The sequence below is a fragment of the Scardinius erythrophthalmus genome, assembly GCF_964197995.2.
Source record: "Scardinius erythrophthalmus genome assembly, chromosome: 7".
Taxonomy (NCBI): domain Eukaryota; kingdom Metazoa; phylum Chordata; class Actinopteri; order Cypriniformes; family Leuciscidae; genus Scardinius; species Scardinius erythrophthalmus.
Window position 1 is genome coordinate 32,628,501 of NC_138227.1, and position 53,856 is coordinate 32,682,356.

At 41.5% G+C, this 53,856-nt stretch overlaps 2 protein-coding genes across 2 annotated transcripts; both read right to left on the reverse strand.

Moving 5' to 3' along the window:
• Positions 1-5,875: 5,875 nt before the first annotated feature.
• Positions 5,876-8,409, reverse strand: LOC308694068 (P2Y purinoceptor 14-like). Its single transcript, XM_081371327.1, has 2 exons — positions 8,210-8,409; positions 5,876-7,178 (listed from the first exon to the last, which is right to left on the reverse strand). Exon 2 carries the CDS (start codon positions 7,174-7,176, stop codon positions 6,169-6,171), a length of 1,008 nt encoding a protein of 335 aa, XP_081227453.1. The 5' UTR covers positions 7,177-7,178; positions 8,210-8,409; the 3' UTR covers positions 5,876-6,168.
• Positions 8,410-10,279: 1,870 nt separating this feature from the next.
• LOC308693221 (P2Y purinoceptor 14-like) lies at positions 10,280-20,889 on the reverse strand (the record flags this gene model as incomplete). The annotated part of the gene is made up of 4 exons (XM_081370013.1): positions 10,280-10,304; positions 14,617-14,961; positions 17,744-18,343; positions 20,537-20,889. The coding sequence occupies 4 exons, from the start codon at positions 20,887-20,889 to the stop codon at positions 10,280-10,282; spliced, it is 1,323 nt and encodes a 440-aa protein (XP_081226139.1).
• Positions 20,890-53,856: the final 32,967 nt, after the last annotated feature.

Here is a 53,856-nt window from a genome sequence, read left to right on the forward strand (position 1 = left end):
GTTGAATCAATGCCACGTAGAATTAAGGCAGTTCTGAAGGCGAAAGGGGGTCAAACACAGTATTAGTATGGTGTTCCTAATAATCCTTTAGGTGAGTGTATATACTAAATATTGTAATGACCTGGCAGTCAGCGCTAGCAGCTGAGTGCATTATGGGTAATTGTTTGTTGGGAGTTGATTTATGCGTTATTAAAGCAAGATGGTTGGGTTTTTGTGTTAGGAAAGTTATGTGTGTTTATGTTTAAGTTAGTTCGGGTGTTCTTGGTTCATTTACTGCTTTGCTATGTAAAAATGTGGTTCTCACCATCATGGAAAGAGATGTGTCAGATGGTCTTTTGCCTGTGCAGTTCTAAATTTTTGTTCTGAACAATAAAGTTAAATGGCAGTACTGCCTCCTGCTGGTTTGAATTACTTATGCTTCATTCACAGAGACACTCATGCTCGTCCGGAGTATGGGATAGAGTCCTGCACGGGTTCGGGTGCCCGCGGGTACCCGACGGGTGACCCGCAAATTTTGCTCAAACGGGTGAGAAATATCCAACTGTGTCGGATACGGGTGCGGGTCGGGTCGGACACGGGGGAAACACGGGTCTAAACACGGGTTTAAAACAATCACATGCAAAGTAAAAATATATGCATTATTTTAGGAACACATCTACAAAAATATGCCAGTATTTTGATAAAATCATTTAAAATCCACATCAGCTTATTTGTGCCCACGCGCCCCGCCCTCCCAGGAATAACGTATGGGTTACTTTCACTTTAAAAAAATCCTCATTACGGCGCGCGCGCGATCTGCTTGCAGGCGTCGAGATGGATGCTGAGGAGTTGAGGAAAAGAATAGCTAGTGGAGATTGTAAAGTTGTCGACAATACGTCATCAAAAATAAAGTCCAGTGTGTGGGAGAAATTTGGAGTTATCTGAAGAAAATATTGTGAAAGGCTTTGCTGCATGCATTTTCGTGTTGGATAGCCGCAAATGTGGAACTTCATCACTGAGGAAGCACGCAGATAACTGTGGTAACAAAGCAGTTCTATCGAACAGTAATTTTAAAATTTAACACTGTTAATAATGTGTGGTGTGCAGGGCGTGTTTGAACCCAAAATTGTCGGCTAGACGAATTGCGTGGCAGATAGTGTTGTAGCCGCATCTGTTCGATTGGTAAAATGTTATAAGGCTACTCAGTTTTGTGGTAACGTTAGCCATGTTCTTCATGTAGCCTACCGGCCTTTTGACAGCTTCGGCTGAAGTTGTCCTTGTGTTAATGTCCTGTAATAACTTCTGTATGACCTGGCAATAAACATTTTTGTAATTGTGTCTATAATGTGATAGTCTAAACTGATTTTATTTCGGGTGCGGGTCGGGTAGCGGTTCTATTTTAAGCGGGTCGGGTCGGTGCGGATTTTAATTAGTGCTGTTGACGGATAACGGGTCGGATGCGGTTTTAAGCACTGCGGGTACGGGCGGGTGCGGGTTTACAAAATCGGACCCGTGCAGGACTCTGGTATGGGACACGAGTGCTCTCAGCTTGCGCTAGCAATTAGCCTAGTATCTTAGCTCCAGTCAGCTCCCACGTTTAATAACTGGCAGTTATAACAATATAGTTCCACCTTTTAATTTGAATTACTGAAATACTTTTGCACGATATTCTAATTTTTCAAGTTTCACCTGTGTTTTCCAAACCGCTGGTCCAATGTGGCGACAGCATAATATCATACAGGTATAAATTCCTTTGTAAATGATTATTAAATTGTTTAATTAAGGTTTATACATAGCTTCCATGACAAGAGTTCAAGATAAATACTACAGTTTGCTAAGTTTCCAATGATAACAGCAAAAACAAACTATGCAAAAGCGGCAGCCCTTCCGGCGAACTCAGTGTCTAAATTCACTCACTCATTTCACAATTTGTGGTGTATATAGCAAAAATGCCCAAGGGCCGAGCTTGAAGGTCCAGCCACACACCAACTCTACACATAACCCTATCTCTAAACCTAATAAAGTCAAACTCCATCCAGAGGGGGAGCTGGACATCATTTGGCTCTGCAGTGAGAACCACTTCACTGTTTTGGGAGATCCACATTGGATGTAAAGATGGACATGAACTATGTGGCCCTCTTGTGGCCACTAAAGCAGCTTTAAATATGCTGAAGTCATAACTCTGACGTGTCCAGTCCAACATTGTTGTCTCAGATGTCTGTGAATGGTTTTTTTTTTTTCAGTTTTATGACAACACACAGTTTCACAGTATGAATTATGAACAGAATCTACCACGTTATAAATCAAAAGCATGTTCTGTGAAATGTGTTTTTCTTCAAAAGTGTGATGCTTGCATTTTTTATTAAAATACATTTAATAAATGATGAATTCTTTTACACACAGAATCACTCATACAATTAGATCAATTAGATTTTAATCTTGTAGAAATCAAACAATAAATAGAACATCTATTAACACTCAGCATTTCAGTATTAACTAGGCCTATATAAACCCAGTCTTTTATCACATACATATGCATTAAATTACTCACATTCCAACAGTGTATACAGATTAAAGTGCGTTCTGAGAATATATCACATTATATTAGTCACATATATGTATTTTAAATAGCTTATGTATATTTGTCCAGCATTATGCTGAATCAGCTGAGCAACAGGCACATGGATGGTGTAAAAGATGCAGGGATGTGAAAACGGACTTTCCTAATCCACTTCTCATTTCTATTTTTCCTCTGTTTAAAATAAGTTAAGTAGTCATAGCTCACAGTTTAACCCCGAAACAAAATGTCATCCTCACATGCAGATGAAAATAATATAACCTCTGGCTATTTCAAGCAGGAACAACCTAAAAAGAGAGACAAAAAAATGGTTCATGTTTTTTTTAAATGTTGCAATGCAAATTTGCTATAAAGTTTAGAAAGTTCAAATATACTTTAAAATAATTTCTATTGAAACTTCTATTGAAAAACATTTGTAATTACACATTTGTAATGATGACGTATAGTATATTAAAAATAAATTAACTTTAAAAGTAATATCAAATACAGTTTAAATTCTAATTAAAGTCCAAATGAAATCAAAATTGACCATATTTACTTTGTTTGCCTAAATTGATCGTTTTGTGGTGAACAATTCATCCATGCAAGTCAGTCCACACAAAAACATTTTTTGGCTTCGTAATCTTTAATCAAAATCTGAAAATGCCCCTCCCCTCTGCATTGGAGGACCTTCTCTGATGACGTATGTTTGAGGAATTGGTTTGGGAAACGCTTAACCACTCCCCTCAAACCGTTAGTCTGTTATGAGCAGAGATGGAGAGGAGGAGCGCTAGAGTAAAACCCTGCCCTCTGTTCAATATTCCGTTTCACTGGGAAATGCGTCACAACACTGGAGAAAAGTCGTTTGCAACTTCCGGTTAACGCGGACTTTAAGTACTGATAGTCAACACATTATAATTCGTGTTCTTTAAAGCGCTAAAGATTATTAAAACAATGATTAAAATTGTAAAACTTTTAATTCTACTTTGTTACAAAGTGCAATTAAACGTGCCCTTTAGTGTGTCATGAATGTTCTTTTATTTCATTAATATTATATTACAGTTTTGTTTTGTTTTTTTACCTTCCATGGTATTTTTACGGTAACATACTGTAAAAATGGAAAACTGTGAATTAACAGTAGGCTACATTGCTGGCAACCACAGCTGCCAGTAGATTACCGTTATTTTACAGCGACATTTTTTACAGTGAAGGCAAGGCTCTTTGTAAACATTTGTACCTTATTCTTGCAAAAGCCCGGTCCAAACATGAACTCCAGTGCGGCGGTGAGGAGATGCAGAACGCAGAAGATGAGCTCAAGGCCACTCGCTGCCATGAGAACAGAGAAAAGAACACTATTCCAGATCACGACAGCTCGAGGTTCCACACAGGCCGATGCCCACCGCTCCGTATCATACAGGTAAAGCTTCTTTCTGCATTAACAGACACAGAGAATCACGGTAATAATTTATTTACATGAAATATCATTATGCTAAAGTGCACTGAATTTTCACAACGTAACAATGTTAACTGTTGCGACCCAGGCAGATTGAAAAACATGCATGGCGACATTTCAGCCCATTTTCATCCTAGGGCGTCATATATTGACGCTTTTGACATTTCGTCTTCATCCAACGCACATGGCACCCTTTAGCGTCAATATGAGACGCAGATAGAAATGGGCCAGAAGGCGCCTCCTAGCTGTCTAGCACTAACGCCAATAGATAGAAATCCAAAATGGCGGCCACGTGCAGCATGAGTCAAAATACAATCTTCTGTTCGTGAACAGCTGTATTTCATTCATTAATCTGACTACGCATCCGTGCATTTAATTGCCATTGGCTCGTGTGATAGTAATATGGATCTTAGTAGTATTTTAAGTGATAATTGATTCTATAACCACTATAAAGATACATTTCGTCTTTCTCGAGCTCCCTGCACCGGGCGTAATGCAAAACCGGAAGTGTCTTAGCATACCCTCATTGATTCGAAATCCAAAATGGCGGCCACGTGCAACTAGCGAATAGGCTAGTGTTACCCCATTTCTTTAATGACGCATCACCATTAATCAAAGTTGCTAAAGGCTACATTCACAATATCCGTTTTTGGGATGATAACCACATTTACGTACAGGTGTGAGTCTCGAATACTGTCTGTATGAACGTGCAACAGGAGTCAAGCCCGTATTCTCTTACCAGTAATCATAGTGACAGGGACCAAAGTAACATCAAAGATGACATCCGTAAAACTGAAAAGTCCTATCACTTTTGACACAACAGGAAGAGTCCTAGTGAGTCGGGGGTTTATCAAATCTTCATTAACCAGCAGCAGTTTCATTGTAAACACGGGCTAGATGGACGTCTTTAACCGATGTGCTCGCGTCTTTATCTCACACGTGGCATTTGAGTTGCGGGTAGAAAACAACACTGACAGGAGCTGTTTCGGTGGAGAACAGTGACTGGATCTAAAGCCTTCAGATGACACACACAGCTCATATAAGTTACCAAAACCACACATGAAAACTACACAGTAGACACACATTTGTGCAGTGCAGAGCTGCTCTCTCGCACTGTATTACAGTACGCGTCAGATAGTTTTCCGGTTACATTCACACAGTGTAGGTTTTCCGAGATTGCTGTTGTGTGAATACTGAAAATTTACGAGTGTGAGTTTGGTTAAGGGTTGTCACTCCCGTAAATAACTAACTGTGTGTGCAGGGCCGAGGGAGACTCCTCACACCTTTATTAAAAGAAGTGTAAACTATTCAAATAATATCTCATTACAATTTGGGAAATTAGTCATTAGAACAAAGTTTAAATGAAAATATCTGAATGTATTATGTGGGGCAAACACTGGTTCATCTTTAGCTTGGATTAGCATCTTCCTGTAGTTTAAGTACCAATACCTCAATTGTGTTAGACTCTTTACTGCCATCTTGATGTGGATCATCAGTATCAGTATAGTATTTGAGTTGAATATACAGTACATTGATACTAGTTTTAGAGAGTGTCTACACAATAATTCCCTTACCTGTCCATCAACCCTTCGGACACCCTAAGCTTTAGACCATGCACTTAGATCATTAAAATAGGGCCCTAGTCTCATTCACTTTGATTGTATGGGAAAGATTGTCTGGGATATTCTTCAAAATTTCACCATTTATATTTCACAGAAGTACACACTTAAATAAAATTTTTTTTTGGCATATATGCTTCCATGAAGAACCTTTGACACCTATGGAAACTTCCCATTACACAAAAGGTTGAAAAGGGTTCTTCAGATTATTAAAAGTTCTTCACACTAAGTAGAAAAAAAAAAAGAACTGTTCACTGAAAGGTTCTTCACAAAGCCTAAAATGGCTCTTCTGTAACATCAATATGAAGCATTTATTTTAAGATCAGATTTCAAATGACATGAGGGTGAGTAAATTTTATTTATACCTTGCCATTAAGGATTAGCTTATTTCAGTATGATTTTGAGAGCTGTGGTTGGATACTGGTTTTCTGGAAACCACCACTTTGGTGTGACACTTCTTTCATTTTGCCTTCTCATTCTGCATTTTCTCATGCAAGGAAACCATAGCAAGATATGTGTACGTCTTGAAAATGGCATTTTCCATTCCGTTGCTCTTCCTCTTACAGATTACTGACACTCAGCCCAGTACCTACTGAAGGCCTCCTGGTGTCTCGCTTTACAGAAGTGTTACACAAAGTCTGCAAAAGTGACTCTCTGAATGTCCTGCACATTAGGAAGTAAATGACGGGATCCAGACAGACGTTAAGGGCGGACAGAAAGAGCGTAGCTTCTTTCATCTGGAAGAGAATGAAGCGGTTGTAATCGTTAAAACCAGCCACGGTTCTTTGGCTAAGTGTGTAGGGAACGCGACAAACGTGGTAGGGCACAAAACAGAAGATAAACACGGCCAGCAAGCTGAATATGCTTCGATTTGACCGTCGTCTTGCCTCACTGCTGTTCCTTTGCACCCGTTTGTAAGAGCGGTACACGTGACAGGCGATGGAGGTGTAGCAAAACACCATCAGCATGAACGCCACCCAGAAGACTCCAACGGTGAAGTGGGCTGAAATTTCGTGCCAGCGCTGACCCAGCTCACTTTTCAGGGCCATGCAGTTAAATTCTTTAAGCATTGGTTGGTTGGTTAATATGGTGTTCGGCAGCATGAAGAACATCATGACGGCCCAAGATAGCAGCGCGAGAGCTCTCGCTACCGAAACGCGCTGCAGGAAGGAAGACACATTGGAGGTGCTGCGGACGATCTTGAAGTAGCGCTCCAAGCTGATGAGGCTCATAAAGGTTATTCCTGTGTACATGCTGAGGTAGAAAAGCACAGCTGTGTAGCGGCAGACTATCAGCCTCAACTGCAAGTCACTGCTACTGAGGTCACTGGCCACACGCCACGGGTAGGTAAACAGCATCAGAATGTCTGCCAACACCATGTTTTTTAGATGAACAACTAATGCTGAGGAGCTGGGAAGCCTGAAGAAGATCCAAGCGGCAAGTCCATTGAGAATGAAGGCACAAGCGAAGATGATGGAGTATAACACAGGCAGAACCTGCTTTGTGAAAACACTGCTGACATCCGTGATGTTTCTCTGTTCCGTCTGTGTGTTGTTGATGTTGTCCATTACTAAAATGGAAAATGAAAGAACTTTTTTTTAGTTGAATGACAATGGCAATGTTTTAAACAACTTCTATAGGCCTTTTTGCTGATGTCCAGAAATAACTTTATAAAAGTAAAATGATTACAAAATGCAATTGTTAAAAGTGTGCTTAGAAACACAGTCACTTTCTTGCTTTTTATTTAATTTAATAGTCATACATATACTTCTCCTAAGTTCTCCTTAGACATGTATAACTTTGATGAAAGGTTTTGATACACTTCAAATGTTGACCACTATATACTTTTAAGATTGAAAGTACACAATTTTTTCACAAGTACAAACACCAAAAAATTTATTTCCCTCATCATTTTGTCATAGTTGATTAATAAATAAGATCATTATAAAAAAAAGGCTGTTCCAAACCTCTATGACTCTTCTCTTATTCTAAAATATTACTGTTTTGACTGCACTGACACGATTGGATAAGAAATGAACTGAACTGGACGATGATGTCACTGTTTTTCTGCAGAACTGCTTTAATAATTGATGATCTTTAATGAAACTAACCAAAGCACTTAGAGCTGCTGTACAGCTGAAATGAACTGTTTGCATCATTTAATCATTTTAATGTTATTAATGTTAGCTGCTTTGAATTGATCTGTATTATATAAAGCATTATAGAAATAAAGGTGACTTGACTTGACACCAAAGGAGAAGCTATACAGAACCACAAGAGACCATTCGCTTTCATTGAACGAGAAAAAGATGCATTAGAAGTGAATGGTCAATGATGCTGTCAGTCACTAAACATTGTTGTCTAACATCTCCTTTTGTCCTCCACGGAAAGAAAGAACAAACTAAAGTCATATGGGTTACAACATTAAGCATGACCGAATTTTCATTTTAGATTTTAATCAGAAGGACTTTGAATTTTGAATGTCGTCAGCCTGAATATGGTGCAATTTGCATTCAGACATCTCTGAATTGTAAAACACTCAAAATAACTTTAATATATTAATAATTAATGGTAACTTTTACCATAATAAAAGAAACTTACTTGAAGAGTTGAGTCAGCTTGAATCATGACAGAGAATGATCATGTTGGAGAGAAGAGCCTCACATGATATTTGAGAGGAAGGAGGCGTTGACTCTGAGACAGGAACTAACAGAATCACTCAGTCTGTCTCGTGGGTGGACACTTGATCAGCATTGCAGGAACTTCCTCCACTGATATATATCTGTACACAAACAGATTCCTCCTCCCAGTGCATCAACATAACCTAATGTGATGCTGATTAGAGTCTATGAAGTTACCAGCTGTGTGTCAATAAATGTTAACACTTTAGAATAATGGTCCTTCATTAATAAGTAACTAGGAAGTAATGCAACACTAATGAGTAATACTGCATTAACACTTCAGCTACTACTATTGACTACTGCAGTATAGAAACAAGCTCAACTATTCAGTAAGTAATCTAAAATTTAGGAGATAGGTCCTTATTAGGTAATCAATAATTACTTAATGAGATTAGCCTCATTAATAACTATTAATTAACTGACAAATCATAAAGAACATTATTGTGTGTCTGAGACATAATCCACCATAATTTTTACTCTGAATATCATAAAATGCATCACTAATTACTCAAGTGTTACCTAGTCACTATACAGGAACTACTAGTGATCTGGACATCTTTAAACACTTTGTTTTCACTTTAAAATAAAGGTCCAGATTACTATTAGTTCTTGAATAGTGGCTAGGTAACATTTGAGTAATTAGTGATGCATTTTATGACCATGTTCTGAGTAAAAAAAGACAATCTTCAAGAACTATACTAAAGTGTATTATAAATACATTTATTTTATGCTAATTATACTACAAATACATTTACATATTTGTATATTTAATATAAATACCCTGCAATTGCACTTTTAGTATACTAAATTGGTATACTTAAACTAAATTGCTAAATTGGACCAATTATTTTGTTCTTAAAGTGCTTTAGTTATTCAGAAATAGTGCTGAGTTCCAACTAAAGATAGTGATCTGGACCTGTCGCGTGTCAGTGTTTATGTTCATAGTCACATGTCTTCCTTCGTTCTGTTTTCCCGCCACTCTTGTGTTTCCTTGACAACCTTTATCAGTACATCTGTGTCACCTGTGTTAGTTCATCATCATCATCATCTACAGTATGTCACCTGGTTTCTGTTAGTGTTTGTATTTAGTTCCTTTCTGTTCAGTCTGTCATTGTCCGTTCTCAGTCCTATTTAGTGTGTGTGATCATTCTGCCTGTCTGTATCTGTTGGAATTCAATTGTAAGTAAAAGTTTGCATTGGAGCTTTTGACTCTTCGTCTTCTTCTTCTTCCTGCACCACACCGTGACAGATCACCAGATCACTACTAGCTCCTAGTGACTAAGTATAGGGGGAGACCGGGGACAGTTGCAAGATGTCATTTTTCTCCAATCAGAAACAAGCTAGAGTGATGACACTCATACTGCACATGCACAGTTAGACCCTCCCCCCACCAAGAAGACAGAAGACATATTCAACATCTGCTGCTGCATTTATTGAACAAAACTGGTTTTGGAGGTATGAAAGTAATTTTTTTCATTAAATGTATTTTTGTCATAGCCTACTGTCCTGACATTTTGTATGAATTAGTCAAAACTTGAATTATTGTTTTGTTGACTTCTAAGTGACATGGTTAGCATGTATCAGCGTCAGTGTGTCTAGCAGGCATATGCTGTTCTGTCATGGCTGATAGGGTTGGGGACGGTTGCTGTCAGGACCCGGTTACGAACTCGGGTCTCCGGTGTGAGAAACAGTCTCTTAGCAAACTGAGCCACTAACAGTCAGCAGAACCCAGGAGATGAGGCAGACACAGCAGTACTAGAGATGGTGTTTTAATGTAAAAAGTAAAGTTCTTCAGACAAAAATATAAATCCACAACGTCAAAAGTAATTCCAAGAGAAAAACAGATAATCCACCAAGTCAAAAAGTAAATCCACAAGGCAAGTAGGTACAGCAGAAAAAGTCTCAAAAAATAAATCCAAAAATGAATCCAAAAAGTAAACGTGTACCAAAACAGAGTTCCACAAGAGAGTCCAACTGGAGCAACAAAAGTTCACAGCTTCACATAAGGCTGGGTGCTAACATACAAACACAGAGCAAAGAACTGAGGAAAACTAAGGGTTTAAATACATACAAGGGAAACGAGGCACAGGTGCAAATGATTACTGGAAACAAGGGAAAACAAAAGAATCAGACAAAAAGCACAATGGGGGCCTCTAGTGGCCAAAAACGGAAAACCCCGGCCAGATGCTGACAGGTTGCAACAAGTTATAAATTGAATGTTTCATAAAAGTATGTTGCATTGCAAATTGTTCAGTTCTTCCTGTCTGACACTGAAATATGGAGATATTGAATATCATCTGTAACACCTGGGATCTGTTTCAGAAAGGAGGTTCCACCAACTCTGTGTTAAAACTTGAAGTTGACTTACCCTGAGATGGGAAACTCTGAGTTGACATACCCTGAGATGGGAAACTCTGAGTTGACTTACCCTGAGATGGGAAACTCTGAGTTGACATACCCTGAGATGGGAAACTCTTGAGTTTTCGGTTACAGAACAGCTGAAATGAGTTAGTTCAATCAACTCTGAGTTGACTAACTCTGAAGCCGTTTCTCAATATGCGTTCTTGTCTGTACTTGTGTTCTTGTGGACTTGTGAAACGTCATCAGTTGCTGCCCTAGTACTGTTCCAATTCAAAGTTCACATCTAGCCAAGTCCAGTTCAAATCCCCGGATGTGTTCTTGACCCGCCTCTTTTACCGAGGATGCATCGAGAGGTGACTTGTGCGAACTTGAGACAGCCAGGTATCCCAGAATGCATCTCACACCAACCAGCAAGCGTCAATAGCAGAGGAGAAACCCCGCGTAATTTAAAAATACTGTAATAATTGTGTCATGAAATGTAGTTTTAAGAGTATTTCAGGCGAGAATGTAGTTGTTTAAAGATCAAATCTTTGGTTTATTTATAAAGATAGCGCCTATTTGAAAATTTGATCTGACGTTTTCGGAGTTGTGAGAACCAGGCAATCGGACGCTCGGCGCTCGTACCCCGCCGAGAACAGCCTTTCCTCGGCTAGTGCTGCTGACTTACCGCTGGCTCGGATGTCTCTAGTCTAGTGGTTTAACATGAGATATAAATCGTCTTGTGTATATCTAACGGGCGATTTATTTATTTTATTTGTATCATTAATCTATAATTTGTTCCCTGGCAAAACGTTTTAGCTGAGGGCAAAGTGAAGTTTCATAGCTTTATTTAATGTTAACTTAACGTTGTAGCCTAGAGAGCTGACTTATGTTTGACTGAATCGTTGGCTTTATTATTGTATATTATAAATTCTATAATAATAAATTATATTGATGTTTATTTTGTTCTATTCCTTAACCCAGTCCCAGTGGTTCTCAAACTTTTAACAGTTGTACCCCAAGAGGCTTTAATATCTTAAAATTAAATATAAAAACATAATTCACTCAGAAAAGGCTTGAGCATATCATGGGTGTAGGCTACCTGACTTTACAAATATTTTACATATTGAATAACTAAATAGCATCCAGTATCTAGCAGTGTAGCAGCATTTTTGGCTGAGGGAATTCCTGGAGGGACTTCAGAGCCAGTCACTCCCGAAGAGCCAAGGGCCTTCATAAAATGTAAGAGGTTTACATATGTGTAATTTCTTATATAGGCTATTTTTGATATTTCCATTTATTTTACTTTGGGTTGGGTTTTTTGTTGGTCTTTTGGAGCCTCCTGTCCCAACAGAACCCCAGACAGTTGTAAGTAGCCACTCAATACACCAGAAATGATGACAAATAGTGTTATAAAGTGTACTCAACCAAAGATTATCTCCACAGGACGATGGGGATAAAGAGTTTCTGCTGCCACAGAGAGGCCTACAGAGGTAATGTTAATATTATGTGTCTACACATCAAACAATCTACACATTCAGATTTTTTCACATTTTTATGTGGAGTAGCCTATAAAATCTAAGTTTAAATCTAAGTATAAACGGGTATTCTTATCTCTTACCTGCTCCCGACCAGGTTAGGTTCACAGAGTAAGTTACCATGGTAACTGACTCTGAGTATAAGTTACCTCTCTTTCAGAAACGGGCTTGACTTACTCTGCTTTCTCAGGTTTGACATACCTCCCATTCTGAAACGGAAAACCCAGAGTTTCCCTCATTTCAGGGTTAACATACTCAGAGTTTTCACTTAACCTCCTTTCTGAAACAGGCCCCTGCACACTGAATCTATGTAGGCCTATGTTCTACATATAAACAAACAAAACTCAATAACTGTTATTTGATAAATATGACTAGGCTACAATAATATTATTGTATAAATAAATAACACTATATTATAGTAGGCCTAAAACAGATCATATTTTCAGAATTCTGTGCTCATTGAGACAAAAAGCTAAAGTTAATTAGTGAAATTGAAGGTATTTTTAACATGTTGCAACCGTCCCATGGTTGTGTTGCAACTGTTTGGGGTCAGTTGCAACATCTGGCTACAAATTTGGTTTGTCTAGTCAGAGTAACTGAGAGAAATGCTAAAAGTGTTGCAACTGTCCCCAGTCTCCCCTAACACTCGAGTAATTAGTGATGTATTTTATAACATTGAGAGTCAAAAAAGACAGTTGCTAATGTCTCAGACACATTAATATTGTGATTAGTAATTACTTAGTAATAAATACTTAGTGTCAAAATTACCTATTAGTTTTTAATGATGCCAATCTCATGAAGTAATTATTGATTACCTAATAAGGAACTATCTTAGTTCTAAATTTGATATTACTTACTTATAAGTTAAGCTTGATTCTATATTAGTTAATAGTAGTAGCTGAAGTGTTAATGTAGTACTATTCATTAGTCCTGCATTACTTTCTGCATACTTATTAATGACGGAGCATTATTCTGAAGTGTTACCAATAAAACATCAACTTTGTCAGATGTTTCAAAATTCAAAAGAGCTTTATTTTCAGCACATCCATATACAAATACAGTGAATAAAATAACGTTTCTCTGAGACTCAATGAACAGTGCAAGACAACATAAGGTACAACAAAATATGAGACTATAAAAAACTATATATATATATATATATATATATTACCAGGTAGGCCGATTGAGAACAAATTCTCATTTACAACGGTGACCTGGCCAAGATAAGGCGAAAACTGTGCAAGACAACATAGAGTTACATAATAAGTACACAAAACACAGGAGTGCAAATTTACAAATTACAGTGAAACACAATAAGGCATGACAGGGTCAAGAAAACAGGATAAGGTATATGTGGTTCTGTTGAGCAACATAGTTAAGGCACTAGCGATTGATTTTAAGATAAAAAAAAATTTAAAAAAATTATATAATTTTACTGGATATATAAGGTGTACTTATTAAAGTGTATCTAACCGATAGATCATTTAAGTGCATTGATTATATGACCGCGATTATGGGGAAGAGCATTAAAAAATATCTGAGCAGTAATAATAATACAAAAAAGTCAGCAGGTATGACAGTAGTGCAGGTGAATGAAAATCCACTGTGCAATGCGGGCATAGCATAAGGGAGAGAAGACTGAAGACAATTATTATGTACATAGATCAGTCAGATGTTCAGAAAGGAGTAGTTTAAAGGCAACTGGTGATATGAGTGTTTCAGGTTTTAAGGTTTTTTGTAATTCGTTCCAGTCATTGGCGGCTGCAAACTGGAAGGATTGGCGGCCTAATGTTGAGCAGACTTTCGGGGTGACTAAGGCGATATACCTACTAGATCGTAGACTGCGAGTAGGTAGAGCAATAGTAACTAGACAGCTTACGGGACTTTGCCAAGCAGAGACTAAGTTGGTACCAATGAGTTAAACGGCGAGTAGTTAATGACGGCCAGCTGACTAATGCATAGAGCTTGCAATGGTGGGTGTTGTAAGGGGCATTTGTAACAAAACGTATGACACTATGGTAGGTCACGTCCAGTTTTTTTCAGCAGAAAATTTGAGGCAGTTCTATAGATGGCATCGCCAAAATCGAACATTGGAATGATAGTCATTTTCGCCAAATAGTCATTTTGGCAGCATAAGTAAAGGAGGCCCTGTTGCGGAAGAGAAAGCCAATTCTAGATTTAATTTTAGATCTTAGTTTGTTAATGTGCGGCTGGAAGGAGAGAGAACTGTCTAACAAGACACCTAGATATTTATATGTATCAACATATTCTAGCTCAGACCCATCCAGCGTGATGATGTTAGGTAGACAAGAAGGTGTTGGCAGTGAACGGTTGAAAAGTTTTTCCAGAATTTAATAATAACTGAAGGTTTTGGAAAGAATGTTGAATGGTATTGAAACTCTCCTGGATATTTCTGAGCACAGTATCTAATGAAGGGCCTGATGTGTACAGGATGGTATCATCTGCATAAAGATGGATCTGAGAGTCACCAGCAGCGAGAGCCACATCGTTGATGTAGAGGGAGAATAGAGTCGGCCCGAGAATCGAGCCCTGTGGCACCCCCATAGAGACAGGCATGGGTCCCGTCAACAGGCCCTCCGATTTAACACGCTGGACCCTGTCGGAGAGATAGTTGGAGAACCAGGCGAGGCAATCATGGGAGAAGCCCAGGCTATTGAGTCGGCTGATGAGAACACGGTGATTAACCGAATCAAATGCCTTGGACAGGTCGATGTAGACGGCTGCACAGTATTGCTTTTTATCAATGGCAGCCATGACCAGCACAAAAACCAGACTGCATAGCAGAAAGAGTGCGGTGGGATTCCAGATGACTGACAATTTGTTTGTTGACCAGTTTCTCAAAAACTTTGGAAAAACAGGGTAGAATGGATATTGGTCTGTAGCAGTTAGGGTCGAGGGTGTCTCCCCCTTTAAACAGGGGAATGACTGCAGTGGATTTCCAATCTCTCGGGATTTCAGAAGATAAGAGAGAGAGGTTAAATAAACTGGTGATGGGGGCAGCAAAAATATTTGCAGATAATTTTAGAAAAGATGGGTCCAAATTATCCAGCCCAGCTGATTTGTTAGGGTCCAGCTTTTGCAATTCTTTCAGTACATCGGCTGTCTGGATAGGGGTAAAGGAAAAGTGTGTGGAAAAGTGTGTGAAGGGGGCTGGGCACGGGGGTGTTGTGGCTATAGGGCAGCTAGCTTGAGGGCGAGTATTAAAATGAAAGGCGTGCATGGCCGGCTTCAGCGAAATGCTTATTAAAGTTCTCTAATATCTTAACCTTATCTGTAGTAACAGTATTATCTAATTTTAGGGCTGTAGGAAGTTGGGAGGAGATAACTTTGTTCTCCAGAGTTTTAACAGTGTCCCAAAACTTTTTGGAGTTTCCCTAACTACTCGAGTATATCGGTTTCTGGCTTCTTTAAAAAGTTGCATATCATGGGGCTTGTTTGAGGCTAGCGCGGCATGCCACAGAGTGTTCATATATATATGCAAACCAGATATGAGTTCTTTGTGAGCATAATGACAAAAAAATTATTTTTATGTGAATAAACTAACAAGAAAATTGAATATTTACAGAACATTCCTGAATTTAACTTAAAAGTGCAATGTAAGAATTTCAATTTAAACAGAATAACTTAACTTAAAGTAACTGAAATATTTTGCGAATCAGTTTTACAAATCCAACCAAATACATTAGAGCATAAAAATAATACAACACAAGAACATTTACCACAGCTGTCTGAAGAGCTTTCCTGATTTATTATCATTAGCTCTGCATATGAGGATTCAGTGGGAGTTCAAAGGGGACTTAAATACGGATGTTGTGTTTGTCAGGCACAAGCTGGTTTCCTCTCTCACCCCACGCTGAGTGCTGTGGCATTTATTATTATATAATGTATTTACAGTGGTGGCCAAAAGTGATGTCTGTAGGGGATTTTTGTTTTTAATGATCCTACAAGTTTTATTAATTAAACCATCAAAGAGGAAAATATGAGGAATGTACAAAATACTAACGTGGTTAAAGTATTTATCTGACAAAATTATTTGGCAAAAAAAGCAAACTACAGCTACAGGTTATTTCTTATGCAATAAAACAAATGCAGATATAAACACAAAAATCTTCCTGCAAAAAGCATACATTGACTACAACATAATCAGTTATTGATATTTAGTTGGCTGTCTCTCTCTCTTGTTTTTGCATGTGTTCATAATTTTATTATATGACAGCCTGGCCAACAATGATGTCTGTACAATTTGGCAGGTTTCATTGCTTTAGCACAAATAAAACAATTAAATCCAAGCAAATTTTTAAGAATATTTAAATACAGGGCGAAGATGTCCATTTTCCTTGGCTGGACATCATGTTATAATAGCATATTTAATATAGATTTTAAGATTTTATATTAATATTTGTGTCAAGCTAAATAAAACAAAGAAAAGTCTTAAAATGAAAAGAAATATTTCTGTACTGCTACATCAATAATTAAACAAATAAATTGTTCAAGTGAACTTTTGGAAGCTTCCATTGTCACCTTGTTACACTTGTTGTGTTCCTGGTCAAAAATGACTGGCCAACAAAAAATAGCTTATCAATATCTCATACTATATTATCACCCAAAATTGGATTCAATCTTTTTGTCAACTTGTTTTCTTTCAATTAGGACTGGTTTTATATTTCTATTTGCATCTGATTAATCGTAGGCCTCATTTATCTGAGAGTAGGCATCTCATTTTTTGAGTAAAAAAAGCATTATTTATGAATAATTTTCACAATATTAAATCAAATATGAAGAAAAATTGCTATGTTTGTCACACTAGTGTGCTTTAATGTTTCATTAGGGTGTTTGTTTTGAAATGCTTTTATTTTGTACAAATATTCACCCAATATTGGATTCAATCTTTTTGTCAACTTGTTCTCTTTCAATTAGGACTGGTTTTATATTTCTATTTGCATCTGATTAATCGTAGGCCTCATTTATCTGAGAGTAGGTATCATTTTTGACCAGGAACACCACAAGTATAACTTTGTGCCATTTTTTACAAAATAAAGGTTTTTCAAAACAAACTTCCTAGTGAAAAATTAAAGTAGACTAGTGTGATCAACAGTGGCAATTTTTTATATTTTATTTAATATTTCCAAAATTATTCAAAAATATTCAAAAATAATGCTTTTTTTACTCAAAAAATGAGATGCCTACTCTCAGATAAATGACGCCTATGATTAATCAGATGCAAACAGAAATATAAAACCAGTCCTAATTGAAAGAGAACAAGTTGACAAAAAGATTGAATCCAATATTGGGTGATAATATAGCATAACAAGTGATTTATAAGCTATTTTTTATAGGCCGGTCATTTTTGAACGGGAACAAAAAAAGTGTTATACGGTTTTGAACACAACCTGAGGGTTAATTCAGATAGGGGCGACATGGGACCCATGGACAAACCTATGAAGGGCTGATATCTCATGACCATATCTTGCCTACATCATGAAATGGGCTGGATTTTAATTTTTGCAGTTCTGTTTCGTGCGCTAATCACACATTTCGCCTTTAACTCAACTTACTGGTTTCTTTGTTGAAATCTTTGAAGGTTAAGCTGGGCCCTGAAGGTCTTGCAAAAGACAAAGTAAATAAGTGGATCCAAGGAGGCATTTAGCACTGCAAGCAGGACGGTCAGCTCCTTTATGATGTCGAAGGCCTGAGCTGCTGTACAGTCATGCATCTGGGGACTGATGAACACGTGCGGCAGTCTCACCATATGATAGGGCACAAAGCACATGCAGAAAACCGCCACCAGTACTCGCATGTTGCGTTTTGACTTGCTGAGCTTTGTGTTCCCAGGCTTTTCCGGCATTGTGCGCTGAGCTTGTCGAAGCCTCTGTACGTTCCCCCAATAAAACAGAATCAGGGAGACCAGCACAGACAAAAATACTAAAGAGGAAGTGATATGCATGGCTAGGTAGATCTGTTTGACCAAGCTGTTATGAAAACTTTCACAGCTAAAACCACTGTTGGGAGTGGTTTCTTCACCAGCACTGGCAAAAACAGCAATGTAGACACAAACAAAGCACAACAGGACAGCCCAGGTCACTATGCAGATGTAGCGGGTCGAGCGGACGGTTTGCAGCACGTGAGTCTCCAGTGGCCGGACAATCCTCATGTACCTGAAACAAAGGAGCAAAGAATTCAAAGAATACAGAAACAGGGTTTGTGGCTCCATGACTTGCTACTGAAGTAAAATATATTCATATTTGGACTGTTATTAGACTTTACTTAATGTGTAATATTTGTTTTTAATTACAGAAGTGGCCAAAAGTGATGTCTGGCCTAGGAAGATTGACATATTCAACCTTTATTTACATTTTATTAAAATGTGTTTGTAAGACTTTGTAAGTGTCAAATGCAAAACATCTGTCTGTCTAGAGTATTGAACCCCCTGTGCGTCATTTATTTCACCCACCTAATTTATTATTTGGTTTGTGCCTTATGTGCATTTTTGATCACTGATTGCTGTGTCACTGGGTGCTTAATTGTGGGCCTAAATACTCACGAACAGTTATGATTGACAGACCCAACCCTCTCTCTCTGACATTGGTGGCATTGGCAGCGCTGCTCGGACTAATGGATTGTTGATTAAGGACAGGTGCGGCAGTTTGCATGATAGGAAGAGACAAGCGAGAAATGGAGGGCAGAGTGGGGCAGAGTGAAGGTGTGCAAGGGAACGAACGCACACTGCGAGCCGAACCTGTGGGCAGGAACACTAACCATGTCTCTAACATCTAACCTTACTTCCTTTTTCACACCTAACATGGTAACACTTTGAAACACAATGTACTAAAACGTTCTGTCCTGTGTTTTTGACTGCTGTATGTTGTGTTGCCATACCCCTTTTTACTTTGGTAGTGTGAGTGTATAAATAACAAATTTGGGAATTGAAACTAGACAGATGACTAAATTTGAACCTTTTGATTAACAATGAAGTAATCATTAAAACAAAGTTTGCTTGGTAACAGAAGGGTTTGTCTATGAAAACCAATCAAATTGTGGGGAAATTATGTAATGCAGCATGACATTTTTGCCAAAACTCCTTATTCTATAAAAACTGTTGTATTCTTTTAGCTGGTGGGATTCTCAATGGAATTTGTCTGAGATCCTCCGGCCTTGCTTCTTCTTGGGGGAGATTCTCTGAGAACTGCTCGAGAGATCCTCCGGCCATGATTAAAGCATTTAAGGGACATTTGCTAAAGTCTGTTTGTCTATTTCCTGTGCAGGAAGAAAGATAGTTAGGGAAGCAAGTTAGTTAGATAGACTATATATTAAACGTCAATTGGAGACGTTAGGGATCATCGATTGGAGACGGCCCAGGGAGAACGTCCATTGGAGACGTCCCCGTTAGACTATTTATTAAACGTTGATTGGAGACGTTAGGGAGAACGTCGATTGGAGACATCCCCAGTAGACTTAGAGTAGGAGCTAGATAGGAAAAAAAATCTACAACACGAGCAATGGGCACGGATCTGATGGAGATAAGTGAAGGAAAGTGCTCAGCTTACTGGTGTTTTGGGTGCGTGTGATCCATGCCTGGGTGTGCTGCGATCTCAGGGTTTTGTGTATTTGTGTATACAGCGGAGCAGAAGAGGGATGCAGATGTTCATGCGGTGGATTCAACGTCTGATTTGAGCTAGGTAAAAAAAAGTTGTCCTATCAACTTATGTGTGTGTGTGAGAGCTGGGCCAGTATTTTGCTAAAGAGACTAAGGGCTGCTTTTACTCCTCCTCAGTGCTGCCGCTGTTTATATTGGATCACGGAGCTGCGTGAAGGGACGAACTAACTAGACTGCCTTATCTGAATCAACACCCCCTTCTGCGGCCCGCTCGTCTATCAGACTTCCATAAGGCCAATGGACCTTGAATGTGGTTTGGGATTTGACTAAAGACTGCCGAACTTTTCTTTCAATGCATTTTATATTCGGGATTTTTATGCTTGGTTGATGATTTTATATACTGATATATGACAGGATTTGGATTATGAATCTAAGCTGATGAATTCATGAATTGTGATGAATTATGCTGTGTTAACTGACCAGTGAGTTGCCTTTCTTTACTTTTTTATCCTGTTGCCTATTTTATCATTGTGAGTAAATTGTTATTAAATATATTGAATAAATTCTAGAAGTGGTTGCTATCCTTTTCCTGTCAGTGGAGAAACTAAATTCTGGTATAATTAAGAACCTCACATTCCGGTGTGACATAAGCATTGCTTAGTTGTGCTTGGAAACTTGCCAAATAGTGCCGACATCATTTTTGGTCAGGCCGTCATAAAAAGAAATTATGAAAACTAGAGAGAAACATCCATACCTGTTTGCAGCAATGTAGCCCATGAAGAGAATACTGGAGTACATGTTCAGGTAGGAAGCTGGAGCACCATAGATACAGTAGATACGCTGTATTTCCACTGAAGTGCTTGCGTATTTGGCAATGCGTAATATCAAACACAGGCAGACAAACAAGTCTGCTATAACCAGATTCTTGAGATAGACTGTGATGCTGGACTGGCTTATAGATTTACAAAAATACACATATAGTGCAATGCTGTTGAGTGCCAGGCTTGCCAGAAAAACCAGAGAGTATACAGATATAAAGAATGTACGAGCTGGCATTTCAGACAAGCCACAAGGTCCTTGAGTTGAATTGGTTGTGTTCTGGTCCATGATCGAGCTGGATGGTGACACAGACATGAGACGTTATCTGCTGGAAGAGAGGTTTATTTTATTATACAAAATGAGGACATTTTCCAAAATACCACTAACACTTTACAATAAGGTTTCATTTGTTAACATTATTTTACAGTAATCTATGTGACAGTATTCTATTTTAGTTAACATGAACTAGCAATAAATAATAATGTTAATTTCAACATTTACTAATATATTTTTAAATATCCAAAGATGCATTTGTTTACATCTGTTAATGCACTGTGAACTTAAATATAAACAATGAACAATACAAATTTTACTAACATTAACAAAGACTAATAAATGCTTTAAAAAATAGGTAACACTTTTTTTCAATTGTGCACTTTAGACTCTTTAGGTAACTTTGCAAGTACATGTCAACTAACTCTCATTAGAGTATTAGTAGAGTGTCTGCTTAATATCTGCCAACACTTTACTGTGATGGTTCCCAAACAGCCATTCTACTGACTATAAGTAACTTGCCAACTATATGTAACCCTAACCCTACCAGTCTATGAATGCTCTAATGAGACTGAGGTGACATGTACTTGCAAAATTACTTATAGTTAGTAGAATGTCTAAAGTGGACTATCTAAATAAAGTGTTACTGCTAATACAACCCCATTTTCAGAAAAATTGGGACATTTTGCAAAATGCAATAAAATCAAGAATCTGTGATTTGTTAATTCCCTTGAATCTTATTTAAATGACATATGTACAAAGAAAATATTTCCAATTTTTTCATTGACCAACTTAATTTTATTTTGTAAATATAAAGAAGTTTTGATTTTGATGGCTGCTACACACTCCAATAAAGTTGGGGCATAGGCATGTTTACTACTCTGTCACATCACCTTTCCTTTTAATTACACTTTTAATCATTTGGGAATTGAGGATACTAATTGTTGTAGTTTTGCAAGTGGAATCTTTGCCCAATCTCGCCTAACATAAGACATCAACTCAACAGTCTATGGTCATCGTTGCCTGATTCTCCTTTTTATGATGGGTCATACATTTTCCATAAAAGACAGATCTGGACTGCAGGCAGTCAGTCAGGCACATATCTTCTTTGGTGCAGAGTGTCTAGAAACCACTTAGAATGAGGCCCTAGCATTGTCTTGCTTCCCATGAAAGATGTCATCTTGATAGCAGTTTATGTCTCTGTATAATCCAAATATACGCCTCCACATCAATAGTACCTTCACACAAATGCAAGTCACCCATGCCGTTTGCACTGATGCACCTCCATACTATGACAGATTTTTGCTTTTGCAGCACTTCAGCACTCTGCTGAGCTTTTTCCTCTCTCTAAAAGAGCTGCACGCGGCACATCTTTTTCAAGGCGGCTCGTCCGTGTATTTACTGGATGTGGGCGCGTGATTCATCTGCCTAACGGTCACGAGCGCTGTTTCGCGTGTTGGGCTTAATCACGCTCGGCAGCGCTCGTGGATGAGTCATGTTTTCATTGCGAGAACATGACCATCGCAATGTTTATAGATCGAGACTCAATGATCTCTGTGTGAGAGTCCCCTCTGCCACACCCCAATCTATCTCTTCCTCGAGAGGGGATACTTTGGCTGGTGGCCAGGGTGATCTGAGGGTTATGGTGTGGCATAATTCCAACGAGCTTTCCTCGGGCCACACCCCCTCCACATCACAAACCGTGGGGCTTCCGTGTGTGCCTGGTTCCTCTCGGGGACCCAGTGTTTTCATTCGGGACTCCAGCAGATGGTGTCATGTCACTCACAGCATCACAAGGTGGGTTTGATTCCTCTAGAAATGAGGATTCGACTGCGTTGCCTCCCTCGGGAGTGTCAGCATTAGTCGAGTCAGATCCAGAGCTGATGGCCATGCTTTCCCGGGCAGCTGAAAGCATCGGTTGGAGTGGCGCCCTCCCCCCGAGCGCTGTAGGCTTACGATTGGTTCCTGGGCGCATGTTGCTCTACAGCACTCGCTCCCAGTGCCTTTCTCCCGGACGTGCATCAGGACGCCTCCGGCTCGCGAGGGTCCCCATGACTTATCGTGGCCCGCGGGCGTCCTCCGCCTTCACTGCACTCGATCGCGTGGCAATCATGGGCTGTATGTTCTCTGTCACTATCGTGGCACAGGCATGCAGTGCTGTGCGTCGCCTTCGCCTTCGAGGCAGTGCTGACTCGGGAGTTCTGTCAGACCCGGCCCCCGTGGAACGCTGGTCCTTCCCTGGCCAACACTGACAGAACGCGGAAACTCGACCACGCCCCCACGCAGGGACGCTATGCCTCCCATGTCCGGGCTGGTCAATCCGCCACGCACACTACTGACCTCACTCTACGGACGACATCGGTACCTGCGTGATCCCGGGCCAGGTGATGTCCACAGGTGTGGTCCAGGAATGGGCTCAGCCAGGTTGATGTGAGGGGGTCTGAGAATTCATTTTCTCAGCTCCCCCATGTCCCAGGCTGGGCTCCTCGGCGGTGGGGTTAAGGACTGTACCCTACAGCATATGCGCAATGGTGGCACCCTACAAGCAGACTGAGGCCTTCTGCACCAACGGTCATCCATCTGTGCGGTCTCCTTAGTCTGCTTCCCGCCGAGGCCGCCTCCCTGCGGCCCCTCCCCTCGAGCCTTCACTGGCCCTGAGCAGGAGAGGGTTGTAGGAGGGCGGCACCACCCGTCTCCGCCCCTTAGCCGGCTAAATGCCTAGCTAGGCAGCACTCTTGAGACGGGCGGTTTGCTCGGCGGTGTGGTTGAGGACTGCGCCCAACAGTCTTCAACCCTCCCCTGAAGCGGACTGAGGCCTTCTGCACCAACGGTCACCCGTCCGTGCAGTCTCCTTAGTCTGCTTCCCGCCGAGGCTGCCTCCCTGCGGCTCCTCCCCTCGAGCCTTCACCGGCCCCGAGCAGGAGGAGGATGCAGGAGGGTGGCACTGCCCGTCTCTGCCCCTTAGCTGGCCAAACGCCAGGCTAAGCAGCACTCTTGAGATGGGCAGCTTGGAGTTAGGGCTCAGTTCTTCTCAGGAGCTGGTAGCAGGGCCACTCCTTCCCCCGGTGGAGGGCCGGGGGAGAATTTCTTATTTCAAGAACAGATGCCCCTTTCTCCAAGCCCCAAGAGGCTGTGGATGACAGCATGCACTGCCCACGGGCCACGCTCCTCTCATCCCCCTCTGTTGCCAGACCCCTGCCAGAGCACACCCTCGTGGGATGCTGGTCCTCCCCTGGCCTCCTCTGGCAGGACGCGGTTATTTATGCTATGCCACCCTCGCCTGGGCCGGTCATTCCGCCTCGCTGCACCACCGACGGTACGTCTGTGGTTCGAATGACCGCGCTGGCGCAGTTCTGGGAGCCTGGCTAGAGCTTTCCAGACTGTCCCGCTGGGTCACGAGAAACCAGAAGAAATCCGGTGGGTTATGGCCAATCCTCGACCTGCGCGTCTTGAACCGCTCCCTTCACAGGCTGCCGTTCAAGATGCTCACGGCCAAACGCATCCTCCAGTGCGTGCGGCCGCAGGATTGGTTTGCAGCGATCGACCTGAAGGACGCCTACTTCCATGTCTCCATTTTACCTCGACACAGACCGTTTCTTTGGTTTGCTTTCGAGGGGCGGGCATACCAGTACGCGGTTCTCCCATTCGGGCTAGCCCTGTCTCCTTGCGTCTTCACGAAAATCGTCGAGGCAGCCCTTGTTCCCCTCCGGGAACACAGGGTTCACATCCTGAATTATCTCGACGACTGGCTAATCCTAGCTCACTCTCGAGACCAGGTTTGCGAACACATGGACCTAGTGCTCTGGCACCTAGCTCGTCTGGGCCTTCGGATCAACTGGGAGAAGAGCAAACTCTGCCCCGTGCAGAGGATCTCTTTTCTCGGTATGGAGATCGACTTGGTCGCCATGTGCGTGCAGCTTACGAGCGAGCGCGCACAGTCACTGCTGACTTGTCTTCGTCAGTTCGAGGGCAAAAGTGCGGTTCCACTGAAACTATTTCAGAGGCTCCTGGGGCATATGGCATCCGCAGCCGCAGTAACGCCGCTCGGATTGCTTCATATGAGACCGCTTCAGCTTTGGCTTCGTGATCGAGTCCCGAGGTGGGCATGGCAACACGGCACGCTCCGAGTCCCAGTGACTCCGGCCTGTCGTCAGACCTTCACCCTGTGGACGAACCTCAGTTTTCTATGGGCCGGAGTGCCCTAAGAACGAGTTTCCCGGCATGATGTTGTATCAACAGATGCCTCCACCACGGGCTGGGGTGGCATGTGCAATGGACATGCTGCCGCGTGCTCCTGGACAGGACCCCAGCGCCTTTGGCATGCCAATTGCCTGGAGTTGCTGGCTGTATGTCTCGCCCTGCACCGCTTCCGTGTGTTGCTCAGGGGTCAGCACGAACTAGTCCGATCAGACAATACCGCGACAGTAGCGTACATCAACCATCAAGGTGGTCTACGCTCCCGCCGTATGTCACAACTCGCTTGCCACCTCCTAATATGGAGTCAGAAGCATCTGAGGTCGCTTCGAGCCATTTATATCCCGGGAGACGGGGATGAGCTCGGCCGATGAGCTGTCTCGGCTTCGGCCTCTCGCTGGAGAATGGAGACTCCATTCCCAGACGGTCCAGCTGATTTGGGATCAGTTCGGGGACGCACAGGTAGATCTGTTTGCCTCCCACGACTCGTCCCACTGCGCCCTGTATTATTCTCTGACCGAGGGCACGCTCGGCACGGATGCACTGGCGCATAGGTGGCCGCTGGGCCTACGCAAGTATGCGTTTCCCCCAGTGAGCCTGGGGGAAAAGACCTTGCGCAAGATCAGGGAGGACGAGGAGCAGATCATTTTGGTTGCCCTGTATTGGCACAACCGGACCTAGTTCTCAGAACTAGTACTCCTCGTGACAGCACCTCCCTGGCCAATTCCCCTGAAGAAGGACTTGCTTTCTCAGTGACGGGGCACCCTATGGCACCCTTGTCCCGATCCTTGGAACCTCCACATGTGGCTCCTGGATGGGATGAGGCAGGTTTGAGTACCCTACCACCAGCGGTGGTGGCTACCATCACTTCCGCTAGAGCATCATCCACGAGACATGCCTACGCGTTGAAGTGGAACCTCTTCGTCAACTGGTGTTCTTCTAAACATCAAGAACCCAACTCCGTGCCTACGTAGACAGAACGCGGTGTTTCAGGACCTCAGTCCAGCTCTTTATGGTGGGAAGCTGAAGGGAAAGGCTCTCTCCAAGCAAAGGTTGTCTCACTGGATAGTGGACGCCATTGCTTTGGCATAAAAGCAGCAAGGTCGACCATGCCCCCTTGGTGTGATGGCCCACTCCACTCGGAGTGTGGCATCCTCTTGGGCTCTAGCGCATGCCGCCTCGCTAACAGACATCTGCGGAGCTGCAGGCTGGGCGACACCCAACACATTCGCGAGATTCTATAATCTCAGAGTGTAGCCAGTTTCTTCTCATGTACTCGCTTCAACTAGCCGGTACTAGATTCTGCTCAGGTGTCTTCGCTTGCTCGCCATTCCTCTCCACGGAAGGGATACGTGTGAAATACAGATGCATTACAAATGAGAAACGTAGTTATAGTACACTTAAACATATACTTAAACATATACTTATATATGCTAAAAGTGGGCCAATTTAGTCCCAATAGGGATGGAAACGGTTAATCGATTATCGATTAATTGTCGACAAGAATTTACTCGATTAAATTAAATTAATTGCATATGCTTCAGTTATTGTGTGTGAGATCTCAGGACTGGTGGGAGCATACTGGCTTTAAATATTGGCTTTAACGAGGAGCAGTGGGTCCGAAATTTTTTAATATGTTGTCAACGTTTGTCCACATTCCTCTCCTATGACGACACAACGTTTCGTCGGGTCATCCGTCCCTTTGCAGATGCGCGTGGGTTTCTCTCGTCATTAAACCACGGAGACGTTGCCTAATGCCTCAGAAAATCCGACCTACCTGTTTACATGACAGTCGCATTTGCACATATCCGATTTATTTCCACATATGAATGAGGCCTGAAACCTATCTCGATATATCCGAATGCACGCGTTTTTTTCCTGTTTACACCGTCATAGAACACATCGGATCTGTGTCACGTGAGCAAAAAATCGTAATTTGGTCACATTTCACTGACAGTGTAAACGAGGGACGCCCTCTAATTTTACTGTCACCCTCCTCAAGGGATGATTTAAGTTGTGTTCAGTTCTATATTTGAAGTTTCCAGGTCTAGTAATCTTACTGTTTCCTTTCTCAGACCAAGGGGGATTATAAATGCTGCTGCTGCTAATGTTTCAAGTTTTTCATTCAAGTAGTTTACCAGATTATTATATGTAGGCTTAATATTGTAGGCTAAGCCTACCCATGTAGATTTTTATTTAAAATGTATTTTATGTTGCTTAATGTTTCACATGCAACAGGTGAGCCAGTGCACAATTATTTTTTATGTATTTTAATTTTCTGTAGATCATTTATTTAGTTAAACTACATAAATGCCATTATCTGTACCGTATCCCAACTGTTACAATAAAACATCAATTGAGCAATATAACATGCATTTTTATTCAGTAGCCTATAAGCAATATTTAGCTTTTTATGTTAAAGACACTATTGATACGGTGAGAAATTTACATTCTCAGGAAAATAGCCGCTTATCATCCCTAAGTCCCAACCAAGCAGTATTGAAATAGTACACTTACAAGTTTACTACAAGTACACATTGATATTAGTATACTACTTACTACATAAAGTATACTTAAAAAAATACTTGAACATTACTTAAGTATACTTCATAAAATTAACTTGAAGTATACTTCTTTTTCGTAAGGGGTTGCCCAACAAGACTGAGATTTATCTGGATTCACTGGATATTTTCACAGTATAATGCATGGTAGATGGTGAAAGACATAAATTCTTTGCAATCTTGCATTTAGAAATGCGATTTTTTAAATTGTTTGACAATTCTCATGATATTTGGCACAAAGTGGTGAGCCATGACCCATTTGCTTAAAAAGACTGACACATGCCAACCCTCCCGATTTTTCCGGGAGACTCCCGAATTTCAAAGCCCCTCCCGAAAATCTCCCGGACCGACCTTTCTCCCGAATTTCTCCCGATTTCCACCCGGACAACAATATTGCTACACCATCCGTCACTGGGCGCCGTTTCAGACCAAACGCTCTGTCGTTGCTATGCAACCAAACTGCGCTCTCCATGATGACGACGAAGAAGTATCAGCAAAGGATTCATTGATTTCTAGCCCTCGCATTAGCTTTACTACTAGATAGCACCGACTATTTGATGTGCATTTTACATCTGGAAGACATATTTTTAAGAGTGTTTGCTCATCTCCAATACGTCTATAGGACGTTTCCTGTCATATGTCAAATAGCCGTTTAGAAGATGTCTTTAAGATGTAATGATTTAGAATGATTTAGAATGCATGTTAAACTGACATCTTCTAAACGGCTATTTGACATCTGACAGGAAACGTCCTATAGACGTATTGCAGATGAGCTAACACTCTTAAAAATACGTCTTCCAGATGTAAAATGCATATCAAATAGTCGGTGCTATCTGGGATATATTTCTGGAGATGAGAAGGAAAAACCCGCCTGGAAAAACTAGCGCACCACGTTGCTTCCATTATGAGCGTGCTCACCGCGGCCGCGCGCCTACGGTTGAAATAACCTTGAGCGCGAAAAGACGTGATATGAGAACGGCCCCTAGAAGCAGACGTCTGAAATGAAAGGCAAGAACAGCTATTTATTTAGCTTTAGACTGTTACATGAAAATTTAAAAATGAAATGTCATAATTATAATGTTTTGAGAGTTTACTTATGTAATTGTTGCATTAGGCTATGAATTAATAAATGTTTATTGATAAGATCTAGCTATTTCATGTCTTTTCATTTACAGTAGCATGAACCACGAGTATTCGAGTAACTCGAGTATTGTTTTGATAAGAAATTGACTAGCAGAAATCAGTAGTCGTGCAACCCCTAGTAGAGGAGTGTTGTTGTTATTGTACAAATTAGGGTCTAACCTCCTGAGGAGAGGCCTTAAGGAATTGAATTTGTCAAATAAATGAATTACATTTTTCTTTGCGTTTGTGTGTGTGATATATATGACGACACTAATTCTGAGGTCTCAAGGTTGGCAAGTATGCGTTTCACACATATCGTGTGCAGTGCGTAGGCTATGCGGTACAGGAGCAGCACGCATAGTGCTTTCACATATGCTGTGTTTGCAGTGCGTAACTGATCTGCGGCTGTACTACAAACACATACTCACTATTTGTATTTCAAATCCAAAGTTATTCAAAGTTATCAGCAACTTTTATTTAAAAAAAAAGTTTTGTCAGCATTGTGATTCTCTTTGTACACATATACACTCTTTAATAGACGTATTCACGTTTAAACACAATATAAACAACGTATTATTCAATGCATTACTTCTATATATTTATATATTAAGTTGCTCAAGCAAGTGGTAAAATATTTAACCATGCACCTATATTAAAATCGCATACATTTTAAATTAAAAATTAAAATTGACAAAAACAGCAGACTCACACCCTTTCTTTTGCATAATTTAAATCTTTATACAATAAATCTTGCATGTCACAAATAACTTGTTTTTCCACCTCCACGAATGAGACGAGTGTTGTTCATTCTGTCGCCTTGTTGAGGTAAATTGTAGTTCTCTTACGAGAGGTTCTCTCGTATTGCGTAAGCTTGCTTTCGCTGCGGGAAAAGTCTTCTTTTCTCGAGATACTGAAGCCAAAAATTATCCTTAATTTCATATTTTGTCAACGCAGTGCAGCTGCGGGCAGCTGAGCTAGAGCGGCATACTGCACGCCCATTGGCTGCCGCGCGGCAACTGCTTAAGCCTACCAGCCCGCCAGAATGGGCGGCGTCAGAGCGTATATAAGGAAGGCTCGTAGGCTATATTCTCTGATTTCTGTCTTTTCAGCGAAGCACTCGCATCGCTGAACTCTGAGAGGAAGCCGTCGCCGTTGTCCTGCAAGGAACAGCTAACAAGCCAGCTTAGGACAGCCTGAGGAAGCCGGACGAGTCTTCGCCGCCTTCAGCCTGCCGTGCCAGCTCAGCTATCCGGCGATATCCTTTCATTACAAGCTCTTTGTGTGTGTGTTTTGCTTCCGCAGCACTATCTAAAAGAGCAGAGGCGTTGTTGCAAATGCCTCGCACCACGTGCGGCTCATGCCGCTCTACGCTCAGCGACAGAGACCGCCATCTTATCTGCGCTCTCTGCCTGGGCCGGGACCACGTAGCCGTCGCGCTTTCCACGGGCGGCTGCGCCTTCTGTGAGGAGCTGCCGATGTCGACCCTGCGGGCTCGACTCGCCCTTTTCACAGAGCCTGCTCCAACCGTCGTCGGGCCGCGAAAAAAGAAACGCCGCTCTCAACAACCACCGGAGCCTGAGACTCGAGCCAGCGCCTCGCCGGAGCCTCTCCCGCGAGCCTCGCTCTCTCCTTCTCCGCCCCCGCTTCCCGACGCGCAGCCGACGGCTCTCGCCCTCGATGGCGTCGCCTCAGGGGATGAAGCGGATGACGACGCGCTACTGGACACGTGCTCGTTAATGGCGTCGGACAGCGAGGGATGGTCCGGTTCTGTCCGCTCCGCCTCCTCTACCAGAGCGTCCAGCAGGACTCACGCCAGTGTGGACGCCGAGCTTCTCCGCCTCCTCACACTGGCAGTCGAGCACCTGGGCCTCGAATGGTCTCCGCCAGCGGTGCCCCCGCCCAACAGGCTCGACGGATGCTTCCTGCCCGCCAGTCGACAAGCTCCAGCGTCCAGACCCTTCGCACGACGAAGACAGCGGCCCAAGCTATCGGACGTTCCATGGCTTCGCTGACCGTCTTAGAGCGCCACCTATGGCTAACGCTAGCCGACATGGGGGAACAAGAGCGGTCCGTGTTTCTCAACGCCCCGCTCTCACCCACCGGTCTCTTCGGCCCTGCGGTGAGTGGCCTCGTGGACCGCTTCTCTGAAGTGCAGAAGGCGTCACAGGCCATGAACCTCTTTCTGCCCCGCCGCTCGAGCTCCGCTGCAGGCCGCTCTAACACTCAGCCTCCTGCACGCAGCTCCACGCAGCGCCCGTCTCGACCTCCAGCTTCGCAGCAGCGCCAGCGAGACCGACCCAGGTCCCGCTCCACCAGCCAGCACAGGCCGCCACCCCCGCGGGGTCCCCGGCCTAGAGTTTCGCTGAAACCCGAGCCTGCGAAGTCCTCCTAGCACTCGTCGAGAGGAAAAGACGGTTGAGTCCCGCCACGGCCGGACCGCCGTCAAAGCTAAATTGTATCCCTCTGCCAGTCCCCTTGATAAAGGCTACTGCAGTAGTGTCCACCGCAGCCAACGAGCCAGTTTCTCAACTCTCTCGCCTGCCCACAAACGCTGTTTTTACGGCGACCAAGATAAATCAAATAAAGAGTGTAAAATCTGGTCGTTCGGCTCACGCCGTCAGTGTTATGAGTGTAGTAAACATGTCCACGTCCCAGTGTTCATTGCTACACACAAGCACAATATCCCCTGTGTACCCCACAGAGTGCACTCACATAAAGCGCGCTACGGCCGTTCGAGTGTTAGTTGTAGGTCACGTGCCCACGCCCCAGTGCTCACACCTACACAGTGCCCGCTCTGTCTCACACATTCGGGGACCAGAACACTCCGCCACCGGCTGTGTGTTAATAAAGAGCCCTGTGCCTGCTACACAGCACGCACACTCTCATGTAAACACTCACGAGCCCGCGCCGCGAGCCGTCACACACAACGCTCTATAAAGCGTCACTCAGCCGGCGGCCGCTATCAGCGAGCCCCCGTCTCCCCTCACTGCCACTGCGCGACTCGCGCACATACCGCCACAGGCTCCCTGTCCCGCGCTGTGCGGCGGGCGGGACCCGGAGGCGATTCGACCCCTAGCTGTGAGTGCGAATGCATGGAAAGCTATTCCGGGAGTGTCGAAGTGGGTACTAAACACAGTGATAAAGGGCTATTCGCTTCAATTCGCTCGCCGCCCCCCGCGCTTTCGCGCCCGGGGAGACTCAAGTGAAGGCGGATGCAGCTCATTTGCTTCACGCAGAAATAGCGAATTTGCTGCACAAAGGGGCGATAGAACGAGTTCACCCTCCGGTTACCGAGGCAGGCTTATACAGCCGTTATTTCCTCGTACCCAAGAAGACCTATATTAGATCTGAGATATTTGAACAAAACGCTCGTGAAACGACCGTTCAAAATGCTCACGACCAGTCAAATCCTCGCGCAGATTCGCCCGGGGGACTGGTTCATCTCTCTCTATCTGAAAGACGCGTATTTTCAGATTCAGATTATACCCCGTCACAGGCCATTCTTGAGATTCGCCTTCGACGGTCAGGTATATCAGTACACCGTCCTGCCGTTCGGTCTGTCCCTGGCACCCCGTACATTTACGAAGTGCATGGATGCGGCTCTCGCACCCCTGAGATCAAAGGGAATGCGAATTCTGAACTATCTGTACGATTGGCTCATTATAGCGCACTCAACAGAGGAACTAGTTTCTCACAAGAAAGCGCTTCTCGGTCATTTGGAAAGCCTGGGTCTTTCCGTGAACTGGGACAAGAGCTCTCTAACCCCCAGCCAGTCTATCACTTTTCTGGGTATAGATCTGGATTCGGCGGCGATGACGGCCAGATTGTCAACACAGCGCGCACGCTGTGTTCGACACCTCGCCGCTTCCATTCAAGTTGGAAAAGTTTTTCCCCTGAAAACCTTTCAGAGGCTTTTGGGCCATATGGCGTCAGCCGCAGCGGTCCTGCAGCTGGGTTTACTTCGAATGCGCCCGCTTCAATGCTGGCTAAAGTCAGAAGTGCCCCGCAAAGCATGGATTTCGGGCCGTGCACCAGTCAGAGTGACTCAGCGCTGTGTCTCAGCCCTGCAGCCCTGCCTGGCGGCCGAATGGTTTCAGCGGGGAGTGACGATTTCATCACCTGCATTTACTAGTGATCTCTCAGTTCCATCTTTATGCCAAGCTGTCTTCCAGCAGTTTGAGCCAGTCACATTACATGTTCTCTCTGACATAGTTAAGCAGCTCCATCCTACAAACTGCCTGCTGGATAGTATCCCTGCCCGATTACTCAAAGATGTTTTTAACATTGTTGGTTCTAGTATTTTAAGCTTGGTTAACGCATCTCTCAGCTCAGGGTGTGTTCCCGTAGCTTATAAACATGCAATCGTGCAACCTCTCTTAAAAAAGAAAAATCTGGATCATTCGGTCTTTTCTAATTTTAGACCAATTTCTAAACTTCCATTTTTATCTAAAGTCTTGGAGAAGGTAGTTTTTAATCAACTGCAATCATTTCTAGATGAATTCTGCCTTTATGAAAAGTTCCAGTCTGGTTTTAAACTCCGCCACAGTACTGAAACCGCCCTTCTAAGAGTATATAATGATCTTCTCTTAGCAGTTGATTCAGGAAAATCAGCTGTTTTAGTCCTTTTAGATTTGACCTCTGCCTTCGACACTGTCAACCACTCTATCCTTTTATCTCGACTCGAACAAAGTATTGGCATTACGGGTACGGCCCTGAAATGGTTTAAATCATATTTGACAGACAGGAGTTTTGCTGTCCATCTTGGGAATTGCTCTTCTTCTGCTGCACCTCTTTCTTGTGGGGTTCCCCAGGGTTCCATTCTGGGACCCGTGCTCTTTTCACTGTACATGCTACCCTTAGGGTCCATTTTTAAAAAGCATAACATTTCCTTTCATTGTTTTGCAGATGATGTACAAATCTATTTGCCTGTAAAAAACAATGATAAGAACAACATCCAACCTTTGTTAGACTGCTTGAGTGATCTCAAAATTTGGTTGGATCAGAATTTTCTTTGTCTAAATGATAAAAAGACAGAAATTGTTGTGTTTGGTCGTGCGGGACATTTAAGTGAATGTGCAGATGCTCTCGGTACTCTATGTTCACATATTCGACCTTTTACCAGGAATCTGGGTGTAATTTTTGACAGTGCTTTTAAATTTGACAAACAAATTAGTTCAGTTGTTAAAACTAGCTTCTTTCACTTGAGACTTCTGGCTAAGGTCAAGCAATACATGCTACGCAAAGACTTTGAAAGAGTTATACATGCTTTTATTACGTCGCGATTAGACTACTGTAACTCTTTGTATGCCGGATTGGAGCAGTCATCACTTCGATGGCTACAGTTAGTGCAGAACGCAGCAGCTCGACTTTTAACCGGGACCAAAAAACGTGACCACATTACACCGGTATTGGCCTCACTTCACTGGCTTCCTGTTTGTTTTAGAATTAAATTTAAAATTGCATTAATTGTTTTTAAAATCTTAAGTGGGTCGTCGCCTTCATATTTGACGGAGCTTCTACATGTCCACACACCTGTCAAATCACTGAGGTCTTCAGACCAGATGCTCCTCGATGTGCCCCGATCTAGGCTAAAAAACAAAGGTGACAGAGCGTTTGCAGTGGCTGCTCCGAATATCTGGAATAGTCTACCAATTCATGTAAGGAAAGCTCAGACTACTGAAACATTCAAGTCCTTGCTTAAGACGCATTACTATACTTTGGCTTTTCAATTCTAGTTGAGCTTTGATATCTTGAATTGTTGGTTATTTGTTTGTACTTTGTGTGATATTGTCTGTATAATAATTTGTTTTTTTTTCTTTTTTGTTGGATCTTGTGAAGCACTTTGGTCAATTATGATTGTTTTTAAATGTGCTATATAAATAAAATTGAACTGAACTGAACTGAACGATGGGAGTCATCGCACACCGCAAAGTGGTCTCGACAGACGCGTCCAACATGGGTTTGGGAGCGACTCACGTGGGCAGTCCGATTTGCGGCCCATGGTCGAATACGGAGAGAAGCCTTCACATAAACTGTCTAGAGATGCTGGCGGTCGAGAAAGCGCTGAAGCACTTTCTACCGCTTCTACGGGGACACCATGTGCTAGTTCGCTCGGACAACATGTCAGTGGTGTCTTACGTGAACCGCCAGGGCGGAATCAGATCCAGAACCCTGCGCGCTCTCACAGAGCGCCTCCTATCCTGGGCTCAGGGCCCGCTGCGCTCCCTAAGGGCAGCTCATGTACCCGGTCGTCTGAACGACGGCCCGGACAGACTGTCCAGGGACAACGTTCCCCCAGGGGAATGGTCTCTACACCGCCAGACGGTCCAAACGCTTTGGCGTCGTTTCGGCGAAGCGCACATCGACCTCTTCGCTGCGAGCGAGAACGCTCAGTGCCAGAAGTTTTTCTCAAAACACGAGGACGCGCTGGCCCAGACCTGGCCCAGCGTTCCGCTGTATGCGTCCCCCCCGATCTCGATGCTGCCTCAAGTGCTAGCGAGGATCAGGGAGGCGGACTGCGCAGTGCTCCTCATAGCTCCGCGCTGGGAAAACCAACCGTGGTTCCCCGAGCTAATGAGACTGGCAGACACAGCCCCATGGCCGATTCCGGTGAGGAGATATCTTCTCTCTCAAGCCCGAGGATCGATTCTGCATCCCCATCCAGAGCACTGGTCTCTGCATGCGTGGGAAATCAACGGATATTCGTTGATCTGCCAGAAGGGGTAATTAACACGATCACGCAGTCCAGAGCCCCCTCGACGAGGCGGCTCTATGCGTCTAAATCAGGGGTGGGCAAACTACGGCCCGCGGGCCACATACGGCCCGTTAGGCTGTTTAATCCGGCCCGCCGAGTATTTAAAAAATTGTCTTAAGATCGCATTAATTTTACATTTTTTCTTGCAATACTTTGCCTTATATATTGCGTTGCATATATTTGACAATCGGAATATCAGATATTGCATGCATGCCATAGCTAACAAATGTAAAAAAGGAAAAATGACATAAAAGCAGATCATCATCCATTCAGCGCTGTTGTGGCTGCGGTGCGTCACGTAACAAGCAATGACGCGTCACCATGGAAACCAAACAGACAGCGACTTAAGCGCATTTTTGGAAGCTCACAGAGAAAAAAATGTTTGGTAACCACTTGCACACCTTAGTTTTTCCTTTGATTTGTCTGCTATTTAGTTTTAGTTATTTTAAATATTAGTTATTTAGCTCCTCTGGATTTGTGGATGTATCCTGACTGATTCCGTTAATCGACCTTTATCGCCCGGCTTTCGACTACGCTCGTGTCTGCCATGTAGTGCTACAGAACCCGTTTTTTTTTTTTCATTAAATGTTCTGATCTGCCTTTGCTTTTTATGTTTTAATTTATTATTCTTAAAATAAATTTGTATTCGTTTATTTCGTTTTTTTTTTTTTTTTTTCACAAATGTATGACTTTTGGAAGTGCAAATTGCCATGCAGTTTTGATAATGGTTAATTAACGTAACCTTCTGTCACTCTTCTAAGTGTACACTTGCAGGTATTTTGTTTCTAATTTACTGTTAGGCCCATTAAATAATAATAAGAATAAACAATATTTAAAAAGTATAGGCTATCTAACATCTGACTAATTAAAAATCAACATTCAAGACATAACATGCTAAATGGGGAAGATCTAACATAAAAAAATGTATTGTCAGAATATCGTCTCTCAGATGTTGAATTTCGCGCAGACGTTGCCACAAAAATGTCAGTTTGCTCAGCCCGATCTCATGAAAGTGCGAATACCACGAATTGTATTTGTAGTGCTTATACGCAAATTTTGCGTCCATATGATACGCACTTTATGGCATGTAATAGGCACGCACTCCACACCCCTAATCCTAACCAAGGGGTTTACAGTGCGTAGCATATTCACGCAAAAAAAAAAAAAAAAAATAAATAACTTTTTGCCGTATAATGGCACGAGAAATAAAATTCGTGGTATAGATACGCACAGGGGCGGACTTTACCATTAGGCAAAGGTCGGCAATTGCCTTGGGCCCCGAGCTACCTAGGGGCCCCCAAAATGCCCTATTAACTTATGCTTAAGTTTTTTTTTTCTTTTTTTTCAAATTATATATTTCTAAAACTCCCTTTGCGAAAAATGGCATCAATCATTAGTGTCGAAGACAGGAGGGGGCCCCCCCCGCCTCACTACATTGGACTATTCCATTATCTCACTTTTACTGCGCATCTGCGAAAGTGACACGGCTGTGCCAAAAAAACTGACGGAGAAAAAGAAGTGATTGACAGACAGAGTGTACAGAGTGACAGAGACAGAGTAAAAATGAAGCGAAGCTAGCTACCCAAGCGGTGCTGAAAAAAGGAGGAAGCGGGAGGAAAGCAAAAAGTCCGAAAAAGTGCGCGGCGCGAAAGATAAACAACACGCAGTAACAGGGGGACTGGGAAATAGAGCAATTGATCCCCAGAGCAAGACGAGTCTAAACGCGAAAATTTAAAGTTTCGAAGTTACCCAAGCGGCTCAAATAAAAGAAAAAAAGTGAAAAGACGCTGATAAGTACACTGCTCAAAAAAATTAAGGGAACACTTTTTCATCAGAGAATAGCATCAAGTCAGTTAAACTCCTGGGATATTGATCTGGTCAGTTAAGTAACAGAGGGGGTTGGTAATCAGTTTCAGCTGCTTTAGTGTTAATGAAATTAACAGCAGGTGCACTAGATGGGCAACAGTGAGACAACCCCCAAAACAGGAATGGTTTTACAGGTGGAGGCCACTGACATTTTTTCCCTACTAATCTTTTCAGACTGTTTTTCACCAGTTTTGCCTTTGGCTAGGGTCAGTGTCACTACTGGTAGCATGAGGCGATACCTGGACCCTACAGAGGTTGCGCAGGCAGTCCAGCTCCTTCAGGATGGCTCATCAATACGTGTCAATGCCAGAAGGTTTGCTGTGTCTCCCAGCACAGTCTCAAGAGCATGGAGGAGATTCCAGGAAGACAAACAGCTACTCTAGGAGAGCTGGACAGGGCCGTAGAAGGTCCTTAACCCATCAGCAGGACCAGTATCTGCTCCTTTGTGCGAGGAGGAACATGATGAGCACTGCCAGAACCCTACAAAATGACCTCCAGCAGGCCACTGGTGTGAATGTCTCTGACCAAACAATCAGAAACAGACTTCATGAGGGTGGCCTGAGGGCCCGACGTCTTCTAGTGGGCCCTGTGCTCACTGCCCAGCACCAGGGAGCTCGATTGGCATTTCCCATTGAACACCAGAATTGGCAGGTCCGCCACTGGTGCCCTGTGGTTTTCACAAATGAGAGCAGGTTCACCCTGAGCACGTGACAGACAGGAAAGGGTCTGGAGAAGCCGTGGAGAATGTTATGCTGCCTGTAACATCGTTCAGCATGACCGGTTTGGTGGTGGGTCAGTGAGGGTCTGGGGAGGCATATCCATGGAGGGACGCACAGACCTCTGCAGGCTAGACAATGGCACCCTGACTGCCATTAGGTATCGGGATGAAATCCTTGGATCCATTGTCAGACCCTGTGCTGGTCCAGTGGGTCCTGGGTTCCTCCTGTTGCACAACAATGCCCGGCCTCATGTGGCGAGAGCATGCAGGCAGTTCCTCGAGGATGAAGGAATGATACCATGGAAGGGCCACCACGCTCACCTGACCTACATCCAATAGAACACCTCTGGGACATTGTGTTTCGGTCCATCTGACATCACCTGGTTGCACCTCAGACTGTCCAGGAGCTCAGTGATGCGCTGGTCCAGATCTGGGAGGAAATACCCCAAGACACCATCCGTCGTCTCATTAGGAGCATGCCCCGACGTTGTTAGGCATGCATACAAGCACGTGGGGGCCATACAAACTACTGAGAACCATTTTGAGTTGCTGCAATGAAATTTCAGCAAAATTGACAAGCCTGCTGCATCATTTTTTCACTTAGATTTCCGGGGTGTCTTTGAATTCAATCCTCTGTAGGTTGATCATTTTCATTTCCATCAAACGATGTGGCATCCTTTCGTTCGTAACACATTACCCAGTCCATATTAGTATAGATATCCAGCATGATATTTTTCCCCATTGAGATCTGATGTGTTTTCAAAGTGTTCCTTTAATTTTTTTGAGCAGTGTATTTGGGAACGCTTCCAAAGATGACAAACTTTTTTATGGCTACTGTTGGGGATACAGATCAGGAACAACAACGTCCAATGCACAGAAAAATCGTGAAGCAAAGAGGACACGGAGATCGACAGACAAAACTGAGCAGTTTACTTATGAATCATGATATTTAATAAAAATCTCAGCTCTCAGATTCAGCTCTGTCAATTCTATTACGAAATTCAAACAATACCGTTTTGCCGTTTTAATGTGTCGTGACAGATTCCTATAGCGGCACGTGAACTGATCATCTCTACCTAATAGTAAATAAACATGAATTAACAATGTTGAAAGATACCATATAACTTACCGAAATGTATATTCCTTATTCATAATATCGATCAATAAGTGTTTTTCAACCGCGAAAAGAGGTAAAACAGCTGGAGAACAATCGTCACATAACATTTACCTCAGGAAACCCATTTAATTGGCTAGAAAAAAAGAGCTATAGAGAGTATTTGGCTAAATATGTGTACTACAGTAAATTACTTATTTTAACCTTAAATAATACCAGCTGATAGTTTTTTTTTTCTTGAGAAAAAGTAACGCCTGTCTTGTGAAACGTTACCTAATATTTATCCAAATGAGTCAATATTGAATCAAATCACAAGAATTGAATCGAAATGGTGAAATTTGCCAAGCAAAAAAAAAAACATAGCTTACCATAAATTGTACCATGTAAACATTGTAACATGTTTCTGTTTAGGAGTAAAGAAGTGTAGCCTATGCAGGGTTTAAAGGGGACGTTTTTTTCTCTCTAACCTTTACTTCCCCGTAGATTAGCTTTACCTCCCTATCCACCATTCAGTCGGTACATATTTTTTTCGTTCTCTTTTAAAGATTGGATGGGTAGGGGCCCATAGCCTACCTTCGCCTTGGGCCCCCGATTTGCTAAATCCGCCACTGGATACGCACTTTCATGAGATTGTGTTTCATAATCTGCTACTGGGCCGGCCCTCTGTCAAATTTTAAAACCCAGTGTGGCCCTTGAGCCAAAAAGTTTGCCCACCCCTGGTCTAAATGGTCGCTGTTTAGCAAATGGTGTGTGGAAAAGGGTTCTAATGCTCCCCCTCCACGCTCAAGGTTTACGTCGCGGCCATAGCAGCGTTCGCCAATTCGGCGCGCGGCCGCTCACTGGGCAGGAACAAACTTTATTACCCGCTTTCTGCGCGGGGCCAGGAGGATGGACCCTCCTCGGCCCCCGTCAGTCCCTATTTGGGACCTGTCTCTGGTCCTAGAGTCCCTAAAAGTGCATCCCTTCGAGCCTTTGGACTCTGTGGAGTTGAAATACTTGACGCTTAAAACCGTTTTTCTGCTAGCTCTGGCTTCAGTCAAACGAGTGGGTGATTTGCATGCTCTGTCCGTCAGCGCGTCGTGCCTCGAGTTTGGACCTAACGACTCGTTAGCCATTCTCAAACCGAAGCACGGTTATGTCCCCAAAGTGTTAGGTACTCCCTTTAGGGCTCAAGTCATTACCCTATCGGCCCTGCCGTCATCCGGCAGTGAGGAGGGTGTTAACCGCCTTTGCCCGGTCAGGGCGTTAAGGTGTTATGTCACGCGCTCTGCAGCCTTCAGGCTCTCAGAGCAGCTTTTCGTTTCGTTTGGAGGGCGCGCTAAGGGTCGCGCCGCCTCGAAACAGACGCTATCCAGATGGATAGTGGATGCTATTGCAGCAGCATATGCGTCAAAAGACCTGCAATGTCCGTTGGGCATACGAGCTCATTCCACCAGAGGCATGGCCTCATCCAGCGGGATTTCCATTCATGACATTTGTATGGCGGCGGGCTGGGCGTCCCCCTCTACATTTGTTAGGTTTTATAACCTGGAAGTTCCCGCCCTGCAGGCTAAACTTCTGTCAGTCTAGTCGTGTTCATGTCCTGCTCATGTGCGCAGGCTGTACTATCGATTAGCTTGTCTGTTGAGCTGCACGCTCAGGGTATCAGTATGCATAGACCGGCCGTGCCGTTCTTGTGTCCCCTAGGTGTGCTTATGAACATGTGTTGGCCCGCACCGCTGGCCACCTGTCATTTCACCTCTATGCTTTTCATAAAGTGTCATATGTGATCGTTAGGCGCGCACGGCGTGGACAAGGGGTTCCCGCAGCGCAAGCAAGCTTACGCAATACGAGAGAACCTCTCGTAAGAGAACGATACTTGGTTACTCACGTAACCTCGGTTCTCTCTAGAGAGGGAACGAGTATTGCGTTCCCTGCCGTGCTTAAAGCCTATAGCTCGTGTCGCTTCATTCGACAGAAAACAGAGAATATAGCCTACGAGCCTTCCTTATATACGCTCTGACGCCGCCCATTCTGGCGGGCTGTGACGCGCGAGGGCGCGACGTCACGCCAGGCTCGCTGGTAGGCTTAAGCAGTTGCCGCGCGGCAGCCAATGAGCGTGCAGTATGCCGCTCTAGCTCAGCTGCCCGCAGCTGCACTGCGTTGACAAAATATGAAATTAAGGATAATTTTTGGCTTCAGTATCTCGAGAAAAGAAGACTTTTCCCGCAGCGAAAGCAAGCTTACGCAATACTCGTTCCCTCTCTAGAGAGAACTGAGGTTACGTGAGTAACCAAGTATCGTTTTCCTTGCTTTACCCCGGTCTTAAAGTAAAAAGATGATTGTGAAAAATAGTAGTATTTAATTAAATGCATTTATGGTGAGATTACTACATTTTATTTAATTAAACGCATTCATGATGAAATTACTACATTTTCATGTCAATCTGGTCAATCTGTGTTAATTTTGACCACGAACCATGCACTGTCACTTTAATTCAGCGCGTGCAGCACAGCAAAAATAGACTCGGTGCGGAAACGTACCAGCACTGATAATATTACCAATTCACCTACTCATTGTGGACTGTTTAAAAAGAGTTGGATAATCTAACATGGAAAAAAATTGTTCCAACTTTTTTGTAGTGTGTTGTAGCCATCAATATAAAAATGTGTTTATATTTACAAAATACAAATAGGTTGTTCAGTGAAAACATTGGAAAACCTTTCTTTGTACTTTTGTCAGTTAAAAAAAGGTTAAAGAGAATTAACAAATGACAGATTGTGAATTTTATTGCATTTTACAAAACGTCCCAACTTGTCTGGACATGGGGTTGTGTACATCCATATTGTAAAGTGTTACCAAAATACCTTAGTGCTATCATCACACAGTAAAAAAAAAAAAAAAAACTTTTTATTTTAGTACACTAAACTTAAAGGGGTCATATAATGCCCTTTTCACAAGACACAAGACATAGAACAACTTTTTATAACTAATTTCATCTTTATCTATATCGCTCTACTTCTGGCAGGTTAAAAAATAAATACATTTGAGTTCAGCTTCCTGTCCTCAACCCTTAACCACAATTAAGGTTAAAGCATATGCAGCACACAGACGAATATTTCCCACCACAGTGACACATCAAAATCATTTAGGCACATTTTTATTCATTACTTTTTGTATTTATTTAGATTATTCTATGGTCACTTCAGTAGATGCTCACTAGATTTGTTACATGCGGTGTCAAAACCTGAGACCAAAAAAAGTGTCTCATTCTTTCTCTAATAATAACGCTTTGTTGAGAACAAAAGTGTTTTTTTTGTTGTTGTTGTTGTTTGTTTGTTTTTTGACTTTTGAAAATCTCCGTCATATTGATTAAACTAAATTTGAGCTGAATTAATTTGATATTTAACACTAATTAATTTTCTTTGTTTGACTACTTCTGTATTTTCACTCAATTTAAAACAAGACATGACTCACCGTAGCTCTCTAACTTGAAGCTTTACAGAAGAACACTGTCTGTCACTTCCTTAAAGAGCAGGAAATTCATTTGAGTGTCTCATATGTTTTAGATGACGCAGTCTAATGGTTTTTTTGTTTGTTTGTTTGTTTTTTTTCAGTAATATAACATTTGATAAATTGCAAAAAATGTAAGAAGTTATTTGAAGATGGTTTGTGACAATTTATTCACAACTCTCTTTTGCTGTTTGCTCAGAAATTGATATGAATTATGAAAGGCATTCTCAGTTCAGTTCTGACTGACAAACAGCACTGTCTTAAACATCTAGTGTGGCTCACACGAAAAGTTCATCGTCTAACACTTTATTACTCCCAGTGTTAATTTCGTTGACGAATAATTTTCGTCATTATTTTCGTCAACGACATTTTTTCACAGACGAAAACGAGACGATAACTAGATAAAAACTAGTTTTGAATGACGAAAACTATGACGAAAATCTATTGACATTTTCGTCAACGAATAAAAACTAGACGAAAATGTTAGATAGTGACGATTTGGGAAGCGATCCGGTCTGATGTCCTGCGTTTGTGGTAGATGCGCATATTTGTACTGTGACGTGCTGATCTTCCCAGCGGCACACGAGTTGGCATGCGCTGCATGTCTCATCAAACGTTAAAACATGTAAACGTCTGGGAGAATGAGTAGAGCAGACATGTAGATCTGAATAAGAGTGACGACGCAAAAAAAAGAGCTCTATTCGGTACGGTTTTCTGTGCGCACACACCCGACCCGCGAAGCGTGCAGCCACTCACATAGACACCTATACAGCGCGCGAGTACGGAATTGAGCTCTCTTTCGTTTCTAAAACCAACAGATACACACAACATTATGTCTAAATGTCCGTTTTGGAGAGTATTCACGTAAATAATGTGGGTTATGTCTTAAACAGTTGTGAATGTATCATATGTGCATCAGTGCAATTGGATCCGCATGTCATTCGACATGATCCGATGTCTTAAAGTGACAGTGGGTAATAAACCTAATGCGGTCTGTGTCCTTAATATTGATCAAGCAACAAAAGAAAAAGAGAAAAGCATTCACTGCTCGTTAATAGCTTTAAAATAAGGATTAATTATATTTAATTCATACAAATAAATATGTCTGTTTGAAAGAATAGAGAATGATGTATGCAAGTTATAAAGAATTCATATGCTATCATTCATTGAAAAAGAAGACTGTGTTTAGGAAAAGTGTTTTATTTAATTTTAGGACATTTTTTAAGTTACAGTAGTTAAATCTGTATCTGTATTGCACGTTCAAACTTTAAAATCATTCATATTAGCAGGTTAATGTTTTCTCTGGGAGTATATGGGTTTGGAAATTTTAGAGAAATTCTAAATGAATGCATTTCAATTTAAACCCATTATATTTTAAATCAAAATTTGCTGTCAAAATTAACACTGATGTGAGATTATCTTTTGTGAAAAAGCTACAGTCAGTGTTTTTGACATTAAGAATAAAAAAAAATACGTTTTGTATTACAGCCGTTAAATCTGTGTATGTATTGCATATTCAAACCTTAATACATAACAGACTGATAAACATTTAGTCAGGTCAACTGTCGACTAGATTTAGTCGACTAAAATCTGCTAATATTTGTTCTACTAAAACAAAACTAGACTAAGACTAAAAGACTTTAAGACTAGACTAAGACTAAAACTCTTATGATATTTAGTCGACTAAAACTAGACTAAGACTAAAAGATTTCAGGTGACTAAAATGTGACTAAAACTAAATGGTGTGTTATTCAAAAGACTAAGACTAAGACTAAATCAGAATTTGCTGTCAAAATTAACACTGATTACTCCTCACCATATTGTTTTCGTCTAAATAAAGCCAGATGACCTCTCAGCTCATGTTTGCAGTCCACCTCCGCATTGACTTTTTGCGTGTTTTCTCAGGACAGCGATGACCCCCGGCTCTGCTGCTTTCCGACCCTCTTAACCCCCTGGAATAAAGACAGCATGTCTTTCTCAACTTTCCTCTTTACTGGGAAAATTAGCTTTTTTCCCCCCTGTATTTCTCTTTGGATGTCGGGAAATCTCTGCCTTTGGTGTTCCACACTGAACAAACAAGACATAAATAGTATACAAACAGAAACGATGAGATTACAACCAGCATTTAGCATGACACATGTAGGTCAAATTGCTGAAATTGTATTCAGACACTTCATAGAGAAGAAACGAAGACAGCACATGAAGAAAATGCAATATTGTTTGTTTGATGATAATCACTAATTTCAAAAATAAAGATTGATTTAACTAAAACAAACAGTCTTTGCTTAATGATATGGCTGTATAAGTTTTGTTGTTGTTGTTGTTGTTGTTTAGCCATTTTACTTCCACATTTCTTGTACGGTGGGATGCACCACCTATGTACTTTTATTATAGAAAACGGTAACACTTTACAATAAGGTTAACTTACATGAACTAACAATGAGCAATACATTTGTTATGTATTGTATTGTATTAACAAATACAACCTTTGATTTTAAAAATGTGTTGGTAAATGTTGAATTTAATATTAACTAAGATTAATAAATGCTAAAGAAGTATTGTTCATAGTTCATGTTAACTAATAAACCTTATTGTAAAGTGTTACCAGAAAAACATTTGAGTGCAGATCCACAATGTGTGAGAGTAAAATAAGCATTGTTGTATGTTATAATAGTGCTTTATAATCAAATATAGATATAACTTTATAATATAATATTGTGCGAAATATGTCATGCCCACTGGAGCCTCGTCAATAGGGCACGCTGAATACCTCTGAAGTAAACTAACCTTGGAACATGTCATGTTCAGAGAAAAAGTTGCTTTGGCTACTTGCATACCCTGAAAGTTAAAGTTGAGGTTATTCGCTTACTCTGAGTAAACTTACCAAGGTAAGTTGCATAACATGTTTTCTTGAATACCCCCCGGTAACAAACAGGAGATAAACAACACCAAACAAGACCATGAGAAACACTGGGGATTAAATACACAAGGTAACATGGGGCAAACAAGGGACAGGTGTAAGTGATTAGTTACTATGGAAACTAATCAAGGTAACTACAGAAACTAACAAGGTAGGCAATGAAACAAAGGGAACAGGAACTAAATGTGTTTTCACGCCATGCTGAAATTACCGTAATTATTAGATTTCAACTTGTAAAAAGCGCTCACGTCATCGTAGAGCTCGTACTTACAGCTCCTACTTGTACCACCCGACTGCTGCAGATTAATTTAGGCGTTGATGCCATAGAAACACACAATTCCCTGTTCTAGGGCGTGAACTGCTCCGAATACAACATCATGTGTTGTAATTTCGATATTTTAAGTATGACATGGCGTGAACGCAGCATAAACACAGAAGATGACCAAATACAGGAACAATGAGAACAAAACACAGTCCGAAACCAAGAACCACAAAACCATGGGAACAAGAAATGATGAGGCATATGAGTGACATCATGTATATCGCAAAACTGTGATGCTCATAAGTCGCCTTCCCGTCATCAGATCACACCTCTAACAAACTAATGTTTAGCAAAAAAAAAATCCAATTAAAATTGAGAAAATAGTTTCAATAATACAAAAACTGAAACCAGCAGATGCAGTGAACTCATCAGAAACAGCAAAATATGTAAGCAGAACAGTGCTGTTGGCTGAGACGGCTTATATTCATTAATACATCAAATGTGTATTAAAACATTACTTTATATTTCAGTTTAACACTGCAGTTTGAAAATGCTTTCATTTTGAGAATGTCAAAGCATCGTGTGTTTGTTTTTGTGAAAACTGAAAGTGAAAATATGTGAATTGGAAATTGTTTCACTGTCCGTTGAGTGTTTTGATTTACAGTAACACGAGTTAAACGATCCTTCCTACCGTGACAGAAGCTGAATCTTGTGATTTGTTGACTTCCTCTGGTCTAAAGCTCACGTGTTTTTGTCTGTCCTCTGTCCTTGGTGCTGAACCACATCAGGTGTGTCAACCGGAGTGACAACGCTTCAGAAGGGACGTCAGTATTGGAGACGAAAGCAAAAGTTGGGTTAGCTTTTCCCCCAAGAGGAACAGCTCTTTGACCCCTGACGATGTCATGGTGTTTGTCATGTTCCTAAAAACTGCAGTGATATCTGTTCCTGATTTCCTTAGAAATATGAAGATTTTTTGTATGTGGTGTTATGTAACGCATCAATAATGGGCAAAGAGCAACAAGAGCAAAAGTGCTTTCAGTCATAGTACATTTAATGCCTTATAGGGTTATGCACATTGAACTATGACAGAGACAATTTATATAAGAGACATGCCACTTCCTCAATCCTCAATAGAACTATATAAGGAAAACCCGTAACGGCAAAGATGGCGGTTGTACGAACATGTCCCGCCCCTCCCGCTGGAAAGCCAATCATCTGCTTTTAACAGTAAAGCCGCGAAACATTTAAACCTATCGTCTGGTTCCACTGACGCATGCGCACAGTTGAGGTTTTGCGACAGCGGAGACGATTTGGGGACAGCGAGTTGTTGTGTGTGCAAGATCAGTGACAGGGCGCATATTTAACTGAAAGAACCATATGGAAAGGACAAGCAGAGAGGGAGAGCCCCAGTCGCGCGCGCGCACTCTCTCTCTTTCTTTCCGAAGCCAGGCGAAACTGTAAACAAGACTTCACCGTCTCCAAATTAAACGCTGTCTTGCTCTCCCTCCCGCACGCATATTAATCAAAATAAAACGACATGATGGTAAAAGGTCGGAAGACCAAAGTTTCATGTTGGAGCATTCTGAGATTTTTTTTCCCCTGAATTACCGTTGGGTGTGAATTGTGCTAAAATACGTTGCCTTATCGTCTCTGAAATGCGTTCCGCACATTCAGCTGACATAAAATTACTCTCTAAATAAACGAAAAAACCTATCCAGTGATGTAATGTTTTCTGTGTTGACACTAACCTTGTGGGATGTCCATGTCCTAACTGCTGGGATAATCACACAACCGTATGACATGTCCAATTCGCGAACTAATGATTCATTTGAACCGATTCATTTTAATGAATAGTTAAAACAACTGATCTATACAATACATTGTTATTACTGATAAAGTGCAAACCTGCTTATATTTAAATAAAGGAGAACAATATTGACATTGAATATGCATAACACCGGGGCATTCTGGATAGAGACGTAAATGAAGTTGGTGTCGTGAACCCTTGCGCATGCGTAGTAAAAGTATAACCTGTGGGGAAAAAGGCGTTTTAAACCTTATTTTGGGGCAAAGTCATTAAACTTTTTCAGCGATTTTTATCATATTTTACTGCTGTTTCTATACATGCAGTTTTTATGTCCCAGTGACCAGTGAAAGTGCAGTTCTGACTCTCTGCCCATTCATTTAGATAGGAGCCTGGTCTTGTTAGTCCGAAATAGCTGCCCGGAGGCGTTGCCAAGATGGCGGCCGAGTGGCACGACTTGCCTAAAAGGACTTTGACTATGATACAAATTATAACAAAAACATTCTCAAAAGTGATCACATGGGATAATGGACCACAGAAACTCAATATTTATTACTAACCTGACCCAGAAAGATCAATCATTTATATTATATTAAAGGGATAGTTCACCCAAAAATGAAATTCTGTCATCATTTACTCACTCTCACATTGTTCCGAACCTGTATAAATGTAGGAAGATATTTTGAAGAATAAGCAGTGTAAATGATGACAGAGTTTTCACTTTTAGGTGAATTATCCCTTTAACAGATGTTACAGAATCATTTATACTATATTATTTAGATTTAGATGTATCATTTATATCATATTTTAATTATTCTAATTCTGATAGCTTATAAATATTGAAAGGTTTCGCTGCTTAATATTTTTGTGGAAACTGTGATATACTTCTATTGAAAAGTCTGGGGCAATCTTAAAAAAAAATAGAAATAGAAAGATGCATTAAATTGATCAAAAGTAACAGAAACATTTATATACTGTAATGACACAAAAGATTTATATTTCAAATAAATGTTGCTTTCTATTCATCAAAGAATCCTGAAATAGAAGTATCACAGTTTCCACAAAGATATTAAGCAAAAAAAAAAAAAAAAAAAAAAAAAAAATATATATATATATATATATATATATATATATATATATATATATATATATATATATATATATATATATATATATATATATATATATATATATACAGTATATTAATATTAGAATGATTTCTGAAGGATCATGTGACACTGAAGACTGGAATAATGATGCTGAAAATTCAGCTTTGTATCACAGGAAAAATTACATTTTATATTATAATAGAAGACGGTTATTTTAAATTCCAATATTATTTCACAATATTGCTATTTTTATGAAATGAATGCAGCTTTGCTAATTATAAGAGACTTCTTATAGACATTATTTAAAGTTAATTATAATCTGTAATTTTGTATAATTGATATTCATTTTATTTTGATTATTGTTTACACACTTATATTTTACATTTTAATCATTTATAATTATATACATTTGTAATATATTTATACAACAGCATCTGAAATTGTTTATTAAATTATCAATGATGTTTGAATGTGACTAGTTTAAATCATATGGAACAAGCATGGTCAGAAATATGACCTAGTGGTTTGCACATATGATCAGACCTATCAAAATATGTTATTCATGTGGGTAAAGATGAGTCAGTCCATCTCACGCCAGTTCCCAATCCTGAAACCCTCTAAACCCCATTAGTTTCTTGTTCTCTTTCTATCGCATGCCTACCTGGCAAGATAAAGTGTAAAAATGAAATCTCACACACCATCTTAAATGGGTGACTAACTTCCTCTTTCTATTTCCTTTTTGTCGCTTCTGCAGCTCTAGCTCTAACCAATTCTGCGACTCATGTTGTCAAGTCAAGGATAAAAAAAAAAAAAATACAATTTTTTTTTTTTTTTTTTTTTTAAAAAGCCACATAAATGAGCTGAGTTTAGTTCAGTTCATTTATGGTTAGGTTAGGGAAATAACACAAAAAAAGGAAATAACTTTAAAAGAGTTGCATCAGCTTTCTTCATCATTTCTTATTTTGTTTTTCATGGAAGATAGACAGTCATGTGGGTTTGGAACGACATGCGTGTGAATGAATGGCATTTTTATTTTTAAGTGATGTATTTCTTGAAGCGTCTCATGGCGACTGTCGCAAGACTCCGGTCAGATTGCTGGAGCCCTGCTGCATGCGAGAGGCTGCAGGTTTTGCGGTTCCTGTGCTCGTCTCTTTCAGAAACATATTGCAATCTGAGTCATTCATTGTGTCGGAGGGGACGGAGCTTCATCTGTAAATATTTGCGTGCCCAAGCAGAGCAGAGCAGGTTTGAAAGAGTGAGAGGAAAAGTGCAGCGCTGTGACAGAGGAGACGCCAGCAGAGAGAGACAATAAGAAGGAAAAGAAGAAGTAGAGAAAACAAATAAGACAGACTAAATTTAAGAATTACATCCTGAGAATCCAAAGCAGGGGTTTCCTCTACTCAATGCTATTTTAAGCCGGCACTTTCCGGAAAAGTGCAATGCAAATTCTATTCAAAGTGTAGGCCTAATAACGGTGGACATGTTCAATACTTTTTTTTGCAGTCAAGACTTAACATATTAGACATAATATAATATTTACTTTTAGGTTGTCTTTTAAAGCTGTAATCACACCATAAAGTATTGCAATACACAGTTTTAGAAAAGTAGCCTAAGAATGATATTAGTATTTTTCCATTGTTTGCAAATTTGTAGTTGCCTATTTCAGGTGTTGCTATTTGTAAATAATAATAATAATACTGAATTATTCATTTAATTTTCACACCATGTCACCATACCAATAAAATGATCAATATCTAGGAGAACAATTATAATAATGATGTTGCACACACAGAAGAGACTTTTTGTGAAATCACAGTGTGTTGCAATGACTGTGGTGTGACTTCATTTGAAAGTGAAACTGCTTTTCAGTAAATTCACGTTACACAATCCCCAGAAATGCATGACGTCAAAGAAAATAAGAACAATGTAGACTGTTAGACCAAATAAAGACTGACATTAGAATTACATTAAAGGTCCCATGACATGCTATTTTTTGTAGGCTTTAATATAGGCCTTAGTGGTCCCTAGTACTGTATCTGAAATCTCTTTTCAAAAATTCAGTCTCAGTGCAGAATTATAGCCACTATAAGCCAGTCCCAGAATGAGCTTCCTTCAGACAGGCCGTTTCGGTGTCTGTAGCTTTAAATGTTAATGAGGAGGAGAAAGGCGGCGCAAGGTGGAGGGTGGGTGTGGCCTTGACCATCTGCGGCAACGGTAGACCATGCATGTTTACATTGGATATATTGCAATGGCACGGAGACACGCAGTCGTTCAAGCATTTCAGTTTGACCCAGAATCTGATCCAGATGGAGAAGCAACGGATGAAGAAGTTGCAACTCAGCAGCTCCAGCAGGACATTTCCGAATGGTTAGTTTAAAATATTATGTCTGGATACGGTACTTTATTCGGATGGTTTACAGTTATTATCATGTAGCTAACGCTAACCTACTGTTGCCTTTTCATGAGAGATCTGTAACATCTGTAATTTATCTTATTACAATTACATCATCAAGCTCTGCGATCTTGCAATGCGGATATCGCGCGCGCCGTATAACCAACAGGAAAACGGTTAACGTTATCCAAATAACAAAGAAGTGTACAACACTCGCGTTACAGTGTGTGTATTCACACACATAAACTGCATGGCTGCATAGCTAATGTGACAGCCACATTCTACGTGTAACAGTCTAGGCAACCATAAACAGTAAAGCAACACACTTATATATCATTAGTTGACTTACTTGTCCGAGGTGTGTAGCTGAGCCAAAGAGAGTGATCCAGACTTTAGTTTCAGACGTTCAGCAAGCCCAGCTCTGTATTAACCCTTCGGTGTTCATTTGTACATCCAAGTATTGAGCAATTGTTATGCTTCGCTCGCTCAAAAGCCATGATATCTTTCGTGGACAAACTAAAATCGCGCGCGCGCGCGTTCCTACTTCCTAGCTCATTTTCTCATGGGCGAGAAATATTCTCTGGGCGCCTGGGCGGGCAAAGCAGAGAAAGGGGAGGTAACATTCCTCCTTATAACGTCACAAGGAGGAGATTCAAGATCAGCGCGATTGAGCTTCCATTTTCTCAAAGGCAGAGAAAGATAGCAAAAGCTCTATTTACACCGATTGAAATTTCTAGAAACTTGGGGACCATATACAGGCTAGGGGAACTCATATTAATGTTAAAAAACCTCAGAAAGTGAAAATTTCATGTCATGGGACCTTTAATAAAATAAAGCTCAGCACTTTAAGTATCTCATATAACTCTATACAACTGTGAACTTTGTTGCATATTCAAATATTTAAAGTCCCCTTGTAGTCCATAATTGTATCCCTTAAAACTCATCTTTGATCAGCAAAATTAAATGTTTTTTCTTAGAAAAAAAAATCTTGATGCCTTAAAATAGTTTGAATGTAACTCTACACCCATGCCTCATATACACAGATTCGATGAATATGCAAATGCACCCCGCCTCCACTCACTCACACCAGCTCAGAATCCACTCGTTGACGATCACTCGTTGACCTGATTGGTTACAAGGTTGTTTGTGACGTCAGAAACAGCAGCGATTTCAAACCGCGTTTTTGAGACTGTCTTTGGTTCACTGCAGTTTTAAGGAGAAAATACTCAGTGTTGACTTATGAATTTGCACATGGTTTGTCTTAAACTTTGATCAGTTTCCGGGTCACAGGCTGGAGGACGGAGGAAAGAGGGAACATCAATAGGTCTATGTCACGAAAAAATTTAAGACCGGAAGTACATCTTTTAGTAGGGATACGACTCTTCCGGTTAGCTTTTTACAATGGCGGAGTCCGATAGATACCGCTGGACCAAATGTCTCCGCAACCTGCTTGAAGTCACATATGACGATGTGGTTCGGATGGTAAACTCTCAAGTGGAAACATCAAAACTGAGGAAAGGGCACAAGTTCTTCTGGGAGAAATTCATTTTCTATAGACCTTTCTCACAATAACCGGAAATACGTAATCGTTGTGGAAGCGGAGTTCCTGTCAAGCGTCAACACACCAGAAAAACATAAACGCGGGCAAGTTTAAAATGGATCAAAGAGTCTACACAACTTCATTAACGGATTTGCCAAATATTACATTTGCTGATGTGACGACTCGTAGAGGAAAACTCCGTTACCAAAAAGAAAAAACGAAATAAAGGGTAAAAAAAATTCCACACGGAATTTGTCCATAAATATCAAGGTAAGTAGAGAGCGAGGCTAACTGTTACTAAACTGTTAACTAAAATGACACATCATTAGCGTGTCAATAGCTGTTGCTAGTTGCTTGCGCCATTTGTTTATGTTGCCTTGACTGCGGAGGAAGTAGATTACCACGACGATTGCGTATTTCCAGTCACAAATACGGAAGTTGTGAGAAAGGTCTATTACAGAGGTAAGTGTTTGAATTCCGCCGCCAGTAAGGTAAACATTTCTATGGTAACAGCGAGTTGGACCAATCAGCAGACGTTGCTGCTACGCTTAGGATCGTGGGTAGTGTAGTTTTTTTTTTTTTATATATATATATAGTTATATATACTAAATATTGTAATGACCTGGCAGTCAGCGCTAGCAGCTGAGTGCATTATTGGTAATTGTTTGTTGGGAGTTTATTTATGCGTTATTAAAGTGTAAGTTGCAGGTTAACCACCACAGCCAATTAATGTGTAAATTAAATTGCTCTATATGTATATATTTAATTATTTCGGTCTTAAAATGCGTTAAAATAACATTTATTGGGGTTTCTTCAAAGGTAGCGTGTTTTTTCAGTTACTGGGTGATGACGTCACAAGAGGAACTCGCAACCCATACGTTTGGAGAACGACTGAGGATGCGGAAAACCATCAAATTCTTTATGGACCACAGCCCTAAAATTTTTAACTGGTCAGGCGTGAGAGAGGGCAGCCATATGGCACTCAAAGAGTTATTAATGCTTGGTGTGAGGAGAATGAGTGGAGGGTTAGCCAGGTGTCCCGGTGAGTAACGTTAGCTACGTTAGAGCTCGTCTGGTGCAAACTTAACCCGCATAATATAACGGAACAAGCGAGTCTTTTCAAAATATTGCCGT

Bases quoted from the DNA above. Each gene is read 5' to 3' on its own strand.
- LOC308694068 (XM_081371327.1), bottom strand. From the start codon at position 7,176: ATGGACAACATCAACAACACACAGACGGAACAGAGAAACATCACGGAT.